The sequence below is a fragment of the Phalacrocorax aristotelis genome, chromosome W (assembly GCF_949628215.1).
Source record: "Phalacrocorax aristotelis chromosome W, bGulAri2.1, whole genome shotgun sequence".
NCBI lineage: Eukaryota > Metazoa > Chordata > Aves > Suliformes > Phalacrocoracidae > Phalacrocorax > Phalacrocorax aristotelis.
Window position 1 is genome coordinate 12,289,181 of NC_134310.1, and position 72,089 is coordinate 12,361,269.

The window sequence follows — 72,089 nt, forward strand, 5'->3', positions numbered from 1 at the left end:
GGTAAAGCAAAAGCTGCATGTAGAAGCAAAGCAAAACAAGGAATTAATTCACTACTTCCCATGGGCAGGCAGGTGTTCAGCCATCTCCAGGAAAGCAGGGCTCCATCATGTGTAGTGGTTACTTGGGAAGACAGCCACCATCACTCCCAATGTAATGTCATGTCATGTCATGTCATGTCATGTCCTCCCCCCCCCCCTTCTTCTTCCCCCAGCTTTATATACTGAGCATGATGTCTGTGCTGGTTTTGGCTGAGAAGGGGTTAATTCTCCTCACTGTGGGGGTCAGCTACCTTTCCAGCTTCCCTCGCTCTGCCGCGTGGCGGGGGGTGGGTGGGTGGGGGGGTTGGGAGGGGCAGGGCCATGGTGGGGGCGGCTGACCCCGACTGGCCAATGGCATGTTCATTCCATACCATGTGACACCATGACCAGTATATTGAGGGGGGGCAGTGGCAGTACAGGAGTGGCGCGGCTTCGGGTCGGTGGGCGGCGAGCGGCTGCGGCGCGTGCGGTTCGTTTCGGCGGTTCGTTCCCCCGTTATAATTAATTTAGCCTTAAACGGAATTTCAATTAAAGTTTACAATTTATTGAATAGAGACAAGCAAGCAGCGCTGGATGCACAGGGGATCCTTCCACCTAACGTGCATACCGTCATACAATACTACAGGGTTTGTATTCAGTTAATTAATAACAATTAGTAAAAACACACCTAAGTTTACACTCATTGGTCAGTGATAAGCATCCCACTTGCCGTTGGTCAGCCGTAGTTAAATTAGCCACGCTTGCCATGTAGATTAGCACGCATGCTCTTTACAGGTTGGGGCGGGGGCAAGTCTTTTTGGTCCTGAATTGGGTCGGTGGTCGCAATCTCCCCCTGCCGGAATTACCTTTCCCCCAGTTTTCATGCTTCAGTGCCTTCTGAGCCAAGAAGTTCCCTGTTAATCACCACTGGCTGATTTGTGGCCTTCCCCATCTTGGCACTCTCCTTTGTATCAGGATGCTTCCACTGTTAGCAGCAAATCGCCAATCAACATTCCAATCATTAAGACAGTTAGCAAGTCAATTGAACGGCCCTTGGTTACACAAGCACAAACAGTTCCATATTGACACGAATCAGATGAACACATTTTACACCCCTCTCCCCTCCCTTCCCCCCTCCCCCGGGGCTTTGCGCCTCTCATTCTCCTTTACGTTGCATTTCTATTGTGGTTTATTTTAATTATTAAACTGTTCTTATCCCAACCCACGAGCGTTACCCTTCTGATTCTCTCCCCCATCTAGCGGTGGGGGAGTGAGCGAGCGACTGTGTGGGGCTGAGCTGCCGGCTAAACCACGACAGTCTTTTTGGCGCCCAACGTGGGGCTCAAGGGTTGGAGATAATAACAGCTGCTGGTCACAGCACCATGTTGTCCTTTTTGCAGTTGGTGTTAAAGATTGGTGTTGGTTTGTTGAGTCTGCTGTGTTCTGCTGTGATTAGTAATGTTTTGCCTACAAGATTTGTTATACAAACACTCGTTTTCAGCTTTATCTGGTATTTTGGGTTTTTGCTGAAACCATTACTGTACTTTGGATACCACCTTGTTGAGGCAATTAGCAATTATACCTCCTCCTCTGAGAGATTTTATATGGAGGAAATACAGAATGGTACCTTTGCAACTTTGTTCTATGATGTCTGTGCCTTTGTTACAACAACGTTTTTGTATCTTGAACATCCTTGGGTGGTTAAGGTGCACTTATTGTTAGTTTTTGGGCATGTTGTTTTGGTTTTGACTAAGCAATTTAAGAATATCACCCAGGAATGTGCCCCGAGGCTTGATAATTATGTGTGGCAGGGCATGTGGGATAGCATGGGCAAATACCTTGGGCAGTGGGCACCCCCAGTGTTTTGGAGTTTCACCCCCGAACAAGTGCAGAATCCTAAAAAACTAGTAGAATATTTGGAGAAAGTATGCTGTTACGCTGGGAACTCCAGAGAGACACAGATAACTGCAATGTGCTGGGGCCTGGCCCATGCATACCAAGCCCTGCTCAATAGTATTCAGTGCCCCCAGGGGGAAGAGAAGGTCTCTGGATTGAAATGCAAAGTGACTGGCACTGTAGACACTCCAGCCCTGAGGACAGGCACTGCAGACACTCAAACCCCCACATCAAGTACCAGAGCTAGCTCAGAAAATAAACCTGTACCAGTATCAGTTGCCCCCATACACCAGACGAAATATTGGAAGCAGACGTCAACTCATTTAGAACAGGATGATGAAAAAGCAGGGCTGTCACGGGGAGAGGAGGAAGAAGTCATAAATGAAACAGAGACCACCTGATTCCTGTCCTTGAGTGAGTTGTGAGATATGCGAAAAGATTATAGCCATCATTCAGGTGAGCACATTGTCACCTGGCTGCTCTGATGCTGGGGTAATGGGGCCAGTAGCCTGGAACTAGAGGGAAAAGAAGCCAAACAATTGGGATCCCTTTCTGGGGAAGGGGGTGTTGACAAAGCAGTTGGAAAAAAACCGCAAGCCCTCAGCCTCTGGAGGTGACTCCTGTCTGGAGTGAAGGAAAGGTATCCCTTCAAAGACGTTATATATCACCTAGGAAAACGGACAACCATGGAGAAAGGCATCCAGTATCTAAGGGAATTAGCTGTGCTTGAGGTGATTTATGGTGACCTGGATGATCAACGGTCATCCAAAGATCCAGATGAAGCCGAGTGCACGCAACCCATGTGGCAGAAGTTTGTACGGAGCGCACCATCTTCGCATGCAGAGTCATTGGCAGTGATGTCCTGGAAAGATGACGGGACACCCACGGTGGCAGAGGTGATTGATAGACTCCGGGATTACGAAACAAATCTCTTCGTCGCTCGTCTCTGCTGTGGAGAAACTATCCCAAGAGGTCCAGCAACTCAAAGAAGATATGTCCTACTCCCCACCTCGACAGAGTAGTGTCTCAGCTGTTAGGAATAAGCGTCCTTTGGCTCAAAGAAGGGGATACACACCACAGGCCACCCTATGGTTCTACCTGCGTGACCACAGAGAGGACATGATGAGGTGGGATGGCAAGCCTACTTCGACCCTACAGGCAAGAGCAGATGAACTGCAAGGAAGAACAGTCACTCAGGGAGGCTCTTCCAGGAAAGCTGCTGCTCCAATTTCCAGTGAGCAAGTCCCCAAACAGAGGAATAGAAGGGCAGATTTTATTTCTAAGCGTAATAGAAGGACTCCTGATTCACATTTACAGGAAGTGAGTTGTGACTGCCATGATCAGGACTAGAGGGGCCCTGCCTCCAGCCAGGTGGAGGAAAGGGATAACCGGGCTTACTGGACTGTGTGGATCCAATGGCCTGGCACGGCTGACCCACAGGAGTATAAAGCTTTAGTGGACGCCGGCGCACAGTGCACCTTAATGCCATCAAACTATATAGGGGCAGAACCCATCAGCATTGCTGGAGTGACAGGGGGATCCCAAGAGCTAAATGTATTGGAGGCCGAAGTGAGCTTAACTGGGAATGAGTGGCAAAAGCACCCCATTGTGACTGGCCTAGAGGCTCCGTGCATCCTTGGCATAGACTACCTCAGGAGAGGGTATTTCAAGGACCCAAAAGGGTGCAGGTGGGCTTTTGGTGTAGCTGCCTTGGGGATGGAGGAAATTAAACAGCTGTCTACCTTCCCCGGTCTCTCGAAGGACCCTTCTGTTGTGGGGTTGGTGAAGGTCAAAGAACAACAGGTGCCGATCGCCACCACAACAGTGCACCGGCGGCAATATTGCACCAACAGAGACTCTGATCCCCATCCATAAACTCATTCACCAACTGAGGAGCCAAGGAGTCATTAGTAAGACCCACTCACCCTTTAACACTCCCATATATCCAGTGCGGAAGTCTAATGGAGAGTGGAGGCTAACAGTAGACTATCGTGGCGTGAATGAAGTCACTCCACCATTGAGTGCTGCTGTGCCAGACATGCTAGAACTTCAATACGAACTGGAGTCAAAGGCAGCCAAGTGGTATGCCACAATTGATATTGCTAATGCATTCTTCTCAATCCCTCTGGCAGCAGAGTGCAGGCCACAGTTTGCTGTTACTTGGAGGGGTGTCCAGTACACCTGGAATCGACTGCCCCAGGGGTGGAAACACAGCCCTACCATTTGCCATGGACTGATCCATAATGCTTTGGAACAAGGTGGAGCTCCCGAACACCTTCAATACATTGATGACATCATTGTGTGGGGCAATACAGCGGAAGAATTTTTTGAGAAAGGGAAGAAAATAGTTCAAATCCTCCTGAAAGCTGGTTTTGCCATAAAACATAGTAAGGTTAAGGGACCCGCATGAGAAATCCGGTTCTTAGGAATCAAATGGCAAGATGGTCATCGTCAGATCCCCCTGGATGTGATCAACAAAATAGCAGCCATGTCTCCACCAACTAGCAAAAAGAAACACAAGCTTTCTTGGGCATCGTGGGTTTTTGGAGAATGCATATTCCAAATTACAGTCTGATCGTAAGCCCTCTCTATCAAGTGACCCGGAAAAAGAATGATTTCAAATGGGGCCCTGAGCAACAACAAGCCTTTGAACAGATTAAACGAGAAATAGTTCATGCAGTAGCTCTTGGGCCAGTCTGGGCAGGACAAGATGTAAAAAATGTGCTCTACACTGCAGCCGGGGAGAATGGCCCTACCTGGAGCCTCTGGCAGAAAGCACATGGGGAGACCCGAGGTCGACCCCTAGGGTTTTGGAGTCGGGGATACAGAGGGTCCGAAGCCTGCTATACTCCAACCGAAAAAGAGATATTGGCAGCATGTGAAGGGGTTTGAGCTGCTTCAGAAGTGGTTGGTACTGAAGCACAGCTGCTCCTGGCACCCCGACTGCCGGTGCTGGGCTGGATGTTCAAAGGAAACTTCCCCACTACACACCATGCAACTGATGCTACATGGAGTAAATGGGTTTCCCTGATCACCCAGCGGGCTCCAGTAGGAAACCCCAGTCGCCCAGGAATCTTGGAAGTGATCACGGACTGGCCAGGAGGCAAAGATTTTGGAATATTGCCAAAGGAGGAGGTGACACGTGCTGAAGAAGCCCCACTGTATAACAAACTGCCAGAAGATGAAAAGCAGTATGCTCTGTTCACTGATGGGTCCGTTTTGCCTTGTGGGAAAGCACCGGAGATGGAAGGCTGCTGTATCGAGTCCTAAATGGCAAGTAGCAGAAACTGCTGAAGGACAAGGTGAATCAAGTCAGTTTGCAGAGGTAAAGGCCATCCAGCTGGCCTTAGACATCACTGAATGGGAAAAGTGGCCAGTGCTCTATCTCTATACTGACTCCTGGATGGTGGCAAATGCCTTGTGGGGCTGGTTACAGCCATGGAAGCAGAGCAACTGGCAGGGCAGAGGCAAACCCATCTGGGCTGTCACATTGTGGCAAGATATTGCTGCCCGGGTAGAGAAACTGGTTGTAAAGGTACGTCATGTGGATGCTCATGTCCCCAAGAGTCGGGCCACTGAAGAACATCGAAACAACCAGCAGGTGGATCAGGCTGCCAAGATTGAAGTGGCTGAGGTGGATTTGGACTGGCAACATAAGGGTGAACTATTTCTATCTTGATGGGCCCATGACACCTCAGGCCATCAAGGGAGACATGCTCGTGATCGAGGGGTGGACTTGACCATGGATGCTATTGCACAGGCTATCCATGAATGTGAAACATGTGCTGCAAACAAACAAGTGAAGTGGGTAAAGCCTCTGTGGTATGGGGGACGATGGCTGTAGGATAAATATGGGGAGGCCTGGCAAATTGACTATATCACACTCCCACAGACCCACCAAGGCAAGCGCCATTTGCTTACAATGGCAGAAGCAACGACAGGCTGGCTGGAAACATATTCTGTCCCCCACGCCACTGCCCGGAACACTATCCTGGGTCTTTAGAAACAAGTCCTGTGGTGACATGGCACCCCAGAGAGAACTGAGTCAGACAACGGGACTCGTTTCCGAAATAGCCTCATAGACAGCTGGGCCAAAGAGCATGGCATTGAGTGGGTGTATCACATCCCCTATCATGCACCAGCCTCTGGGAAAATTGAACGGTACAATGGACTGTTAAAAACTACACTGAGAGCAATGGGGATGGAACATTCAAGCACTGGGATACACATTTAGCAAAAGCCACGTGGTTAGTCAACACGAGGGGATCTGCCAACCGAGCTGGCCCTGCCCGGTCAGAAATCCTACATACTGTGGAAGGGGATAGAGTCCCTGTAGTGCACACAAAAAGTATGCTGGGCAGAACAGTCTGGGTTCTTCCTGCCTCTGGCAAAGGCAAACCCATTCCTGGGATTGCTTTTGCTCGAGGACCTGGGTGCACTTGGTGGGTGATGCAGGAGGATGGAGAAATCTGATGTGTGCCTCAAGGGTATTTGATTTGGGGCGAAAACAGTCAATGAACTGAATGGCATAATGTGAGCTGCTATATAATGTTGTGTGTCACCTCTGGGTTGTATCAATGATATCAGAGTACGAGCCTCCCAACCCATGGAAGATAAACTGTGAAACAAGCCGTGCAGCAGTGATGGAACGATGACTGACTCGGTATGCAGCAACCCAATGCCACACCCCATCTCTCCCACCCTGGAAGACTAATACGGCAGATGGAGCCCAGAGTCATGGACTGGGTGAACTCAATGGACATTTTAATGGACATTTTACAGGGAAGGTCCATGAACTAAGGGAATGATGTCTGTGTATTATGTTAAAGGATGGGAAGGGGAGGGGTGGTGGTCGGTATGGTTGTATTGCATCATATGGGACCTGGGCATAGTGTAAATGGTATGGAATAAGGGGTGGAGAATGTGCTGGTTTTGGCTGAGAAGGGGTTAATTCTCCTCACTGTGGGGGTCGGCTGCCTTTCCAGCTTCCTGCACTCTGCCGCGTAGCGGGGCGGGGGGCTGGGAGGGGCAGGGCCATGGTGGGGGCGGCTGACCCCGACTGGCCAATGGCAGGTTCATTCCATACCATGTGACACCATGACCAGTATATTGAGGGCGGGCAGTGGCAGCGCGGAGGCGGCGCGGCTTCGGGTCGGCGGGCGGCGGGCGGCGGGCGGCGGGCGGCGGGCGGCGGGCGGCGGGCGGCGGGCGGCTGCGGCGCGTGCGGTTTGTTTCGGCGGTTCGTTCCCCCTCTCCCGGGACTTTGCGCCTCTCGTTGTTCTCTTTTACGTTGCATTTCTGTTGTTGTTGTTTCTTTTAATTTTAATTATTAAACTGTTCTTATCCCAACCCACGAGCGTTACCCTTCTGATTCTCTTCCCCATCTACCGGTGGGGGAGTGAGCGAGCGACTGTGTGGGGCTGAGCTGCCGGCTAAACCACGACAATGTCATATGGTATGGAATATCCCGTTGGTCAGTTTGGGTCAGCTGTCCTGGCTGTGTCCCCTCCCAGCTTCTTGTGCACTCGGCAGAGCACAGGGAGCTGAAAAAGTCCTTGACCAGTCTAAGTGCTACTTAGCAACGACTTAAACATCTCCACATTATCACCACTGTTTCCAGCAAAACTCCAAAACATAGCCCCATACTAGCTACTACGAAGAAATTTAACTCTATCCCAGCTCAAACCAGGACAGTTTGTAAGAATATATTATCAAAGGTGGAAATGTTATGATGGAAATTAATTTAAAAATGAAAACTGAGATGTTGATAGTCAAGTAATTTATTGATTTTTTTTTTTTTCCCCCCTTCTAAAATCCTATGAAAACCTAAAATGTTTTGTAGGAAAGGTTTATTTATCTTCTCTTCCTTCTAGCATTAACCCCTCCCCGCCCATCCTGCTTTTTCTATGCAAAACCTAACATTCCAAAATCAAGTGTCGAAGCAGAGGATGACCTTGTGCCAAAGATATTCCTTTTTTCGCTTCATGTTCAAGATTCCACTTATGCTGGAATTTTAATTTTTTTTTCCTGTTTTGAGCAAATGCCACTGCTTAAAGTGAAGTTCACTTGTAAATGAAACTCAGAAATTAATTTTGCCCAGAGTCACAAACTGGCCATTTTTGTTTAAAGCTTTGACTTAAGCACGCTAATAGTTATTCTAGCTTTTTTTTTTTCCTCAGGCTGAGGAGTAATTATGAATGCTGAAACCAGCTCATTTTACATGTTAACGACATTTAATAATTTCCCACAGCTCTCACAAGGTTCTTATAAACTAGGATTACTATTAAATTATACTAGTTTGTTCTCCATACTAGTGTTTAAGAAGCCACTATACTTTGCATCAGAATCTTCTACACCCAAATCAGTGGTCAGGTTCAGTGCTCTATCGTTGAGAGAAGTGCAAAGATTTCTCGACCATGTCTCATGTCAAGTTATTGCTTACTGCAGACATATGAACTGGTTGTCAGGTTATTCCCATTGTTTTTAGGTTAAAATTTCCCTCCATGTTCCTCTTGTGTTTAGTGATTGTGAATGCTAGTGTAGACCTGACACAGCAGGATCTGAAACTACTGAGACCTGTTTAATTACCAAGACTGCTTACAATGAAAACAGTTGCCTGAAACTGTCTGCACTGGGATTGCTCCTATTATGAAAGCTGTATGGGGGGGGGGGGGGGGGGAGAGAAAAAAAAATTGAATAGGATGAAAAAGGACATTGTACATGCAGCTTTTGTAGGGCTAAGTTTGTAACTATTGGAATCTTGTATATATCAAATGCTTTTTTTTTCCTCATTAGATAAATTTTCCTTTTTTTTTTTCTTTCTCCACTTCAGAAAAGTCAGGAGAATAAACAGACAATTCTGGTGAGTTACAAAAAAGTTACAATTGATTCATCTTAGCACATGTCATGGTTTTAGCTGGGATAGAGTTAATTTTCTTCACTCTAGCTGGTATAGTGCTGTGCTTTGGATTTAGTATGAAAACAATGTTGATAAACCACTGATGTTTTAGTTGTTGCTGGGTAGTGCTTACACTAGTCAAGGACTTTTCTAGCTTCCCATGCTCTGCCAGGTGCACAAGAAGCTGGGAGGGGAGGGGGCACAGCCAAGAGAGTGGATCCAAACTGACCAAAGGGCTCTTCCATATCATATGATGTCATGCCCAGTATATTAACTGGGGGGAGCTGGCTGGGGCATGCAGCGATCGTGGCTCAGGGACTGGCAGCGTCGGTCGGCAGGTGGTGAGCAGTTGCATCACTTGTGGGTTTTTTTCCCCTTTTTTCCGGGTTTCATTTCTCTCTCTCGTTATTTTCCTTTTTATTATATTATCATTATTATTATCACTATTATTATCACTACCATTATTACTATCACTATTTTATTTTAATTATTAAACTGTTCTTATCTCAACCCACGAGTTTTCTTGCTTTTGCTCTTCCGATTCTGTCCCCCATCCCACTGGGGTGGGGGGAGTGAGTGAGCGGCTGTGTGGTGCTTAGTTACTGACTGGGGCTAAACCATGACAGCACAACTCAGTAAAAGTTGCTTTGTAAATGCCCTGTGAAGTTGTTCAGCAAATGGTGCACTGATGCAGGAGAGGTATTATGTTCCTTTGATGGGAAATAAAAGCCCTATGGATATATTTAAAGCACAACAAAAATTACATTAGCAGAATTTTATAGAAGGTGTGGTTTTCTGTTTCTATTGTGCCTCTGTTTGAAAGGCTTTCAGTACTTTTTCCATAACACATGAAAAAAACCTGTATTAAGCACTGGAAAATATAATAATGCATCAGCACTCTAAAGACTCGTTTTGAGTGGCTTTGCTGCAACTTATATTAAACCGTCAAGGCTACTCTGCTGAGTATACAGCATCAGAATGAATTACACAACAGATGCTTTTTCATAAACTGACCTTAACCAAATGATTTTGGTTTGTTTCATTGGAAATATATGTTTTGTGTTATCCATCAGAGGGAGCATGCTTACATTTATGTCACATTTGTAGTACAATTGGAAAATGCAGCAACAAATGGATCTTTCAAATGCAATATGGGGAAGTAGGAAAGAACCTGAGTTAAATTTAAGGGCAAAGTTATTCTCTAATTGAATTGGAGTCACTTATCTGCAATGTAGATCTCTGCTGTGTATTCTGTACTTTTTTAAAATGAAACCTCAATGGGAATTCCATACTTAGAACACATACAGAATAAGCATTATTCATGCTGTGAAGATCAGAGGGGAGAAATTTTCCCCAAATGTGATCCTTTACTGCTATTATCAACAGTGCTCTCTGTTTAACTGTGCATCACAACCATGAGCTTAAATCACACAAAGGAAAGACTCTGGAGTCCTGTTCTGTGCCATAGACTTTTAGCAAAAATGTTGGAGGTCAAAAATAAGATGAATTTACAGAGCTGTGCATTGAAGCTGTCTAGTGCTTGCTTGTATTGTGTCTGGCGCTAGTAAATGCCATTTAATTCCCTTTCATATATACTAAATTCACCCAGAAAGTTAAAAAATTTTTTGAAAAAAAAAACAACAGCTAACTGCCTGCTTGTATTGTTGATATTGGCAATTGATTGTAGTGTTACATCCAAACTTTGTGTATGAGAATTCTGCATGTAGACTTGTCTCCTGCTTATATCCATCACTTCGTCTTCAAATACATACATATTAAATGGTATGTACTGGTATCACATCAGCTAAATAGCTGTGGGGTTTTTAAACTATTGCATCAGTGTTGCTTGTAGTTCCCCTTTGCTTTTTATTACCATGAACTGTTGACTGCCTCCATAATTTCAACAGTATTTAAAACAAAATCATATAAAGGCCAGTTTTATGTTATGGAAAAGAGACGTCAGTACCATAACCAAAACTACTGGAGTTTGGCTTTTCTGTAGTCTCTCCATCAGAAATGGGCAACAGCAAGAAAGGTACGGGGATATGGGTTTCGTCCCATCCTCTCTTTTATCTTTGTCTAAGGATGTTTGCATGTTGCATGTTACTCCTTTTATTTATTTTTTTAAATTTTCAGAAATTCGTAGTGTGAGTCACTTAATTGACATATTGTGTTTTCAACAGTACCGAGACACTAACATTGTTAAACTGGCTTCTTAAGCTTTATAAGTTATGTATTAAATACTTTCAGTTAACTTTTAATATACTTTCCAGTTCTGCTTCAGTGTGGATGGAACCTCACACTGTCCTCCATATGGTTCTGATTAGGTATAAGTGCATGATTGCTCAAAAAGCCCCAGTCCTTCAAAGGAGCACTAGATATACAGAATTAAGCTGTGGATGAATTGGATATGCCATCTTATTTCTGCCATCTCTTTCCATACTTGCTACTTCCATTAATGTCTAGTTGTTGTGGATTAAAGGAATTTATATGGTCACTAGTACTCAAGGTTGAATTCCATTGGATTTTTAGAATGCAATATTGTAATATCAGAAAGAAAAAAAAAATAAAAAGGAATCAGAGTTCATGGTATCAGGTGGTCTCTGGTGGTCCCTAGTGGTTTGCTGAAGGGGTGTTTTTTGTGTCCTTTCCATGACTGTTGAGTCCGTCTTCCACATATGGTCTTGAGTTGGCCCATCAGGTAATCTTGTCACAGTGTGTTGCAAGGTGTGTTGATTTCAACTGGTGTTCTGACTCTTATCTAGGTGGAGATGTCCTTAGTTCCTTTTGTCTTGGTTTCTACTGTTGCCTGCTGTTTGCACCCCTCCAGGATGTTCTCCATCATGCCTGGGAAGATGATGTCCTTGAGTGCATTCTTGCCTGAGGCCCCTTATAACAATTCCCCCCTTCTGAGATTTCTCTACCTCATTAGATAGAACTCAATACTTGATGTATTTTGATTCACACAGGTTTCTAATCATAGGAATACATTGCATTAATATACAAGTTACCAAGATTACTACAATAAGTTAAGTAATAATTTAGTTATTTCCCTAGCTTTGTTGGTGCAACAAGGAAAACTTCCAGCCATCCTGAGAAAGTATCAATCAATACCAGGAGATATCTATAACCATTTTGTTTTGGTAAATCAGAAAAATCAATTTGCCAATAATCTCCGGGGGAATTTCCTTGCCTAGTGGTCCCTGGGGGTGGTCTTTTCCTGTTCATGGGTTTATTTTTTTAAACAAATGGGGATTTTGCTATTACAGACTTTACTATTCCAGTCATCCCTGCACATATAAGCAAATTTTGAAGGCTAGAAATCATAGCCTCACTACTCCAGTGTGTTTCCTCCTGTACCTTCTTTACAATTTCAGTCATTACCTGCAGTGTAACAAGGACTTGTCCTGTGGGAGTTATCAACCAACCCTCTGTTTGAGGGTTGGTTGATATGATGCCAATTATTGGTCTGTCTCACTATAGTTAGGTTTCAAACTTGGGAACTTCACCTGTTTTACTGCTACCAGTGCAAGGATGCCTTGTTCAGCCACCTGTTTAGCAGTTTTATCAGCCAATCAATTACCCACGTTTACTGCAGTTTATCTGAACTGATGTGCTTTGCAATGCATTATCGCCACTTCCTTAGGTTTTTTAATATCCTAGAGAGGTTGGAGAATTTCTTCCTTGTATTTAATAGGTGATCCTTGAGCGGACAACAATCCTCTTCCTTTCCAGACAGCCCCATGTGCATGGCCTATCCCAAATGCATATTTTAAATCAGTACATATATTTACTTTTTTCCCTTCAGCTACCTTCAAGGCTTGTCTTAATGCCACTAGTTCTGCCTTCTGGGCTGACATATTGATAGGTAGGGCCCCAGCCTCTATTATCTGTGTAGTTGCAACCACCGCCCATCCGACCATTCTTTCCCATCTCCTATGAAGGTGCTGCCATCTGTAAACAGCTCTAAATCAGGATTAGTTAATGGGTCATCTCTTAAATCCTGGCTGCTGGAATACATGTTGTCGTGGTTCAGCCTCAGCTGGCAATTGAACACCACGCAGCCGCTCGCTCACTCCCCCCACCCCACCCCTGTGGGATAGGGAAAAGAATTGGACGAGCAAAAGAACTTGTGGGTTGAGATAAGCACAGTTTAATGATTACAATAAAATAATAATAATTATTATAATAATGACAATAATGTTAATATAATAAAATTGAGAAAGAAGGGAAAGGGGAAAAAAAGGAATAAAAACCACAGAAACACAAACGATACAACCACTCACCACCCAGCGACCGACGCTGCCCATCCCCAAGCCGTGATTGCTTCCTCCTTCCCCCGGCCAGCTCCTCCCAGTTAAAATACTGGGCATGACGTTACATGATATGGAATATCCCTTTGGTCAGTTTGAATCCGCCTCTCTTAGCTGTGCCCCCTCCCCTCCCAACTTCTTGTGCACCCGGCAGAGCATGGGAAGCTAGAGAAGTCCTTGACTAGTACAAGCGCTACCCAGCAAGAGCCCAAAACATCTGTGTGTTATCTCAACATTTTTTTTTCCATGCTAAGTTCAAAGCACAGCACTATACCAGCTAGAGTGAAGAAAATGAACTCTATCCCAGCTAAAACCATGACAGTATCCACCCCTTATTCCATATCATTTACATCATGCTCAGGTCCAATACTATTCAGTACAATTTCCATAATCCCTACCCACCTTCTCATCCTTTAACAGGATATGCAGATTTTCATTTATCATTCCCCTAGTCTATGGACCACCCCTGTAAAATGCCTGTGAAATGTCCATTGAGTTCATTTAGTCCATGACTTTGGGTTTCATCTATTGTAAGAGACTTTCAGAGAGGTGCGGTGTGTGGTGTTGGATTGTTGCATACTGAAGTCAGTCCTTGTTCCATCACCGTTGCACTGGTAGTTCTTGTTCTCACACTGCTGCGCTTTGCTTGGTTCGATTTAAAGTTCATTTCCTATTATTATTAATTGGGAGATTCCCACCATGATACCATTCCATTGATATGGCATATAGCAACCATAGTAGTGATGACATACAACATTATATAGCAATTAACAGCATATTATTCAGTTCATTGGCTGTTTTCACCCAAAATTAAATCCCCCTGAGGTACAGACTGGACTCCTCCATCCTCCCGCATCACCCACCAAGTGCACCCAGGTCCTCGAGCAAACGCATTCCCACGAGTAGGTTTGCCTTTGCCTGAAGCAGGAATAACCCAGACTGTTTTGCCCAACATATTTTTTTATGTGCACTACGGGGACTCTATCCCCTTCCACAGTACGTAAGGGTTCTGACTGGGCAGGGCCAGCTCGCCTGGCAGATCCCCTCGTGTTGCCTAACCAGGTGGCTTTTGCTAAAATGTGTATCCTAGTGGAATATGCATTCTCCAAAAACCCACAACGCCCAAGAAAGCTTATGTTTCCTTTTTGCTAGTTGGTGGAGACATAGCTGCTATTTTGTTGATCACATCCATTGGAATCTGACGACGACCATCTTGCCATTTGAATCCTAAGAACTGGAATTCTCGTGTGGGTCCCTTAACCTTACTATGTTTTATGGCAAAACCAGCTTTCAGGAGGATTTGAACTATTTTCTTCCCTTTCTCAAAAAATTCTTCCGCTGTATTGCCCCACACAATGATGTCATCAATGTATTGAAGGTGTTCGGGAGCTCCACCTTGTTCCAAAGCATTATGGATCAGTCCATGGCAAATGGTAGGGCTGTGTTTCCACCCCTGGGGCAGTCGATTCCAGGTGTACTGGACGCCCCTCCAAGTAACAGCAAACTGTGGCCTGCATTCTGCTGCCAGAGGGATTGAGAAGAATGCATTAGCAATATCAATTGTGGCATACCCCTTGGCTGCCTTTGACTCCAGTTAGTACTGAAGTTCTAGCATGTCTGGCAAAGCAGCACTCAATGGTGGAGTGACTTCATTCAGGCCACGATAGTCTACTGTTAGCCTCCACTCTCCATTAGACTTCCGCACTGGATATATGGGAGTGTTAAAGGGTGAGTGGGTCTTACTGATGACTCCTTGGCTCCTCAGTTGGTGAATGAGTTTATGGATGGGGATCAGGGAGTCTTGGTTGGTGCAATGTTGCCGCCGGTGCACTGTTGTGGTGGCTGTTGGCACCTGTTGTTCTTCGACCTTCAGCAACCCCACAACAGAAGGGTCCTTCGAGAGACCGGGCAAGGTAGACAGCTGTTTAATTTCCTCTGTCTCCAAGGCAGCTACACCAAAAGCCCACCTGTACCCTTTTGGGTCCTTGAAATACCCTCTCCTGAGGTAGTCTATGCCAAGGATGCACGGAGCCTCTAGGCCAGTCACAATGGGGTGCTTTTGCCACTCATTCCCAGTTAAGCTCACTTCGGCCTCCAATACAGTTAGCTCTTGGGATCCCCCTGTCACTCCAGCAATACTGATGGGTTCTGCCCCTATATAGGTTGATGGCATTAGGGTGTACTGTGCACCAGTGTCCACGAAAGCTTTATACTCCTGTGGGTCGGACGTGCCAGGCCATCGGATCCACACAGTCCAGTAAACCCGGTTATCCCTTTCCTCCACCTGGCTGGAGGCAGGGCCCCCCTAGTCCTGATCATAATATTCATCACTCGCTGTAAATATGAATCACGAGTGTCTCTGTTAAGATCAGAAGGAAAATCAGCACTTCTGCTCCTCTGTCTGGAGAATTGCTTCCTGGAAACTGGAGCAGCAGCTCTCCTGAAGAAACCCCCCTGAGTGATTGTTCTCCCTTGCAGCTCACGTACCCGTGCCTGTAGGGCTGAGGTAGATTTTCCATCCCACTTCTTCATGTCCTCTCCGTGATCACACAGGTAAAACCATAGGGTGCCCCGTCGTGTGTATCCCTTCTCTTGAGCAAAGTGATGGTTACTCCTAATGGCTGAGATACTGGTCCGTACTGGTGGGGAGTAGGACCTATCTTCTTTGAGTTGCTGGAACTCTCGGGACAGTTTCTCAACAGCAGAGACGAGCGAGGAAGAGAGACTTGCTTCATATTCCCGGAGTTTATCAATCAACTCAGCCACCGTTGGTGTCTCGTCATCTTTCCAGGACATCACTGCCAATGAGTTTGCATACAAGGATGGTGCACTCTGTACAAACTTCCGCCACATGGGTTGCGTGCACTCGGCTTCATCTGGACCTTTGGATGACTGTTGATCGTCCAGGTCACCATAAATCACCTCAAGCACGGATAATTCTCTTAGATACTGGATGCCTTTCTCCATGGTTGTCCATTTTCCTAGGTGATATGTAACATTTTCTTTAATGGGATACCTTTCCTTCACTCCAGACAGGAGTCACCTCCAGAGGCTGAGGGCTTGTCTCCCTTTTCCAATTGCTTTATCAATGCCCCGTTCCGCAGAGAGGGATCCCAGTTGTTTCGCTTCCTTCCCCTCTAATTCCAGACTACTGGCCCCATTATCCCAGCATCGGAGCAGCCAGGTGATAACGTGCTCACCTGAATGACGCCCAAAATCTTTCCGTATATCCCGCAACTCACTCAGGGATAGAGATCGGGTAGTTTCCGTTTCTTGTACACATTGTTCCTCCTCCTCCTCCTCTTCTTGTGATGGCCCTGGTTCCTCATAATCTCTTTCTAAATGAGTTGACCTTCTCTTCCATGATTTCTTCTTGAGTATAGGGGTGACTGATACTGGCACAGGTTGGTCCTCTGGTTTAGCTGCAATGCTTGGCACTGGGGTTTGAGTGGCTGCAGTGCCTGTCGTGGGGGTTTGAGTGGCCGCAGTGCTTGTCACTGGTGTTGGAGTAGCTGCAGTATCTGTCGTGAGGGTTTGAGTGGCCGTAGTGCTCGTCACTGGGGTTGGAGTAGCTGCATTGTCTATCTTGGGGGGTTGAGTGGCCGCAGGGTTTGTTGCTTTCCTTGTCTCTGTCTTTTTAGATCCAGCGACCTTCTCTTTCCCTTGGGGGTACTGAATAGTGTTAAATAGGGCTCGATAGGCATAAGCCAGACCCCAGCACATGGCAGTGATTTGTATCTCTCTGGAATTGCCAGGGTGACAATATACTTCCTCCATATGTTCTACTAATTTTTCAGGATTCTGCACTTGTTCAGGGGTGAAGTCCCACAACACTGGGGGTGCCCACCGTCTTAGGCATTTGCCCATTCTATCCCACATACCCTGCCACTCATAGCTATCAAGCCTTGGGGCAGATCTCTGGATTATATTCTTAAATTGCTTATTAACCTTAGACAGAACTGACATCGTCTGCCAAAGCAATATCAACAGATGTATCTTGACTACCCAAGGATGTTCAAGATACTGAAAAGTTGTTGTAATGAAGGAGGAGACATTATATAAGATGGCAGCTAAGGTGCCGTTCTGTATTTCCTCCATAAAAAACTTCTCAGAGGAGGAGGTCTAATTGCGAATTGCCTCCATGAGGTGGTAGCCAAAGTACAGTAACGGCTTCCATGCAAGTCCTAAATAACAGATAATGGTCAAGGCCAGTGTTTTAGTAACAGATCTCCTAAGCAAAACATCTCCAATCACTGCAGAGCACAGCAAAGTACAAAATCAACAGCAAGTTTTAACATGTACTTTACAATCAGCATGGTGTAGACTGGTCAAACTAATACTGAGAGCAGATGAATCAATGCTGTGACCAGCAACTGTTATTATCTCAAACTCTTCGGGCCCCACGTTGGGCACCAAAAATGGACTATCATCATTCAGCCTCAGCTGGCAACTGAACACCACGCAGCCGCTCGCTCACCCGCCCCCCCCCACACCCCTGTGGGATGGGGAAAAGAATTGGATGAGCAAAAGAACTTGTGGGTTGAGATAAGAACATTTTAATGATTACAATAAAATAATAATAATTATTATGATAATAATGACAATAATGTTAATATAATAAAATTGAGAAGGAAGGGAAAGGGAAGAAAAAGGAATAAAAACCACAGAAACACAAATGATACAACCGCTCACCACCCGCCGACCGACGCTGCCCGTCCCTGAGCCGCGATTGCTTCCTCCCTCCCCCGGCCAGCCCCTCCCAGTTAACATACTGGGCATGACGTTACATGATATGGAATATCCCTTTGGTCAGTTTGAATCCGCTCTCTTAGCTGTGCCCCCTCCCCTCCCGGCTTCTTGTGCACCCAGCAGAGCATGGGAAGCTAGAAATGTCCTTGACTAGTACAAGCACTACCCAGCAAGAGCCCAAAACATCTGTGTGTTATCAAAACATTTTTTTTTCCATGCTAAGTTCAAAGCACAGCACTATACCAGCTAGAGTGAAGAAAATGAACTCTATCCCAGCTAAAACCATGGCACACATGTTCGATGGTTTGCAGACAATCATGGTGCTATGGTTTTAACTATTCCTGTCATCCCCACGCACACTACTGAGGTTTTTAAACTCAAAACCATAGCATCTACACCCCAATATTTTTGCTCATGCTTTTCTTTTGCAAGTTCTGTCATAATTTGCGGGGTCACCATTACCTGTTTTTCTGGTTTTACCCACCATCCTTCTGTGTTTTGTGATGATTCTAATTTTTCTGCTAATTGCTCATCTAATTTCTTATATCTCAGTTTCAAATTTGGTAGCTTTTATCTGTTTTACTGGTACTAGTGCAAGGATACCTTGTTGAGCAGCCTCCTTTGCAGCTTTATCTGCCAATCATTTACCTATGTTTACAGACGTCTGACCAAATTGATGAGCTTTGCAATGCATTATCGCTACTTCTTTTGGTTTCTGCACATCTTCCAGAAGTTGGAGAATTTCTTCTTTATGCTTTATCGATGATCCTTGGGCTGACAGCAGTCCTTTTTCCTTCCAAATAGCTCCATGAGTGAGCATGCATCACACCAAATGCATATTTGGTATCGGTCCAAATATTTACCCTTTGTCCTTCTGCCATTTGCAGAGCTTGCTTCAATGTCATCAATACTGCTTTCTGTGCCAAGGTGTTTGCAGGCAGCATCCCCGACTACATTACCTTGGTGGTGGTAACAACAGCATATCCGGCCATTCGCTTCCCTTTTTGCACAAAGCTGCTTCCATCTGTGAACAATTCCAGATCAGGATTTTCCAGAGGTTCATCTTTCAGATCCGGTCTACTGGAATAGACTTGTTCAATAGTTAGCAGGCAATCATGTTCTAAATTTCCTGTCAGGTTTTCTGCTGACAAGAACATTGTTGGATTAACAATTGCTGTGGTTTTTAATTCTATATCACCTTGTTCCAATAAGACAACCTGATATTTCAGCATTCTGCTGGGAGATAACCAATGACCCCCCCTTTTGCTCTAAGACAGTTATTACCATGTGTGGTATATATACCACCATTTTCTGACCCATGGTCAGTTTTTGAGCTTCTTGAATCAGCGATACTGTTGCTGCCACAGCACACAAACATCCCGACCATCCTTTACTCGCATTATCAAGTTGTTCGGAGAAGTATCTCACCGGCCACCTCCAGGATCCCAACCGTTGTGCCAGCACTCCAAGGGCCAGATGTTGCCTTTCATGTACAAACAACTCAAAAGGTTTGGTCAGATCAGGTAAACCCAGTGCAGGGGCCCTCATTAGTGCCTTTTTAAGTTCTCTGAACAATTTCTGACACTCAGGTGTCCAAGTCAAATACTGGTCTTTAGATTCTTTTAAAGCCTCATATAGTGGCTTCACATGCAGTCCATAATTCAGAATCCAGAGTCGACACCATCCAATCATCCCCAGAAAAGCTCTCAGTTCCTTCGGGCTGAAAGGCTCGGGGATCTGACAAATAGCTTTTTTCCTTTCATTTCCTAATTGTCTTTGCCCTTGAGATATCTCAAATCCCAAATAAATCACTGCTTCTTTTCCTATTTAGGCTTTGTTTCTGGAAACTCTGTATCCTCCTTGGCCCAGAAAATTTAATAAGCTGATAGTAATTTCAGAACATTTTCTTTACTTTCTGCCGCTATCAGAATGTCATCCACATACTGTAACAATATGCCTCTCCCTTGGTTCTGGTTTTTTTTTTCTATATCTCTAATCCTTTTGCCAGCTGATTCTCAAATATAGTAGGACTATTTTTAAATCCTTGTGGAAGTACAGTCCATGTTAGCTGTGTCTTTCGTTCTGTGGTGGAGCTTTCCCATTCAAAAGCAAATAGGCTTTGACTTTTTATGTCCAGAGGCACGCAAAAGAAGGCATCCTTCAAATCCAGTACAGTAAACCATTTATGCTCCTCTTTTAAAGAGGTCAGTAAAGTGTATGGATTAGCCAGTACTGGATGTATATCTTGGACTATCTGATTTATAGCCCTTAAATCCTGAACTAGTCGATATTCCTTGCGTCCAGATTTCTTTACTGGCAATATAGGAGTATTATATTCTGATTCACATCCTACCAAAAGCCCATATCTTCTATAAATTTTGTAATTAACTCCTTTAATCCTTTTTGAGCCTCCCACTTAATAGGATATTGTTTTTGTCTTACCGGCTTGGCTCCAGGTTTTAACATTACTTTTACCGGCTCTGCTAATTTAGATCGCTCTGGAACTCCACTCGCCCAAACCAAAGGAATTACTACATTTTCCACTTCTTTGGGAATCTGTTCCTCCCTGGAGGAATCCTGTAACATAAACACTCTCACCTCTATGGCTTTTGATTCTGGTGTTAGCAATTTAATCTCTCCCTCTTTAAAAGTTATTTGTGCATTTAATTTACTTAATAGATCTCATCCTAACAGAGGTAGCGGGCATTCAGGCATATGCAGAAACTGGTGAGTTACCCATCATTTTCTCAATTTAAACTTTAATGGCTCTAAGAAAGATTAATTTTTCTTTGCCCTGTCACACTAACAACATCTACTGATTTATGACTAAATTTCTCTTTACATGTATTCAATACCAAATAAGTGGCTCTCGTGTCTATCAAAAATTCGATTTCTTCATTCCCTAGCTTCAGTGTAACCAGGGATTCAGCTAGGGTTGATTCCCCCGGTCTCCTTCATGCCAAACTACTTCAAGCATTTTTACCCAAATCTCTAGATTCAGGTCTTTCCAGTTTCTGAAGTTTCCTTCCAATATCTGGGCTGATTGTCCCATGCTTTTGGCATTGCCTGTCTTACACCAAATAAAATCCATCTTTGATATCTAGTCAGCATCCCCCTGGGTCCCAATTGATTAGGGTCCCACTTGGGTTTTGTAGATGGAAAATTCTGATCCACTGTCCCCTGTAAATTCCCATTAGCATGTGCTCTCTGCACCTGCTTTCTCGCTGTATTCTATACTATTTTCTTGCCAGTTTCATTAAACAAAGTATCTAGTATTACAAGTATAACAACACTTTTTCAAGTTCTCACCACATTTTCCTTCTTTCAAAAACATTGCCATAGAATGTTGTGGACATATTCCACATTGTTTCTGCCACTCTGGATGATTCCACAGTGTAAAGAACAAATCAATATATGCCACTTCTTCCCATTTGCCTTCCCTTTTTACAAAACAACATTAATTGAAAAATGCTATTATATTACAATGTCCCATCTTCTGGCCGTTTCTCCCCACCTTCCAATTGATACAATGGCCACCAATGATTGCAATATTCAATTAATTGTTTCCAAGTTAGTGGGTCAGCACCCCCGATGTCTTTCCAATGCTTCAAAATGCATCCCAAAGGTGTTCTTTGTGGGACAGGTATCTTACTCGAAAATGTTCCCATTTCTCAATCGACTAGCGGTTGTGATTGTGCCCTATCACAAGCACTAGTCAGAGGGACTCCAACCCCCGTTAGAGCTCCCTCTGGGATTCCACTCTCACTGGAAATCCCCACTGGGATTTCTAGCCCCTTGCTAGATATCCTTGTAGGCTTCAACCCCCTGTTGAAGACTCCCCTACCCTTGGGCCCCACTCCACAGGCTTTCGCCTAGCAGAGACTTACCAACCGAGGTACCTCTTGGCCCCAACCCTGCGTAGCTTTCGCCGTGCCTTACAGGCAGGCCTGTGGGACTTTAACCCACTATCCTATCCTTGGTGGGACTCAAACCCACTATCCTATCCTATGTGGGAAGCTAACCCCACATATTAGTCTACCTAAGTTTCTTCTTAAAAGAATGCCTTGTTTACCTCAATCCAGGGATCTTGCTCAATGTTCTCTGGTCGGGGGATCGGAAGCTCTCCCCAAGAATCCCTCGGTGCCAGCTGGAGGTCCCGCGATCCCGCGGATCTGTCGAGATTCAAAAGCAGGGTCCCATCTGGGTCGCCAAAACTGTTACTGAAAAACGTGGTAAAATCAGAAACAACTCTTTAACACCAATTTAGTATTAAAGAGCAGGCATTCTTTATTCATGGCGCCGGATGCATGCAGGATCACTCCTCCTAACGTGCATACCTTACACACCTTTCCCATACAATTTATAGATCAAATATTTACCTATTCATACATATTCATTATTGTCCTTTCTACTGATTGGTACAAACTTGCTCGTTCCATATGTAAATTACCGCGCAGGCTCAGTTGTCCTCTTCCATTGTTCTCTTTTGAGAAGGTGGTGTTACTTGGGTCAGTGGTCTGTGAGTCGGTGGTCACGATCTCCCCCTGCCGGAATTACCTTTTACCTACTTGGTTCTTAATCTTGGCAGTCCTGGCCAGTTTTCTCAGTCCACTACACGAAACCACATTTTGTCAATCCTTTTCTGACAGAAGCACATTGTCTATTGTTTTGGTCACAATAATGATTACCTAGGGACTAAAATACAGATCAACAGATACACTGATTCGTACACTCCATGTTCCCATAATATAACAACATCCCTGGTTGATTAATTTCATCACTTTGGTTACAAAATTATGTTATATCCTTAGGAAAACAATTGGAAAAGATTAATAAAAGTGTTTGGGGAACCAGGGCCAAAGGGTTAGATCATCCAATCCACCCATTTAGCCCTGGAGATTGGGTTTATGTTAAGTATTTTTCAGGTAAATCACTGGGAGAGAAGTGGAATGGACCTTACCAGCTGCAGTACAGGGTTTTCTTATTCACACCCCCACCTGGCAGTCCCCCTATATCTTTCTAGTGTGCTAGGATACATCCTAGGGGGCTTTCCTTTGGAATTTCGCTGCTCTGACTCCCCCCCATTCCGTTTTCTTATTTACGAGGCACAGAGGATGTCAATGTGTATGTAGATAGCACAATATTGGTCTGTAATAAAGTTAAAAATCGCTTCATTCCGGTCGTACCCCTCACGGGATAGCAGAACCAAGGGTCAAAACTCTACACTCGCTTTGCAGCTATGCTGCATCTCAGTCACTCATTCATTCACCAGTCACACCAGTTAACTCAGCTCATTCATACTTAGTTATCAATTTTACAATGCCTGATGGGTATATCCAAATTCAATATCAACAAGCCAGTATCAATAAATCCGTACCACCAGAAGTACAAAACTTATGCAGGTTACATAAGTGTACCAATACCAAAAGTACGTTACCGCAGAAGTACAAGGCTTAACCCGTGCCTGTGCCAACATACTAAATACCAGAGTACACCACCCACGAGTGTGCACAAAACCAGAAGTACACTTATAGAAGTTTTGTACCAATACAGAATAACCAAAGTACGCTACCCACGATGAGCGTGCACCACCAAATGTATCCCTCAGGCACTAGTAGCCTGGATATGGCGCTCTACGTAGGACGTCTCCTATGGCTTACAAGAACCCCAAAATGACCGGTCCCAAATTACAAAACAGAAAAACAAAAAAATTTGAATACCTTTATTTCTTTAGATGGTCCTTGTCTGCTCCTGCACTGATCCAGCTGAGGCAAGGAGTCATTCCATTAAATCCTGGGGGTACCCTAGGGAGTCCTGTTCTCAGCAGGTCCTGCAGCGGAGCAGAGCAGGTCCCATCTGGGGTGCCAAACTGATGCTGTGAAAAAGATGAAATCAGGACTCAATAGTCTGAATGACTACTAATAAAGAATGTATTCTTTATTGCAGCACTGGACACACAGGGTTAGTTGCATAACTTATACAAGCTTTACATACATATTAATTAGTTTTCTGAGAAAGATATACATATTCATTAATTTTCCAAGAACTCATTATCATATGCAAATGTCCTTTGTGCATGCCTGTTGGTGTCTCCAGGTGGTTGTCAGGGGTCTCTGGATGAAGGATATACTCTTCCTCACTGTGGCCACTAGTTAACTTTTGCTTTTGTGCAAACTCAGTTCTGAGATCACGTATATACTGTCCTTGAGGGATAGTCTGTTCTGGTTTAGTGTCTGCAGTTCCTTATCTTTATGGTTCTGTACATCTGCTTTTCTAAGGTCAAATGTCGTCATCATAAATTTGTTTAGGAGCTTCTTATCTTGAAGCCTTTCTGACTCTCCCAAAGCAACAAGCTTTAGTCACAACAGTTCTAACTCTAGCAGTATTATTTAACTGAGAAAAAAGTAAAAAAGGAAAAAGAGAGTTTGTGCTGCGCTAACTGTAAGAAAACAAGCAAGTCAGAGGATACAGAGGAAGATACTCAGCTATTGATAGCCCCCCCGAAACAATTAGGATCAAGCTCCTTCAGTGGGGAGGGAGATGAGATTACTAGTCCTATAGCCAGTTGGACTAGGGGACCGAGACCCAGAATCCAGGCTCCTCTTAGGCAGACTATGGGACCCGAAGGAGGACTGGTGTGTGTACATAAACCAGTTACTACTTCTGACTTATTAAACTGCAAACAGGAGGATCACTGCAAGGAAAAAATGCCCGCATCTTTTTCATGACCAGGAGAGAGAAGCAGAGAAAGCTGTTGGGGTAATGGCAGAAATTGGGTTAGATCAAAGGAGACCAGAGGAATCTATTAAAGCTTCCCCAGCCAGTCCTTGGGTTCCAGTTAAGCTGGTGAATGAAACAAATGATTTTTTGACTGATAGAGGGGCCACCTATTCTGTGATAACTAGTTGCAAGGGACCTTTAAGTAAGACTAAAATAAGCATTGCTGGTGTTGCAGGAAAAAAACCCTTTAGGCCATTTTTGCATCCTATGGAGCTCACAATTTGGGATACTGAATTAACACATGAATGTCTCTATATGCCAGAACGTCCCTCACCATTACTTAGATGGGATTTACTCTGTAAAATAAATGCACAATTAACCTTCTCCGAAGAGTGTTATCCTGAAAAGCGGGTTCGTTTGCCCAGTGTGCAAAACGTCAAACTACACACAGAGCAGAGGTATTTTATTTAATTAATTTTTGCACAGATTGGTACTAGGTGGTAACTCCACAAAGCTAGCACACTGCAACAAGAAACTACAAGGCATTTATACAGTTAAATGTGTCAGTCACAGCTAATATTCACACGCCTCAGCTAATAACTGGTTAATTTCTTTCTTGCTTCGTACAGCTCACTTTTAATTTACCATGCATGCTCAGAGAGTAAGGGACTTACCCAAAGGGGGGGTGGTTCCTGGCCTACGGGCCTGATTTTAAGTATTATAATGAGGATAGTTCCCCTAATGGGAACTTAGTTTTAGTTCTTGTCAACATCCCAATTAGTTGTTCTCCTTGACTATACACTTCATCACACCATTCTAAGGTTCTCAGGGTCTTCTAAAGCAGGATGCTTTCTTTGATCAGTCTTTCAGCTCTCCTCAAGGATATACAACAAGTGCTCTCAGTTCCCGTCTCTGGGAGTCAAATTCTGTTTTGACAAGCTCACATAGTTCGTTGTTATGGCTTAGCGGAAAATTCAAAAATTTCAATTTTCTTCAGGATATCAAGAGGGCCCATGTGTCTGTGGTGCCAGAGACTGGAGTGAGTACAGGTGTGCAGCATAATATGTTTTCCTCTAAGAAAGAGCACATAGAAGTGGTTTCTTCACTTATCCATGTCTCATAGGAAGTATTTGGACATTTGGAATAGAGAATACACATTTGTCCCAGTGTATAGCAAAATGCACATATAAGGAATGAAATCCAGTAGGGTAAGAGTTTAACTCCTACAGTTTCAATTCTTTAATTTGCTTTTCTTTTCCTAAACTGTGTCCTCAGTCCTGAAAAATTTCAACTTCTCCTAGTAAGCACCTTGCAAATCATTATCTCTTTTATATTATGTTGTTAAATTATACAGCTGGTACATTATTTAAATTCTAACTTTTGACTCAGAAATTCATATTTCATATATGAAATTGTTGTGGTTTAGCCCCAGCCAGCAACTAAGCACCACACAGCTGCTCGCTCACTCCCCCTCCAGTGGGATGGAGGAGAGAATCAGAAGAGTAAAAGTGAGAAAACTCATGGGTTGCGATAAAGACAGTTCAATAGGGAAAGCAAAAGCTGCGCAAACAAGCAAAGCAAAACAAGGAATTAATTCATTACTTCCCATCGGCAGGCATGTGTTTAAAGCCATATCAAGGAAAGCAGGCCTATATCACACGTAACAGTTACTTGGGAAGACAAATGCCATCACTCTGAACGTGTCCCCCCCCCTTCCTCTTCCTCCAGCTTTATATGCTGAGCATGACATCATATGGTATGGAATATCCCTTTGGTCAGCTGGAGTCAGCTGTCCCAGCCATGTCCCCTCCCAACTCCTTGTGCACCTGGGAAGCTGAGAAAGACCTTCACTAGTGTAAGCACTACTTAGCAACAACTAAAACATCTCTCCATTATCAACACTCTTTTCAGCACAAATCCAAAACATAGCCCCATACTAGCTACTATGAAGAAATTTAACTCTATCCCAGACAAAACCAGGACAGTATCCACCCCTTATTCCATCCCATTTGTGTCATGCTCAGGTACCACACTATCCAATACAACCTCATTAACCACCCCCCCTCTTCCCATCCTTTGATAAAACACACAGATATCATTCCCTTAGTCTATGGACCACCCCTGTAAAATGTCTTTAAAATGTCCACAAATGTCCACAAAATGTCTACTGAGTTCATTCAGTCTGTGACTTTGGGCTCCATCTGGTATGGTAGTCATTCAGGGCAGGAGAGGTGGTGTGTTGCGTGGAGTTACTGGGCACCAAAGCCAGCTCAGTTCGGGTCACTGCTGCACTTGCACTGCTTCTTGTAAGGCTTGTCCTCCACTGGTTCAGGTGGTTCCTGCTATAGTAATTCCCATAACATGCAGCTCAAATCACAGATTACAACAATTTAAAGGTAGAACCATTACAATCTCCACCCCTGGTCCCTTTGGACCAGACCATAGGGTTTAAAATTGCAATGGCCTCCTCCCCTTGCCCTTGCTCTGGTTTGGACTTATCTATAGACTGCAGTCCCTTAGGGAAGTACCTGCTCCAAGTGGAGCCTAATCTATGAGCCACAGTCTTTCCAGAGAACCACCTGCTGCAGCATAGACTTATCCACAGCCACAGATGCTTTGAGGTGCACCTGTTCTAGAGTGGCCCTCTCCATGGGCCACAATGCCTTCAGAGATATATGTGCTCCAGCGTGGCCTTTACCCACAGCCACAGTCCCTTCAGAAGTGAACCTCCTCCAACATGGCCTTGCCCATGGCTGCAGTCCCTCCAGAAGTAAACCTGCTCTGTTGTGGGCTTATCCATGGCCACACACTTTGAGGTGCTCCAGCATGACCTCATGCACAGCTACTGATGATTCAAGGTGTACCTGCTGCAGCACGGACTTATCTACAGTCACAGACACTTTGAGGTGTACCTTCTCCAAGATGAATATATCCTTGGGCCACAGTTGCCTCAGAGGTAGACCTGCTGCAGCACAGACATAACCATGGCCACAGATGCTTTGAGATATACCTGCTCTGGCATGGGCTTATCCACAGTCACAGACAATTCAGGGTGTCCTGCTCCCACATGGACTCATCCCCAGGTCACAGTCCCTTTGACTCGAGTTCACACTGGAGTTCCAGCCTCTCCAGTACAGCAGCACAGAAACAGCAGCGATGTCCTGGCCATCTGCCAGCCCAGGCGCCTGCTGTTATCAAAATGTTCCCAAGCACAGCAGAGTAAGATGATAAACAGTACAGCAAGTATCAAAAGTAAAAAGAATCCACTAATGAGCACTAGACTTTAATAGACAGTAAGGTAAGCAAGCCCCATGGCAAGCACAGATGCCAGCTGATTAATAGATAAATAGCAATAACAGCTATAAATTCAATCTAGCTCATTCCAATCAAATCTGTCATTATCTCAAATCCTCTGAACCCCACTTTGGGCACCAAAAAGGACTGTCATGGTTTAGCACCAGTCAGCAACCAAGCACCACACAGCTGCTCGCTCACTCCCCCTCCAGTGAGATGGGGGAGAGAATCAGAAGAGTAAAAGTGAGAAAACTCATGGTTTGAGATAAAGACAGTTTAATAGGGAAAGCAAAAGCCATGCACGCAAGCAAAGCAAAACAAAGAATTCATTTGCTACTTCCCATGGGCAGGCAGGTGTTCAGCCATCTCCAGGAAAGCAGGGCTCCATCACGCATAATGGTTACTTGGGAAGAGAAACACCATCACTCCAAACATCCTCCCTTCCTTCTTCCCCCAGCTTTTACTGCTGAGCATGACATCATATGGTATGGAATATCCCTTTGGTCAGTGTAGGTCAGCTGGAGTCAGCTGTCCCAGCCATGTCCCCTCCCAACTCCTTGTGCACCTGGCAGCGCATGGGAAGCTGAGAAAGTCCTTGACCAGTGTAAGCACTACTTAGCAACAACTAAAACATCTCTCCATTACCAACACTCTTTTCAACACAAATCCAAAACATAGCCCCATACTAGCTACTATGAAGAAAATTAACTCTAATTCAGCCAAAACCAGGACAGAAATCTTCCATGTTTTCAAGTTTCTGTTACTATATGGTTTGCTAGCTTGTGTTTTTACCTTAGCTGAAGTTACTTCGTTTTCATGTTACTCATCCAAGTCAACCTTTTACCTGTTGCCAAGAAGCACATGAATGAAGGGGAGAAGAAAAGGTGCAAAAGCAGGATAAAATTCCCAGTTCTATGTAAGTATTCACAGGTCTTAGAAAAAATATACTGATGCAGCCTGAAAGAGCTCCTGATATCCCCCACTATTCTCTCCAGTGACTGGGGAAGAAGATAACAGGTACAAGTCTGTGCTTTTCTCTGGCTATACCCTGTATATGAAGTTACAAAGGAAGAGGAGGTGAGAAGCAATGGAGTTGGATATATATTTACCTTACTGTTATAATCACATTCTGCCTGTTTGGAGATACAAAATAAGCCTGGGAATCTACCCAGTTTTATTTCATTATTTTTTAAACAAAGGTTTATTGATTTTTCTATAGTATGCTAGAGTTGATTATACTGCTAGATTGATCTACTACAAAATATACAATTGAGTTCTTTTCCTTTCCATATCTGGGTATATGTAATTTAGCAATTTAGTACACAGTCTGTAAGATTATTTCTTTCCCCTTCCACCTTTCCTTTATCTCTTTCTATAGAAGATTGGACTGATTGATTGAAATATATCTACGTATGTGCATTCTGAATTTCATTTTGCAGTGCTTCATTTACACTTGACATGCATAGTTGAAGATGCTTGTTGGTTAACATATTTTGGAAAGATGGGACCTTTCCACATTTTAGGATAAGAGCTGTTATAGCATAACTGATTGCAACAATGAGGGGAATATTATTGCATTACAGCTAAATTCTGATTTGATGATATATGGCCTAAAGTTGACAATAAACTCCTTGCTCCAGCATGAAAATATTAATCATTCTCTAACAAAACTATGAAATTCTGACATGTACAAGTCTAATTGCAATAATGATCTCAAATTTGGGCTTTTTTTTTTTTCCATTAATCCTGCTAGCTTTGGTAAAACTATCTAATAGGACCATAGAACTCTGACATGAATAGGTCTAACTGTAATAACTCCAATAATGGGTATTTTCTTATTTTAATCCCACTAGCCTTCATTAAACTTTCTGTCAGGAGTTAAATATTTATAAAGTAAGACAGTGCAGTTTAACTTTCAGAAAAATCTTGATTTTATTGAAACAGGTTTTGACAGTGAGAACAAATAAAGCAACAAATTGAAGTGCTTGTTATTTCAACTCATTCATCTTTTTCATCTGTGCACATCAAATTCACTTTCCTAACATGGAAGTTCCAGCCTCTTATTGGCTGCATAGTCTTTGACAGCAAACTGTGATTTAATGTTCATCATAGTAAATCTGCAGGGGTAAGCAGAGAAACACACAACCTGTTGCCCTCAACAACTTCCTGAAGTGCCTTCTGGAAGTGATTGTGTACTGGTATTGAAGAGCATATGGACACCTCTGACAACACAACCGGAGAAACAGTACATGTAGAGTATCAAAAGTGAATACGGAGCTTTGGGGGAAGCAGTCAAGGGCATGGGGGCCCAGGTGGTGTTTTCCCCAGTCTTGCCAGTGAGGAGAAAGGGTGTGAGGAGGAGGACACTGATAATGCATGTCAATAATTGGCCACAGAACTGGTATTGGCAACAGGGTTTTGGGTTTTACGACCATGAGACCCTGTTTGCAGATCATCATCTGCTTGGGAGAGATGAGATCCACCTCACTAAGCAGGGTGAAGCTATTTTCACCAACGGGATAGCTGATCTGGTAAGGAGGATTTTAAACTAGGAATGATGGGGGAGGGAGAGCATTACCTGCAGCCCTGTGAGGGAATGATGCACAAGGTCAATGGGCAAAGGGCGTGGGATGATGTGACAGGAAGGGATCACAAAATCAAGAAAATAGGGCTTAAGCAGGGTCACCTCCAACACTTGCATGTAAGCAAGGAAGTGACATCATGGAGAAATCCCCCAAACCCTTTCTGGGAAATCAGCACGCTGGGGTGCCACTCTGAAGTGCCTATACACTAATGCACACAGTATGAGGAATAAACATGAGGAGTCTGAGATGTGCGTGCAGTTGCAGGGCTACAGTCTTCTAGGGATCATTGAGATATGGAGGGATGGCTTCCATGACCGGAGTGTTGCAGTGGAGGGATATTGGCTCTTTAGGAAGGACAGGCTCAGAAAACGAGGATGGGGAGTTGCCCTTTATGCAAGAGAGCAGCTGGAATGCATGGAGCCCTGCCTGGGGATGGATGAGGAGCCAACTGAGAGTTTATAGTTAGGATTAAAGAGCAGATGAATATGGGTGACAATATAGTGGGTGTCTGCTATATGGGCTTAATGAAAAAGAAGCTGTACAGATTCTTGAAAACATAAAGCAAGTCTGAGACCAGTATGTAGTTACTATAGACATTGTGTCTAAAAGATGTCTAGGCTCTAAAGTAGAATCTTTATTAATTTTGCTGGTATGTCAGAATAAAACTTACCTTTTGAGGATTAGACTTTAGGAAATCTGCAAACGCAACATATGCATTTTAAACTATCCACACAAATGCTGAATTAGACCTGTAAGTAATCGGATATATGTGCTGTAGGCAGCTTGTGCTTGCTGTCTGTATTCTCATTGACACATTTTTTTTGTAAATATGAAGTTTAATATGATACTTTTATAAAATATATGAACCAGTATTCTGGTTTCATCATTCTGAGGTCAGGAACCTTAAGCACAAGGATAGTGCCTATTTAATTTACCCCAGCCCATAACTGCATGCCATACTTTGGTTTCAGAAAAAAAAGAATTAATAGTGACACAGGTTAAAAGGGAGGATCTGGAATTCGATCCTTAAAACCCACCAATTTTCAGTTCATTTGATGGCAAAGTCCATTTTATCACTCTCATTAATCAGCTCTTACAAGTCTAATTGTAGTAATGACTATAGGATTTGTTGAGACCCCTCTTAAACTTGACAAGTATGGTTAACCAGGGCATGACACTTAACTAAAAGTGACCCTCAAATATGCAAAAGTCCCTTTAGCATCAACAGTTCTGCTTCTGTGTCAGTGATCATTTGGCCCTTTATTTTAGCATTACCTGAAGATTGTATTAATTAGGGACACTTTTTTCCAACAAGCTATATTCTTGTAGAGTTCTGTCACAGTGATAGACCTTCTATGACACTGGGTTGACCAAGTCTAACTGTCATTTAAATTTTTTTCATTTTAGGAACCTTTTTTAAGTTCAGAGAAAGTCAGTGTCTTTACAATTATAATCCATTTTCCAAAAGGCCCCTCTTAGTACATGACTTCCTAGTCATATATTTTGAAATTTTGTTTAAAGTGGAAATGAGTATTACAAGAGGAAATGCATACAGATTTATTTTAATCTATAATGTACAGTGTACAGTTTTGGACTAACTCCAGGATTACAATTCCTGATATTAGAAATACAGCTCAAGATAAGATAGAAAGACAGTTCTTAAAGCTGGAATTCTGCATGAGAAGGGAATCACATCATCTCTACTGTATCTTCATGTACCTTGGCAGAACAGCCATACTTCAGCACAGTATACCAAATTAACTCACACAAAATGATGCTGTAATCCAGGAAATGGGAATGCATCCAAAAAGATTTAGATAACCTTCTGGAAAGGAAGTAACAGGGAGGAAAACAGATAGGGTTCCATTATAAAGTTATGAAGTTATTAAAAATCATTATATGATGAAACATATTCAAATTACATCTTTCCCCTTCCCTTTGCATTCAGTCTTTTAATTTCTCCTAATCAACTCAGTGATTGTAACAGTTCAATTTGCTGAGATACTGAATTAGATCAAGCTGGTTCACTAATAATAGTTTTGAATCTTTTAATTCATTTTCTGCAGGACAGCAGCAAATAAAAGTATGCTGGGTAAAAATTAATTCGAAACACTCTTAGAAGTTTTCCACCTAGTTTGCTTTTTTGTTTCATAATTCTTAGAAATGTTAAATGCCTTAAAGGAGAAAGTTATTTCAGTTCAAAACAGAATATTGGCTCACCTACAGAAGGATTCAATCACAAAATCACAGAATCACAGGTTGGAAGGGACCTCAGGGATCATCTAGTCCAACCTTTCTGGGAAGAGCACAGTCTAAACAAGATGGCCCAGCACCCTGTCCAGATGACTCTTGAAGGTGTCCAATGTGGCCGAGTCAACCACTTCCCTGGGGAGATTATTCCAATGGTTAACTGTCCTCACTGTGAAAAATTTCCCTCTGGTGTCCAATCGGAATCTCCCCAAGAGCAACTTGTGTCCATTCCCCCTTGTCCTCTCCATGTGACTCCTTGTAAAAAGGGAGTCTCCATCTTCTTTGTAGCTACCCCTTAAGTACTGGTACATGGTGATGAGATTCCCTCTAAGCCTCCTTTTCTCAAGGCTGAACAAACTCAGTTCTCCCAGCCTATCCTCATATGGCAGGCTTCCCAGTCCTTTGATCATCTTGGTGGCCCTTCTCTGGACCCCTTCCAGCCTGTCCACATCCTTTTTGTATAGAGGGGACCAGAACTGTACACAGTACTCCAGGTGTGGCCTGACAAGCACTGAGTAGAGTGGGATGATGACTTCTTTCTCTCTGCTGGTGATGCCCTTTTTGATGCAACCCAGCATCCTGTTGGCCTTCTTGGCTGCAGCAGCACACTGTTTGCTCATGTTGAGCTTCCTGTCCACCAGGACCCCCAGATCCCTTTGCACAGAGCTGCTCTCCAGCCAGGTGGATCCCAGTCTGTGCTGCATTCCCAGATTATGTTTTCCCAGGTGCATGATCTTACACTTGTCCTTGTTGAACTTCTTAAGGTTCTTGCTGGCCCAGTCTTCCAGCCTATCCAGACCTTCCTGCAGAGCAGCTCTCCCTTCTGGAGTGTCTACTTCCCCACTCAACTTGGTGTCATCTGCAAACTTCATCAGGCTACACTTGATGCCGTTATCCAGATGACTTATGAAGATGTTTGATAACATTGGGCTCAATATTGATCCCTGGGGGACTCCACTAGTGACAGGTTGCCACTTGGAAAAGGAGCTATTTATCACCACCCTTTGGGTGCAGCCTGTCAGCCAGTTCCCCACCCACTGCACAGACGGCTTGTCTAGGCCATAATGCACTAATTTCTCCAAGAGGAGGCTGTGGGGGACCGTATCAAAGGCCTTGGAAAACTCCAGATAGACAATGTCTACCGCCTGCCCCATGTCAACCAAGCTCCAGGAAAGCTGCTGCTCCAGTTTCCAGTAAGCAATTCCCCAGATAGAGGAGTAGAAGCACTGATTTTCTTTCTGATCTTAACAGAGACACTTGTGATTCATATTTACAAGAAGTGAGTGATGAATACTATGATCAGGAATAGAGGGACCCTGCCTTCAGCCAGGTGGAGGAAAGGAATAACCAGGCTTACTGGACGGTGTGGATCCGATGGCCTGGCACATCCGACCCACAGGAGTATAAAGCTTTAGTGGACACCGGCACACAGTGCAACCTAACGCCATCAAACTACATAGGGGCAGAACCCATCAGCATTGCTGGAGTGACAGGGGGATCCCAAGAGCTAAATGTATTGGAGGCCGAAGTGTTCCTAACTGGGAATGAGTGGCAAAAGCACCCCATTGTGACTGGCCCCGAGGCTCCGTGCATCCTTGGCATAGACTACCTCAGGAGAGGGTATTTCAAGGACCCAAAAGGGTACAAGTGGGCTTTTGTTGTAGCTGCCTTGGAGACAGAAGAAATTAAACAGCTGTCTACCTTGCCTGGCCTCTCGAAGGACCCTTCTGTTGTGGGGTTGCTGAAGGTCAAAGAACAACAGGTGCCGATCGCCACCACAGCAGTGCACCGGTGGCAATATCGCACCAACTGAAACTCCATGATTCCCATCTGTTGTGATTTAGCCGGCAGCTCAGCCCCACACAGCCACTTGCTCACTCCCCCACTGGTGGGATGGGGGGAGAGTAACAGAAGGGTAAAGCTCATGGGGTGAGATAAGAACAGTTTAATAATTCAAATAAAACAACAACAACAGAAATGCAGTGGAAAGGAAAATGATGAGAGGTGCAAAACCCGGGTCAGGGAGGCAGGGGGGAGGGGGAATGAACCACCTTCCTGCCCACGTGGCAGAGCATGGGAAGCTGGAAAGGTCCCTGACTGCTACGGGCACTACAGTGAAGAGAATTAACTCTTTCTCAGCCAAAACCAGCACACCATCATAAGCTGATTCATCGACTGGAGAGGCAAGGAGCAATCAGTAAGACTTTCTCAACCTTTAACAGTCCATATGGCCAGTGCAGAAATCTAACGGAGAGTGAAAACTAACGGTAGACTATTGTGGCCTGAACGAAGTCACTCCGCCACTGAGCGCTGTGGTACCAGACATGCTAGAACTTCAATACAAACTGGAGTCCAAGGCAGCCAAGTGGTATGCCACAATTGATATCGCTAATGCATTTTTCTCAATCCCTCTGGCAGCAGAGTGCAGGTCACAGTTTGCTTTCATTTGGAGGGACGTCCAATATACTTGGACTGTCCCCAGGGGTATCCAGAATGCCCCAGGACTAGAAACACAGCCCTACCATTTGCCATGGACTGATCCAGAGTGTACTGGAACAGGGTGGAACTCCTCCAAAATACTGATAACACCATCGTGTGGGGCAACACAGCAGAAGAAGTTTTTGAGAAAGGGAAGGAAATAGTCCAAATCCTTCTGAAAGCTGGTTTTGCCATAAAACAAAGTAAAGCCAAGCGACCCACACAGGATATCCAGTCCTTAGGAATCAAATGGCAAGATGGACGTCGTCAGATTCCAATGGATGTGATCAACAAAATAGCAGCCATGTCTCCACCAACCAGCAAAAAGGAAACACAAGCTTTCTTGGGCATTGTGGGTTTTTGGAGAATGCATCTTCCAGATTACAGCCTGATCGTAAGCCCTCTCTATCAAGTGACCTGGAAGAAGAATGATTTCAAATGGGGCCCTGAGCAACGACAAGCCTTTGAACAGATTAAAAAGGAGACAGTTCATGCAGTAGCCTTTGACCCAGTCTGGGCAGGACAAGATGTAAAAGAGTGTGCTCTACACCACAGGTGGGGAGAATGGCCCTATCTGGAGCCTCTGGCAGAAAGCACATGGGGAGACCCAAGATCGACCCGTAGGGTTTTGAGTAGTGGATACAGTAGATTTGAGGTTTACTATACAGAATCACAGAATGATATGGGTTAGAAGGGACCTCTGGAGATCATCTTGTCCAACATCCCTCCTTGAGCAGGCACACCTAGAGCAGGGTTCACAGGACTGTGTCCAGGAAGGTTTTCAATGTTTCCAGGGAAGGAGACTCCACAACATCTCTGGGCAGACTGTTCCTCTGCTCTGTCACCCTCACAGTAAAGTTCTTTCACATGTTTAGGCTGAATTTCCTCTATTCCAAGCTGTGCCCAATGCCCCGTCATCGGGCACCACTGAGAAGAGTCTGGCCACCCTTCAGATATTTATAAATATTGATAAGATACCCCCTCAGGCTACTATTCTGTGGGCTGAACAAACCAGGTCTCAGTCTTTACTCATAAGAGAGATGCTCCACTCCCATGATCATCTTGGTGGCTCTCCACTGGCCTTGCTCAGGTGACTTGCTCCAACTGAAAAAGTGATATTGGCAGCATATGAGGGGATTTGACCTCCTTCAGAAGTGGTTGGTACTGAAGCACAGCTGCTCCTGGCACCCTGACTGCCATTGCTGGGCTGGATGTTCAAAGGGAAGGTCCTCTCTACACGCCATGCAACTGACGCTACATGGAGTAAATGGGTCACGCTGATCACCCAGCAGGCTCGGGTAGGAAACCCCAGTCACCCAGGAATCTTGAAAGTGATCATGGACTGGCCAGAAGGCAAAGATTTTGGATTATCACCAGAGGAGGAGGTGACACATGCTGAAGAAGCCCCACTGTATAACAAACTGCCAGAAAATAAGAAGCAATATGCCCTGTTCACTGATGGGTCCTGTTGCCTTGTGGGAAAGCATCGGAGATGGAAGGCTGCTGTATGGCATCCTATACGACAAGTCACAGAAACTGCTGAAGGAGAAGGTGAATCGAGCCAGTTTGCAGAGGTAAAGGCCATCCAGCTGGCCTTAGACATTGCTGAACGGGAGAAGTGGCCAGTCTCTATACTGACTCCTGGATGGTGACAAATGCCCTGTGGGGGTGGTAACAGCAGTGGAAGCAGAGCAACTGGCAGCGCAGAGGCAAACCCATCTGGGCTGCCACATTGTGGCAATGTAACCAAAGTGATGAAATTAATCAACCAGGGATGTTGTTATACTATGGGAACATGGAGTGTACGAATCAGTGTATCTGTTGATCTGTATTTTAGTCCCTAGGTAATCATTAATGTGACCAAAACAATAGACAATGTGCTTCTGTCAGAAAATGATTGACAAAATGTGGTTTCGTGTAGTGGACTGAGAAAACTGGCCAGGACTGCCAAGATTAAGAACCAAGTAGGTAAAAGGTAATTCCGGCAGGGGGAGATCGTCACCACCGACTCATGGACCACCGATCCAAGTACCACCACCTACTCAAAAGAGAACAATGGAAGAGGACAACTGAGCCTGTGCGGTAATTTACATATGGAACGAGCAAGTTTGTACCAGTCAGTAGAAAGGACAATAATGAATATGTATGAATATGTAAATATTTGATCTATAAATTGTATGGGAAAGGTGCGTAAGGTATGCACGTTAGGAGGAGTGATCCCACGTGCATCCAGCACCATGAATAAAGAATGCCTGCTCTTTAATACTAAATTGGTGTTAAAGAGTTTTTTCTGATTTTACCGCGTTGCGGCGAGTGAGGAAAGCAAGCAGCCAACTCAATGTGAGTGATAGAGCAAGCTTCAGCTTTATTTTTAAGTCACAGCGCTTTTATATGCTCTTGTAAACAAGCTTCAACAATTACTTAATACGGGTTGCGACACCTCCTTAACAAACAGTCTATTTCTGTACTTCGTGCCTAAATTCCTTGTTCTTGTTTATTGTTTGCTCTCAAGGCCGAGAGATATCCCTGCCTTTCTTGTTTGCTCTCAAGGCCGAGATATCCCTCGCCTTTCTTCCTCCTCCTGGTGACTTGCAGATTCTCTGTAATTTTCCATCAGCGGGTCTGATCTCTGTAATTTTCCATCAGCGGGTCTGACGCCGGGTCTGTAGTCAAGCTAATTCCATCGCATACCTATAATCCTCCAGCCCGCTTTCTATCTCAAACAACTTATCATGGGACCCACATGTGGATTCAAGCCTATAGTTTCCCACATTTCCCCCTTTTTCTTTTGTTCCTTGAGAAAGGAACACGGCACTCATACTTCTTTCCATCATTCGTTGCATACATTGCGATATACAAGGAACACACATTAATACAATGATAAACAGTATAAATATCATTAGTCCCATCTGCAAAATACTCTTGATCCAATTGCCAATGCTCCATCCATTAAACAAGCTGTTAAACCAATGCCATGGATCATCCTCCCTAAGTTCTGAGACCCTCCTTCTTAAGCTCTCAATACTTGCATGTATTGATTCCGAGTGATCTGATAGATTCATGCAACACATCCCTTCAAATTCAGCACACCCATGTCCTTGGGCTAAAAGCAAAAAATCTATGGCTGCGCGGTTTTGCAACGTAGCGTGTCTTACGGAGTCTACATCTAGTAATAAGTCAGATAATGCTTCTGATGTGGCATTTGTTTGCTTAGCTAGCCAACACCCTAGCTTGTTTAACGTCGTAAGGCTTTGAGCAACACCAACTCCAGGAGCCAAGAAGGAAGCAGCTATGATCTTTGCCGGATTCCAAAACTCAGCTGTAGAGTCACAGCTGTCCTCAAACTTATGAGTGCTCCTTTTGCTTCTCATCTTTCTATGATGTTGATAAATCATTGAAGTGTTAGGGGTAAGAAGTGTTAGGCGACCTATAGAGCAAGGCCCTCCCTTTATATGTGACGGGATGCCAGGCCAAGCCCGATCTCCACAAATTAAAAACAAACCTGCAGGTAGAGCAATAGGCATATTGCTAGAGCGTGATATATTTGCAGAGGTATAGTTACACCAAGCAGTGGCATTTTTATATACACTTAGGGTGGCATTCACAGGCCAAGAAAGAGACTGGTTTCGTCCCGTATAATTAAAGTATAAGCAAGCATCCATTGACAAAGAACCCAATAGCTCAAGCTCTTGTGGCTTGAGATTAGTTTGAGGGCGATGGACTGCCCAACCGTCCCAATTATTCACACAATTCTGGGGAGTATCACAAAGGCTCCCTAAGTGTGGTGTATTTTGTGGTATCACTAGCGTCCAATTATCAACCGGCACTCCAACCAAACAGGTGGAGAAGGGATTTCCTGGTGATGACAATGATAGGCAGATGGAATCTTGGCCTGTTAGATTTGCCAGGGTAACCCATACATTCTGTTTTGGCTGGGGCGGTATGTACATGCCCTCGGTGATTCTTATCACGATACTTACGATGACTAATGGGAGTACTATTGATTTGTCTAATCCAGTCAAGGGTGTGCAATTCATATCATCTAGAACCCTCTATTTCGCGGCCTGTGATGATTAAAACCTTATGTGTCTGTAATTGGTGATAGTAGCAACTGTCACACCACCCCCTAGCTCGATGGGTTCTTACCCACCCGCGCTGTTGACAGCTATGACACTCTCTTAGTACCCAGGATCGGCACTTATTACATTGGGGACATTCTATCTGTATCCTGGCTACCTCTACCGGTGTAGTCATACGTCTTCACTGTCTCCTGTCACTTCGCAGATTTCGTTCTTCTGTTCACTAGGCATAGCCTTTACCCATCTACTGGGTATCCACCTTGGACCTGTGGGGGTAAGCACACACATGTAACCGCGACCAAAATATTTGACTTCTATGGGCCCTTGCCATAGACCAGTGGAAGGGTCTTGATACTTCACCATTACTGCCTGTCTTGACTCTTTCCTATCGTCATTTCCATGCACCCACGCAGGAGGGTTATCGTGTTCTGCAAATATGCATAAGTGATTTAATACAAACAAAACTTTTGCAAGCTGTTCTTGTACATCTTTTACGTCTCGAAATTTGTTTAGATATTGTTTTAGAGTCTGGTGCGCCCTCTCAATTATTGCTTGCCCTGTGGGTGAATGTGGAATGCCCTTGAGATGGCGTACCCCCCATGCCTGTAAAAATTTCCTAACCTTCTGACTACAGTATGCTGACCCATTGTCTGTCTTAATCTGTGTTGGAGTTCCCATTACAGCAAAACAGACTGTTAAATGACATATAACATGGACGGCCTTTTCCCCTGACTGTGCTGTTGCCCATAAAAACTTGCTATAAGTATCGATAGTAACGTGAACATATTTTAGTTTCCCAAATTCTGACACATGCGTAATGTCCATTTGCCATATTTCCCTGGCCTGAAGGCCTCTGGGATTAACTCCTAGCCCTATGCCTGGTCCGTGATGGCTGCAGGTAGGGCAGGCTCGTACGATTCCCCTGGCTTCTTCCATGGTGACTTGAAATTGTTTCTTTAAACCTCTTGCGTTCTGGTGAAAGGTTTGGTGAGATTCTCGTGCTTTAGCGAATTCACTCACTGGCGCCGTAATGGCGACGAGCTTGTCAGCGCGATCATTTCCTTCCCCCAAGCCTTCTGTCCACTGATGGCTTCGTATGTGAATAATACAATATGGCAATGTTCGTTGTTTAATGGTGGATTGAAGCTGTCTTAGGAGTTCGAATAACTGTGGGTTTTGTACTTCTTTTATACGTGCATCTTCGATGTGGTTAACAATTCCAGCCACATAAAGAGAGTCAATTACCACGTTCAACGCTTTCGTCATCCAGCGAGAAAATGTCCATACTACAGCGGCTAGCTCCAACGTCTGTAAAGAGTCACATGGCTCGGCATGTATTAACTGATATTTCCATTGACCATCTTCATGCCGTGTCGCTGCTGCTCTCCTGGAACGTTTACCGGCATCCGTATAGACAGTCACTGCTTCTATTATGGGTACTGCTTTGCGTTTCGGCCTTTCCATCCAGCTGTTATTGCTGATCCATTTAAGAACAGGAGCTTTTATTGATTCTAGTTTGATTTCTATTGCTTCTGTTAATAAGCTTGATTGTAGCGCTGGGGAATTCCTCAGCCACCACTCCAGATCCTCTCGCTTTACTGGTAGGTAGATAGTATGTGGCTCTGCTCCTATTATTTGAAGGATACGAGACCGACCTTTTTTAATTATCTCCGCCAAATCTTCTGTCTTTTCTTGAATCGTTGTCTTCGGCTGTAGGCTTGTAAATATCCATTCCAACACCCTTATCTTCTCCCCCTTTTTCTTTTTGCACTGAGTAAGTGCACCCAAAATGTGAGTAGAACCATGGAGTATGGTGAGATCGATGGGGAGATCGGGGTCCAGCCAGTCTACTGCTCTTTGAACGATCTCGGAGCTAAGACATTGTATCATAGAGGTTTGTTCGGCAGTCGGTCGGACCGGCGCGGCAGGGTCGGTGCCCTTTAACATTGGGCGAAGAACTTCCAAGTCATCATTAGTGATTCCGGCTACTGGCCGTAGCCATTGTAGGTCTCCTAACAGCCGTTGAGCATCATTAAGGGTTTTGATTGCTGTGTGTAATGTAAGTTTCTGTGGACTTACTTGAGAGTCACTGATGCGCCATCCGAGGTATTTCCATACTGGTGAACGTTGAACCTTCTCTGCTGCTATTACTAGGTTGTGTAGCTGGAGCTGTTGCTGTAAATATAATTCTTGCTGTGCCGAGAAAGGTTGTTCTTGCGCAAACAAGATGTCATCCATGTAATGGTAAATTACAGTGTCCGGCCATTGCTGCCTCACGTTTTTTAATGCAGCATCTACGAAGAGTTGACACAGAGTAGGGCTATTCTTCATGCCTTGTGGCAATACTGTCCATTTGAAACGTAAGTCAGGACCCTCTCTGTTGATTGCTGGTAACGTAAATGCAAATCGCTGGGTATCCTGAGGATGCAGCTTTATAGTAAAAAAGCAATCCTTTAAGTCGATAATTAGTAAATGCCAACCAGCTGGTAACATGGCTGGATTTGGAAGGCCAGGCTGTAAAGCTCCCATTGCTTGCATTTGCTGATTTACTGCCCGTAGATCATGTAACAGCCTGTATTTCCCTGACTTTTTCTTGATAACAAAAATAGGGGTGTTCCAGGGGCTTGTCGACGGTCGGAGATGTCCTTGATCTAATTGTTCTTTTATTAATATGTGGGCTTGTTGTAGACTTTCCCGTTTGAGCGGCCACTGCCCGACCCATACTGGCTCTTCTGTGAGCCATGTCAGTGGGATTGGGAAAGTCCATGCGGCAGTGACCACACCCGAAAAGGGGCGCCAGCTGATGCAGGGGAGTCAGTGGTAAGTATCACGCCCAAATGATTCAGCACATCTCGCCCGATCAAAGCATGGACTCCTGCTGGCAATGGCATGACTGTGACGTATAAAGAGGCGACTCGGCCATCAATAGTTATTTTAACTCGTTGTTGGCTGCGTTGAACTGGTGCTGTGCCTCCTACCCCTGCTACTCCGTCGACCACATTCCTTAGTGGCCATTGAGGAGGCCACTGGTTTCGTGCAACAATGGTGATGTCAGCTCCTGTGTCTAGCAAGGCAGAAAGCCTTTGGCTCTCATTACCATGGGTAATCACTACACTGGCGAGGGATCTTTCATTCAGAGACAGAGTCAGGAAAGCAAGCCCCCCAGTGGATCCAAAGCCTTCTGTTCCTCTAGCGCTGGTACCATTCGATACTAACAGCTGTGCCAGCTGTTGTATCGGTACAAGTTGTGCAAGTCTGCTGCCTTTTGGTATATATATAGGGGGAAAGGCAGTCTGTGCCACAATACAAATTTCTCCTTCATAATCACAGTCTATAACTCCAGGCAGAACAAACAATCCTTGCAAGCCGCTTGATGACCGTCCAAATAATAATGCTCCACACGCTTGCCCATTGATTATCAATGGGCCCTTTATTCCTGTCCTGATCTTCTGTGGATGAGTGTCTATCAAGGTGACATCTACTGCTGTTGCCAAGTCCAAGCCGAGGCTTCCTCTGGTGGCGGGTTGCAAATTGGAAGCTGGCTGGAGTTGCTCGGCAGGACTGGTGGCGTGGTGACGGAGTGCTGGTAAGTCACTGGAGCCGCTATTGGTGTCTGCGCGCTGCGACCCCGGGCGCTCAGCTTCCCGTTTCCCGAGCGCCGACAGGCAGCTGTATTGTGGCTTTGAGCTTGGCAGTGTTTGCACCATAAGTTAGCTTCGCTGCACTGTCTCTTCATGTGTCCCGCTTTTCCGCAGCGAAAGCATCTAAAATTAGCTGGCCCTCTTTGGTTACTGTTAGGGTTTTTGGCTGGACCCAATGGGGCGAGAGCGGCACAAACTTGTTGCTGAACCTGTACCATTCCCTGCCCAACTTCCCTCAATGCCTCAACTAACATAGCTTGAGGACCGGTAGGTACTCGACTCATGCGCTCAAGCATCACCTCAATGCCTGCATCTAGGGGAAGTGTAATTAAAATACTTTTAGTAGCTTGGTTGGAGTTTTCCATAACACATTGACGCAGCAATGGGCCCTTCATAAAATCAGGTAAGTCGGTACAATCTAACGCTTCTGTAACTCGATCTACAAATGTGGCAAAAGGCTCTTCCCTCCCTTGCTTAATCGACATGTAAGAAGGGGTGATTGGTGCTGTTTTGACACGCTGTAAGGCGTCCCTTGCTAGCTTCATTGATTCTCTCAATACATCAGGGCCTATCTGCATTTGCATGTCTAGGGACGAGAAGGGTCCTATTCCCATAAGTTGCTCTACTATTACTCCTGCTAGCGGATCGTTTTGCTGGCGCTGGGTGTTTGCCGATCTATCACATAGGGTGTGCCAGTGAGCCTGCCATAAAAGCTGCTGCGACTGTGTCAGTATGAACTTCATAATGTTTTTAATATCCTCGGGACAAAGCAGCCCGCTTCCCCAAATGTAATTTAGCATCTGTCTGGTCGGCTCACTGTGTACACCCGATTCGCTGACAGTACTTCTCAGCTGGTTCAAGATTTTCCAATCAAGAGGATTATGGTGTGCTAATAAATTTTGATTGTTAGCAGGGTCCAGTTGATAGATGACAGGGAAAGCCTGAGCTAACAAGTCGGCGGTCTCTAGGTCCCCATTTTGTAATGCCTCTAACCCGATTTTCTGCCAGTCAACTTGGCTGCGCACACTAGGCACAGAACGGTGACTAGACGGCGTGCTCGGCTTATTTTCCTCCACCGGAGAAACTACATCACATAAATTTTCAATATCTTCACCTCCCTTACCCAAGCTTATTCCTTCTCCGCTAGTTTCTACAGATGTAGATCTACCAGGAGGGGGAGGAGGGGGGGGAGGAGGAATAAGGGGCCTTCGAGGTACGGTAACTGGGATCCCCGAGAAGGGAGGCGAGGGATTGCCTAAGCCAATTCCAATCTTTCCAGCATTGGGGTCACAGTTGTCTAGCCGATCAGAGGCGGCTGTTGCTAATCTTTTTTCAGCTTTATATTTTTTCATACAGTTAATCACTTCCCACCAAGGTTTCATTAGCTTTTTCGCTGTCTTATCGTCATCTATCACCAAGTCCCACAAACAATCACCATAAGCTCTCCACTCCTCTACTTCAAAAATCGACTCCGGTTCTTTAAAAAACCCTTTCGCTTTGCCCACTGCAACTAGCCCTGACAAGTCTTTTAACTGACTTACTCCCCACTTTTCTAAAAAGCGCTTTAATAATTCAAAAGCTACCTCGACCTCCATCGCCCGATGTGAGGATAAATCAGCGTCGTTTGTACGGCTCTCGCTCCCGGGTTAGCTTCAACTGCGGAAGGCGGATCCCCTCTTGAATTCCGAGGTTGGATCCAGGCCGGAGGGTCGGGACGTATCAGAAATGATGCATAAATCGACTCCTCTTTTGCCCCCTGGCCGCCGTCTGCCAGTGCGTCTCCGTCTCTCGCTGCCGTATCAGAAATAGTCCTTTTCAGGTCCCTGTTCGGGCGCCAATTGCGGCGAGCGAGGAAAGCAAGCAGCCAACTCAGTGTGAGTGATAGAGCAAGCTTCAGCTTTATTTTTAAGTCACAGCGCTTTTATATGCTCTTGTAAACAAGCTTCAACAATTACTTAATACGGATTGCGACACCTCCTTAACAAACAGTCTATTTCTGTACTTCGTGCCTAAATTCCTTGTTCTTGTTTATTGTTTGCTCTCAAGGCCGAGAGATATCCCTGCCTTTCTTGTTTGCTCTCAAGGCCGAGATATCCCTCGCCTTTCTTCCTCCTCCTGGTGACTTGCAGATTCTCTGTAATTTTCCATCAGCGGGTCTGATCTCTGTAATTTTCCATCAGCGGGTCTGACGCCGGGTCTGTAGTCAAGCTAATTCCATCGCATACCTATAATCCTCCAGCCCGCTTTCTATCTCAAACAACTTATCATGGGACCCACATGTGGATTCAAGCCTATAGTTTCCCACACCGCGTTTTTCGGTAACAGTTTTGCCACCCCAGATGGGACTCTGCTTTTGAATCCCGACAGATCCGCGGGATCGCGGGACCTCCAGCTGGCACCGAGGGATTCTCGGGGAGAGCTTCCGATCCCCCGACCGGAGAACATTGAGCAAGATCCCTGGATTGAGGTAAACAAGGCATTCTTTTAAGAAGAAACTTAGGTAGAATAATATGTGGGGTTAGCTTCCCACATAGGATAGGATAGTGGGTTAAAGTTCCACAGGCCTGCCCATAAGGCACGGCAAAAGCTACGCAGGGTTGGGGCCAAGAGGTACCTCGGTTGGTAAGTCTCTGCTAGGCGAAAGCCTGTGGAGCAGGGCCCAAGGGTAAGGGATATCTAGCAAGGGGCTAGAACCCCAGAAGGGGATTTCCAGGGAAAGGGAAATCCCAGAGGGAGCTCTAACGAGAATTGGAGTCCCTCTGACTAGTGCTTGTGATAGTGCACAGTCACAACCACTAGTCGATTGAGAAATGGGAGCATTTTCGAGTAAGATACCTGTCCCACATAAAAACACCTTTGGGATGTATTTTTTTAATGGAATTGGAGAAAAGTAGTTTAGGTCTGCTCATTGCTGCTCCTCACACAAGTGTTCAAACACAAATTGTAGAGACTTCCTTGCTTTCTTTCCCTCTTGCCTTCCTGGTCGACATTTCTATTATCCCAACTTGGAAATTCCTGAAGTATGCAAGTAGAACAGTATATGGAAGAAAAATAGTAAATGTCTCATAGGCCTTTGCAGGCCTCACTCAGTTAAGATACATTTGCAGCTAATAATCTTGACAGAATGGTTTAATTAGCAAAGGAGTGGATTATTTGTAAAAGGAAGGACTGTCTGAAGAGTTCCCATCACTTTTGTTATTTACTGCATCCTGCTTATCTGACACAGGTTAGTGAACAGGTTGTATAACCTAAAGGTATGTAAACTCTGTAACTGCCTCATTTGGGCAGAGTTCATATCAGAAGAGTCTGTCACTCTGCTGCTCGGTGTTGTCTCCTATAGCTATAGTAATAGATTGCTTCTGTTCTGACCTGATCTAAATTGTATTCTGGTTATTTCTGCCACAAGTATAGTTGAAAAAGAAACTTTTGGCACAAGATTACTTTCTCTTTCAGATATGGGGAATACCTCTTACCCTTCAACGCAAAGTCCAGTGGCAAACTGCAAACCTCCAGTGACCATGGGCTTAAACTAATGCAGGAGAATGTGCACTGAACTGCTGAGGTGTCACCACATTTTCTGGACTTCTAGGTCTGCTGCAGAAGTGGTAATGTGAAGCAGAAGAGTTGTAATACACCCTCAGAGGTAGTGCCAATAAATTCTTAAGCTGCTCCAGTAAGATTTGTGAGATCTGGTCAGGCCTCATAGGAAGTAATACGGAAGATAAAAACATAAGTAAAATAAAATCACTGCATTTGTACTAGAATCTTTTTTTAATGCATGGAAGCATTTTTACTGAGCTCAAATTTTATAAATATTGTTTTCAATACTAGTGGCAAATGCAAGTGAACCATATTGCTGTAATGGTGCAAAAGATTGTGTTCAGGTGACTAAACCACACATCTAGCTCTTGGAGCTCTAACTGCTGCCATGAATGACTACAATTAATAGTGGGTACAGAATGGGAGGTGGTTTTCAAACTCAAGCAGTTAATATTCCTGTCTCCATTATGCCAATTTGTGTTGCCAAAGTGGTTAATACATCTCTGCTCCTATGATGCTGTGCTTTGGATTTGTGACTATAACAGCCATAACACACCAGTGTTTTGGCTATTGCTGAACAGTGCTTGCACAGCATCAAAGCTTTCTCTGTTTCTCACTCTGCCCCCTGCAGGGAGTAGGTTGGGGTTGCGAAAGAAGTTGGGAGGGGGCACAGCTGGGACAGATGACCCAAATTGGCCAAAGGGATATTCCATACCATATAATGCATGGTCACCAATAAAAGCTGGGGGTAGAGGAAGAAGGGAGTCGGGGGTTTTTCCAAGGTAGCTGTTGTTTAGAGAGTGTCTGGGCATTGATCTGCTGGCGGGAGGTGGTGAGTGATTCCCTATGCATCAATTGGGGTTTTTCCCCTGTTGTGGTTTAGCCCAGTCAGCAACTAAATGCCACACAGGTGCTTGCTCACTCCACCCACCCTTGTAGGATGGGGGAGAGAATCGGAAGGGCCAAAGTAAGAAAACTTGCAGGTTGAGAAAAGAACAGTTTAATAATTAAAACAGTAATAACAATAATAATAATAGCAGTAATATAATTGAAAACAAAATAATGATAGAGAGAGAGTGAGATGAAACCTCAGGAGGAGGGAAAAAACCCAAACAACAAGGTATACAACCGTTCACCACCCAACGACTGACGCCGCCAGTCCCTGAGCTGTGATCGTTGCCCACCCCCGGCCAGCTTCCCCTGATTTAGATACTGGGCATGACATCACATGATACAGAATATCCCTTTGGACAGTTTGAATCCACTGTCTTAGCTGTGCCCCCTCCCCTCCCGGCTTATTGTGCACCTGGCAGAGCATGGGAAGCTAGAGAAGTCCTTGACGAGTATAAGCACTACCCAGCAACAACTAAAACATCAGTGTGTTATCAACATTATTTTCATACTAAGTCCAAAGCACAGCACTATACCAGCTACAGTGAAGAAAAATAGCTCTATCCCAGCTAAAACCATGACATCCCCCCCTTTTTGATCCAGTTGCTAAACTGTTTTTATCTTGACCCATGAGTTGTGTTACTTTTTCTCTTCTTATTCTCTCCACCATCCTACTGGGGGTGTTGTGGTTTAGCCCCAGTCAGCAAGAGAGCACCATGCAGCCGCTCGCTCACTCCCCCCACCCCAGTGGGATAAGGGAGAGAAATGGAAGAGCAAAAACAAGAAAACTCATGGGTTGAGATAAGAACAGTTTAATAATTAAAATTAAATAGTAATAGTAATAATAATGTTGTAAGGGCCCTCAGGCAAGAATGCACTCAAGTACCTAATCTTTGTAAGCAAGCATGATGGGGGACACCCTGGAGGGATGCAAACAACCTAGCAGCAGCAGGTGACAGTCAAAACCAAGACAAAAGGAACTAAGGACATCTCCATCTAGATAAGAGTCAGAAGACCAGCTGAAACCAACACACCTTGCAACACACTGTGACAAGATTACTCGATGGGCCAACTCATGACCATACGTGGAAGAAGGACTCAGCATTCATGGAAAGGACACAAAAAATACCCCTTCAACAAACTACTAGGGACCACCGGAGACCACCTGATACCTCTTCAGGGGCTCCTAAGGGACTTAAAACGCACGGGTAATTAAGATGCAAGTATTATATAATTAGTTCCAGGAAATAGAATGACTACGTATAACTATTCCAGGAAATCTAATGCATATGTATATTACTGAGCAATATAAGCTTTTTCTATTGTGACTTGCAGTATGCATGTTAGGGGGAATTATCCCCTGTGCATCCGGTGCTGTAAGAAAGAATGCCTGATTCTTAATACTACATTGGTGTTAAGGAGTTTTATTCTCAATTTTGGTGACAGTAATAACAATAATAATATAATGAAAAGGAAAATAAAGAGAGAGAGAGAGAGGCGAAACCTGGGGTGGTGGGGGAACCGAACAAACAACAAGTGATGCAACCACTGACCACCTACTGACTAACACTGCTCGTCCCCGAGATGCGATTGCTGCTTCCCCCGGCCAACTCCCCCAAGTTAATAAACCGGGTGTGTTGTCATATGATATGGAATATCCCCTTGGCGAGTTTGGATCAGCTATCTTGGCTGTGCACCCTCCCCTCCCGGATTCTCATGCACCTGGCAGAACATTGGAAGCTAGAAAAGTCCTTGACTAGTATAAGCACTATTTAGCAACAACTAAAATATCAGTGTTATCAATATTATCGTCATACTAAATCCAAAACAGAGAACTATATCACCTACAGTGAAGAAAATTTACTGTGTCCCAGCCAAAACCATGACAGGGTGGCACGGGTGAGTGAGCGAGCAGCTGTGTGGGTGCTTAGCTGCTGGCCAAGGTCACCCCAGTACAGTTTTGCTGTGGTTTAGACCCAGCTGGTAACTAAGCCCCACACAGCTGCTTGCTCACTCTCCCCCAGTGGGATGGGGGAGAGAATCAGAAGGGTAAAAGGGAGAAAACTCGTGGGTTGAGATAAAGACAGTTTAATAGGTAAAGCAAAACAGTAATAATAATAATAAAAAAATAATATGAAAAGAAGCAGAAGCTGCATGTGCAAGCAAAACAAAACAAGGAATTAATTCACTACTTCCTATGGGCAGGCAGGTGTTCAGCCATCTCCAGGAAAGCAGGGCTCCATCACACATAACGGTTACTTGGGAAGACAAACACCATCACTCCAAACGTCCTCCCCTTCCTCCAGCTTTGTATGCTGAGCATGATGTCATATGGTATGGAATATCCCGTTGGTCAGTTTGGATCAGCTGCCTTGGCTGTGCCTGCTCCTCTCCCACCTTTTTGTGCCTCTAGCAGAGCATGGGGAGCTGAAAAAAATCCTTGATTAGAATAGGTTGTACTTAGGGACACTTACCCGCTACATCAATGTGCCATCAGCACTATTTTCATACTAAATCCAAAACACAGCAATATACCAGCTACAGTGAAGAAAATTAATTCTATCCCAGTCAAAACCAGAACAAATTTAGAAATACAGCATTTTACAGTGCAGTAATACACCAGTTAATGTGTTAAATGGATACTTCTTTATCTCAGACTACTCTCCTGTTTTTCCCTTTCCTTCAGTGCTTTGCTAGGTATTTTCTAGGCAGGAAGAGTGGCTTATATCTGTCAAGACTATCAATGATGCCATCATCTCTGCTGGGCTGGCCTGTTGCTACTGTTTCAAGTGCAAAGTGTACATATCTTCCTATCATAGAATCACAGAATCATTGTGGTTGGAAAAGATATCTAGGATCATCAAGTCCAACCATCAACCCAACATCACCATGCCTCCTAAACCATGTCCTGAAGTGTCATGTCTACATGTTTTTTGAACACCTCCAGGGATGGTGACTCCACCACCTCTCTGGGGAGCTGTCATGGTTCAGCCTCAGTTGGCAACTAAACACGCAGCCACTCACTCACTCCCCCCACCCCGTGGGATGGGGAAGAGAATTGGACGAGCAAAAGAACTTGTGGGGTTGAGATAAGCACAGTTTAATGATTACAATAAAATAATAATAATAATGATATAATAATTATTATTATAGTAATGGCAATAATGATAATATAATAAAATGGAAAAGGAAAAAAAAAGTAAAAAAACACAGAAACACAAACAATACAGCCACTCACCACCCGCCAACTGACGCTGCCCGTCCCCGAGCCGTGATTGCTGCCTCCCTCCCCCGGCCAGCTCCTCCCAGTTAACATACTGGGCATGAAGTTACATGATATGGAATATGCCTTTAGCCAGTTTGAATCCACTCTCTTTAGCTGTGCCCTCTTCCCTCCTGGCTTCTTGTGCACCCAGCAGAGCATGGGAAGCTAGAAATGTCCTTGACTAGTGCAAGCACTACCCAGCAACAGCCCAAAACATCTGTGTGTTATCTCAACATTTTTTTCATGCTAAGTCCAAAGCACAGCACTATGCCAGCTAGAGTGAAGAAAATTAACTCTATCCCAGCTAAAACCATGACAGCAGCCTATTCCAATGCCTGACCACTCTTTCAATAAAGAAATTTTTCCCAATATCCAGTCTAAACCTCCCCTGACACAACCTGAGGACGTTTCCTCTTGTCCTGTCACTAGTAACTTGTGAGAAGAGACCAACCCCCACCTCACTACAACCTCCTTTCAGGTAGTTGTAGAGAGCGATGAGGTCTTCCCTCAGCCTCCTCTTCTCCAGACTAAACAATCTATAGATTTATCTGTCATCATTATAACTAGAAACAGGTTTTGACAAAATTTCTTAATACTTAATATAGATACTTTCAGACTTTAAGTTTGAATCTCAGTATAAGTACAAATGACAGTCTTTAGGGCTGCATTACATGCAGCTTCACCATGTGATTTATTCAGCATGCTATCAGTCACTTACTGAGGAGCTGTCGAGGGTAAGGTACCTCTCTGCCTTGGGTAAGGAAGGATCTCTGAGTCTCAGGTAAGGAATCTCAAACCTTAAGAGGTGTCCCTACTCAAGGGGAGAGTCACCTGGTGTGCAGTCCAGCTGCAATTCAGGGAGAGCTCAAATTGGGCCCATCCTGATGGTAATAATTAGAGAGTCAAGTAGCTGACTGCTAGTCAATAGTATAGAAAAAATAAATGTCTTCATTTTAGCCCTGCTATCTTCTTCTGTACTTTGGTTATTTTATATTTTTGTGGTTTGAAACCTCCTTTCTAAATATTTTTCTGAGGCACCATCACTCCCTTGCACATGACCCAGGAGCTTACCAGTTTGCAGGTTCACCACAGGGTGTGAGGCCTGTTGCTCCTTAGCCTGAACCAAAGTATGGCTAGAGGTCAAGTGTATCTGTCACATTCCACCCCATGACTACAGTCAACTTACTTCACATCACAGAGTGGTGGTACGGTCACGGCTGGGACAAACAGGTCCAGAAGGTTCCTAAACCATCTGGATGACAACTTCTTGGTACAGGTACTAAGGGAACTGACTAGGAAAGATGCCTTCCTTGACTTATTAACAGAGAGGGCCTCGTGGGTGAAGTGGAGATCAGGGGCCACCTTGGCCACAGTGACCATGAAACAGTCAAGTTTAAAATCTATGGTGACAGCAGGAAAGCTGCCGGCAAGACCTCAACTCCGGACATGAGGAGAGCAGACTTCAGGTTGCTCAGGGAACTGCTTAGTAAGGTCCCCTGGGAAAAGCTTTTGAAGGTGCCGGGGTCCATCAGTGCGGGTCGCTTTTTAAGTACCACCTCCTAAAAGCACAGAAGCAGGCAATCCCAAAGTGTAGGAAGCCAAGCAGGCGAGGCAAAAGGCCGGCTTGGCTCACCAGGGGTATCTTTCTGGAAATAAGGAGAAGAAAGTATATGGCCAGTGGAAGCGAGGTCAGGCGACATGGGAGGACTATAGGGATGCTGTCAGCCACTGCAGGGAGGAAATATGTGCAGCCAAAGCTCAATTTGAGTTCAAGCTGGCCAGTACTGTGACGGTCAATAAGAAGGGCTTTTTAAAAATACATTAGTGGAAAAAGGCAGGCCAGAAATAACATTGGCCCGTTGCTTGATTGAGAATGGTCACCTCACAAGCAGGGACATAGAAAAGGCAGAGACATTGAATGCTTTCTTCACCTCGGTCTTTAACACCGATCGTGGGCTCAGGGACCCCCAGAGCCCTGGGCTAGAGAACCATGAAAATGGGAATGATAAACTCCTAATAAACCCTGAACTTGTGCAGCTAGATCCCTATAAGTTGATGGGGCCCCATGGGATTCATCCGAGGGTACCTACAGAGCTGGCTGATGTCATAGCGAGACCTCTCTCAATGATTTTTCAGTGCTCTTGGGAATCTGGAGAGGTCCTAGTTGACTGGAAGCTGGCAAATGTTGTCCCAATCTTCAAGAAGGGCAACAGGGATGGCCTGTCAGTCTCACTTCTGTGCCTGGCAAAATTATGGAGCAGGTTGTTCTGGGAGTTATTGAAAAACACCTGAAAGACAATGCAGTCATTGGTCCTAGCCAGCACGGCTACACGAGGGGAAAGTCCTGCCTAACAAATTTTATCTCCTATGACAAGGTTACCCACCTAGTTGACCAAGGAATGCCAGTCGATGTGATCTTTTTGGATGTCAGTAAACTTTTTGATACTGCCTCCCACAGTATCCTCCTGGACAAAATGTCCAGCATACAGCTGGATAAACACGTAATGCAATGGGTGAACAATTGGCTGATGGGTCGGGCTCAAAGGGTTATAGTAAATGGGGTTACATCAGGCTGGAAGCCAGTCACTAGTGGGGTTCTGCAGGGATCCATCTTGGGGCCGGTAGTCTTTAATCTCTTCATAAATGACTTGGATGCAGGACTGGAAGAAATACTAATTAAGTTTGCTGATGGCACGAAATTGGGAGCAGCTGTTGACACTCTCAAGGGCAGAGAGGCCCTGCAGAGAGATCTAGACAAACTAGAGAGCTGGGCAGTCACCAACTGTATGAAGCTTAACAAGGGCAAGTGCCGGATTTTACACCTGGGGCACAGCAACCCTGGATATACATACAGACTGGGGAACGAAAGGCTGGAGAGCAGCTCTGCAGAGAGGGACCTGAGGGTTCTGGTCGATGGCAAGCTGAACATGAGCCAACAGCGTGCCCTGGCAGCCAAGAGGGCCAACTGTGGCCTGGGGTGCATCAAGCACTGTATTGCTAGCAGGTCAAGGGAGGTGACTGTTGCACTCTACTCTGCGCTGGTGTGGCCTCACCTTGAGTATTGTGTGCACTTTTGGGTGCCATGGTACATTAAGGATATAAAGCTACTAGAGAGTGTCCAGAGAAGGGCCATGATGTTGGTGAAGGGTTTAGAAGAGAAACCATCCAAGGAGTGGCTACAGTCACTTGGTTTGTTCAGCCTAGAGAAGAGACAGGGGAGACCTCATCGTGGTCTACAGCTTCCTGACAAGGGGAGGAGGAGGAGCAATGATAGGACCCAAGGGAATGGCAGGAAGATGTGCCAGGGGAGGTTTAGGTTGGATATTAGGAAAAGGTTCTTCACCCAGAGGGTGGTGGACCATTGGAACAGGCTCCCCAGGGAGGTAGTCACGGCACCAAGCCTGATGATATTCAGGAAGCACTTGGACAATGCCCTCAGAGACATGGTGTGAATTTTGGGGTTGTCCTGTGCAGGGACAGGAATTGGACTTGATGATCCTCATGGGTCCCTTCTAACTCAGGACATTCCATGATTCTATGAACACTTTGCCATCCAGGTCGTATACCCAGCATCTTGGTATCCTGTTGTGTTAATACTGAAATTTGTGCTCCCATATCTATTAGGAATTTTACCAATTGTTGTTGAGGACCAACTAGAATCAAAATATATGGGCCATCATTTTTTATCCATTGATAAGGTTCCACTTAACCAGACAAGCAGGCCCAGTTGCCATTCCGGCATTACTCGTTTTTTGGCCTCATGCTTTGCAATCCATCCCTAAGGGGGAGGGAAGGGTTATTGGTCTTTCTTGGAGCTGGCAACGGCACTGGAGTATTTGGAGTATGCTCTCTTCTTTGCCATCATCGTGTTTCTAGAATGCTTGAATTAGACTCAGGATAATGCCAGTAGGCTGTCCCTGAATCATGGCTCTGGGACTGCCTGGTGCTAATACTTTCCTCCACAGTTCATTTCTCCACTCCCGAGACTCTGCTTGCAGGTCTTTAGGCATATTTTCCCCGATCTAGTTCCTGTTCCCTGTGGGGGTGTTTGTTTTACTGGTCACACTCAGTGATCTCCTGCTCCTGGTCTTGGGTCTGAGCTTTCTCGGCTAATGGATCATCCCACCCCATTTCATGGGCATGATTTACAATGATGTTGTGCATTAATTCTGCCCAGGTAGGGAGTTGGTTGGGGGGATCATTATCACCTAATCCCTCATTGTGTTCTGTGTCTCTTTTAATTTCATCCTGTTTTGCAATTAAGTGGCCTTTATTTTAGATAAACAGCTATATAAGTTGAGTGGATCAACTGGTGGTGTAAATGTTTCTTCCTGAATTCATTAAAAGAGTGTGAATGTGTCCCTGAGTTGTCCAGACCAGCATGGTGAGAGTGAATTGGCTCAGTCCAACATAGAGTATAAAAATCACATTGTGATTAAATGTGTACTGCAATTGCTGTATTTCACTAAGTGTAACTTACATTTGTACTGTTTTCAGTATATTTTGTATCACTGATAAATCAGATATCCCAACAACTATCTTCAAATAAGTAAATATTATATTAAATATTACACCCACCATGCATTAAATATCTAAAAACTTGATTAGAGAGTATTGGACTCTGACATCTGTGCCGCTCGGGAAGGGAGTAGATAGAAGAGTCAGGAATGAAGGAATGAAGCTGAGCCTGGGAAGAAGGGGTGGGAGTGGGGGGAAGCTGTTTTTAGTTTTGTTTTTGTTTCTCACCATGCAACTTTGTTTTTAATTGGCAATAAATTAAATTACTTTCCCCAAGTTGTGTCTGTCTTGCCTGTGACAGTAATTGGTAAGTGATCTCCCTGTCTTTACCATGACACATGAGCCTTTTCCTCTTATTTTCTCCCCCTGTCCTGCTGAGGAGGAGGAGTGAGAGTGGCTGGGTGGACATCTGGCAGACAGCCAAGGTTAGACCACCAGAGTCCTTTCTGGTGCCCAACATCAGAGGGCTTGAGGAAATCAAGTTAAATACAGTAATTGTGTGAGATAACAGGCAAAACTTGGAGTGGAAATTTCCAGAGTGTGAAATAATTGTGGGGAATTTTTGTTGTCATCTGGTGAAAGGACGAGGGGCGGAGTGTGTGTAAATTGTCAACCTTTGTCAGTATTGTGATGATGGCATTTTCACTTTACTTGTAGGGAATTCTTTTTGTTGATGTAAGTGAAGTTTGTGATGAATGTATATTTTAATGATAATTCATAAGTATGTGCTATGTCTCCTGAACATGTTTCAGGTCTTGTTTAGAGTTAAACAACTATTTTAAAAAATCACCCAGAGATCTGCTGTGGGGCTGGATGGTCATGGGTGGCACAGCATGTGGGAGAATAGGGGCAGGTACTTAGAGAACTTCTCACCTCCAGAGGTCTGGAACTTTACACCAGAAAAGCTACAGGATCCTGATGAAGTGACAGAATGCTTGAAAAAAAAAATGCCATGGTTATTACAAAGAGGCAGAACTTATACCAATGTGCTGGGCCTTGGCTAGTATCTACCAAACACTACTCGGTATTATGCAGCACCCTCAGGGAGAAGAAAGAGAAAACAAATTGACAGGCACTGCAGCTACTCCAACCCCGGCAACAGGCATTGAGGCTACTCCAACCCCAGCAGCAGGCACTGCAGATACTCCAATCCCTGCAACAGATACTGCAGCTGAACCAGAGAACCAACCCATGCCGGTATCAATCACCCCTATACACAAGAAGAAATCTTGGAAGACAAAGTCAGCTGGTTTAGTAAGAGATGATGAAAGAGGAGGGCCATCACGAGGAGAAGAGGAGGAAGAGGAAGAACTCATAAATGAGAGGGAAACCACCCAATCCCTACACCTGAACGAACTGCAAGATAGAATTCAGCTGACATCCAGGCAAGCACCTTGTCACCTGGCTGCTGTGATGCTGGGATAATGGGGCCAGTAGCCTGGAACTAGAGGGAAAAGAAGCCGAACAACTGTGATCCCTTTCTAGACAAGGGGACATTGACAAAGTGATTTGAAAAGGGGCACAAGCCCTCAGCCTCTGGAGGCAACTCCTGTCCAATGTGAGAAAAAGGTATCCCTTCAAGGAAGATGTTACATATAGCCTAGGAAAATGGACAACCATGGAGAAAGGTGTCCAGTACCTGAGGGAATTAGCCATGCTTAAGGTGATTCATGGTGACCTGGATGATGAACAGCCATCCAAAGATCCAGATGAAGCCCAGTGCACACAACCCATGTGGTGGAAGACTGTACAGAGCACACCATCATCATATGCAAACTAATTGGCAGTAATGTCCTGGAAAGATGAAGAGGCACCAGCAGTGGATGAACTGGCTGGCCAACTCTGCAATACGAAGAAATGCTCTCTTCCTCCCTCGTCTTGGCTGTGGAGAAACTGTCATGGGAGGTCCAGCAACTCAAAGATGATAGGTCCTACTCCATACCTGTACAGACCAGAATCTCAGCCTAATAAGGAATCAGCATTCTTCTGCTCAAGAGAAAGGATATACTGGGTACACAACATGGGCCACCCTATGGTTTAACCTGTGTGACCATGGAGAGGACATGAGCAAGTGGGATGGAAAACCTACCTCAAACGAGGGGCACAAGTGCATGAGTTGCAAGGAAAAATAATCACAAAAGGGGGTTCTTCCAGGAAAATTCCAGTAAGCAGATCCTCAGAAAGCGGAGTAGAAGCACTGATTTTATTTCTGATCTTAATAGAGCTGCTTCTGATTAGCATTGAACAGAAGTGAGTTGCAAATACTAGAACTACATTTCAACTGGACTGTGTGGATCCGATGGCCTGGCACATCCGACCCACAGGAGTTTAAAGCTTTAGTGGACACTGGTGCACAATGCACCCTGATACCATCAACCTATATAGGGGCAGAACCCATCAGTATTGCTGGAGTGACGGGGGGTCCCAAGACCTAACTGTATTGGAGGCCGAAGTGAGCCTAACTGGGAATGAGTAGCAAAAGCACCCCATTGTGACTGGCCCAGAGGCTCTGTGCATCCTTGGCATAGACTACCTCAGGAGAGGGTATTTCAAGGACCCAAAAGGGTACAGGTGGGCTTTTAGTGTAGCTGCCTTGGAGATGGAGAGAACTAAACACATGTCTACCTTGCCTGGTCTCTCAAAGGACCCTTCTGTTGTGGGTTTGCTGAGGGTCAAAAAACAACAGGTGCTGATCGCCACCACAACAGTGCACCGGCGGCAATATCGCACCAAAAAAACCTCCCTCATTCCCATCCATGAGCTCATTCACCGTCTGAAGAGCCAAGGAGTGATAAGTAAGACCCACTCACCCTTTAACAGTCCCATATGGCCAGTCCGGAAGTCTAATGGAGAGTGGAGACTAACAGTAGACTATCGTGGCCTGAATGAAGTCAGTCCACCACTGAGTGCTGCTGTGCCAGACATGCTAGAACTTCAATACGAACTGGAGTCCAAGGCAGCCAAGTGGTATGCCACAATTGGTATCGTTAATGCTTTCTTCTCCATCCCTCTGGCAGCAGAGTGCAGGCCACAGTTTGCTTTCACATGGAGGGACGTCCAGTACACCTGGAATCGACTGGCCCAGGGGTGGAAACACAGCCCTACCATTTGCCATGGACTGATCCATAACGCTTTGGAATAAGGTGGAGCTCCCCAGCGCCTTCAATACATTGATGACATCATTGTGTGGGGCAATACAGCAGAATAAGTTTTTGAGAAAGGGAAGAAAATAGTGAAAATCCTTCTGAAGGCAGGTTTTGCCATAAAACAAAGTAACGTTAAGGGACCTGCAGAAGAGATCCAGTCCTTAGGAATCAAATGGCAAGATGGTCATCGTCAGATTCCAATGGATGTGATCAACAAAATAACAGCCATGTCCCCAAGAGTCAGGCCACTGAAGAACATTGAAACAACCAGCAGGTGGATCAGGCTGCTAAGATTGGAGTGGCTCAAGTGGTTCTGGACTGGCAACATAAGGGTGAATTATTTCTATCTTGGTGGGCCCGTGACACCTCAGGCCATCAAGGGGGAGATGCAACATACAGATGGGCTCGTGATCGAGGGGTGGACTTGACCATTGTCGTGGTTTAGCCCCAGTCAGCAACCAAGCATCACGCAGCCACTCGCTCACTCCCCCCGGTGGGATGGGGGAGAGAATTGGAAGAGTAAAAGTGAAGCAACTCATGGGTTGAGATAAAGACAGTTTAATAGGTAAAGCAAAAGCTGTGTGCAGAAGCAAAGCAAAACAAGGAATTAATTCACTACTTCCCATGGGCAGGCAGGTGTTCAGCCATCTCCAGGAGAGTAGGGCTCCATCACGCGTAATGGTTACTGGGGAAGACAAACGCCATCACTCCAAGCGTTCCCCCTTCCTTCTTCTTCCCCCAGCTTTATATACTGAGCATGATGTCATATGGTATGGAATATCCCATTGGACAGTTTGGGTCAGCTGTCCTGGCTGTGTCCCCTCCCAGCTTTTTGTGCACCCATGCCAATACCTGGAACACTATCCTGGGTCTGGAAAAACAAGTCCTGTGGCAACATGGGACCCCAGAAAGAATTGAGTCTGACAATGGGACTCATTTCCGAAACAACCTCATAGACACCTGGGCCAAAGACCACGGCATTGAGTGGGTGCATCACATCCCCTATCACGCACCAGCCTCTGGGAAAATCGAACAATACAATTGACTGTTAAAACTACACTGAGAGCAATGGGGGGTTGGACACTCAAACATTGGGATACACATTTAGCAAAGGCCACCTGGTTAGTCAACACTAGGCTCTCTGCCAGTCGAGTTGGCCCTACGCAGTCAAACCTTTTACGTGTTGTAGAAGGGGATAAAGTCCCTGTAGTGCATGTATAAAATATACTGGGGAAGACAGTCTGGGTTATTCCTGCCTCGGGGAAAGGCAAACCCATTTCTGGGACTGCTTTTGTTCAAAGCCCTGAGTGCACTTGATGGGTGATGCGGGAAGATGAAGTCCGGTGTGTACCTCAAAGAGATTTGATTTTGCATGAGAATAGCCAATGATTTGAACTGTATGATGTTAATTGCTATATAATAATGTATGTCATTACTGCTATAGTTACTCTATGCAATATCAGCAATGTTACAGTAAGAATCACACAGATTAATGAAGAATGAACTTTGATGGAACCAAGCAAATTGCAGAGGTGTTAGAACCAGAAGTGGCTTCATCGTGCAAAAGTCCAGCACCACACACAGTCTCTCCTGCCCTGTAAGATTGTTGTGACAGATGGAGCCCAAAGTCATGGACTAAATTAACTCAATGGACATTTTAGAGGGATGGCCCATAGACAAAGGAATTATATATCTGTGTGTATATATTAAAAGACAGGAAAAGCTGTGGTGATTAACTGGAATGTATTGGAAATTATGGGACCTGGGCATGACATAGGTGGTATGGAATAACGGGTGGATACTGTCCTGCTTTCAGCTGGGATAGAGTTAATTTTCCTTGAATGCACCATTAGCAAGTTTGCTGGTGATACCAAACTGGGAAGTGCTATTGAAACTCTTGAAGGACAGGGAGGCCTTGCATAGGGATCTAGATAGATTGGAGTATTGGGCAATCATTAATGGGATGAAGCTTAACAAGAACAAATGCTGGATTCTGCACCTGGGACAGAGTAATGCCAGGCACAAGTACAGATTGGGAGAGGCATGGCTGGAGAGCAGCCATCTGGGGGTGCTGCTTGACTCAATATGAGTCAGTAGTTTGCCTGGCAGCCAAGAAGGCAAACCACATCCTGGGGTGCATTAAATACAGTATAACCAGCCGGTCAAAAGAGGCAATTATCCTGCTGTATACAGTGTTGATGTGGCCTCAGCTTGAGTACTGTATGCAGTTCTGAGCCCCACAATATATGACTGCCATGACATTTCAAATATCATGGAAAGTGGCTTGGCAACTACATCAGCCTATTCCCTCAGGACTCTGGGATGCAGCTTGTTGGGTCCCATAGACTTATGTATGTGCAGGTTCCTCAGGTGGTCATGAGCATGATCTTCTGTTACAGTGGGAGGGACTTTTCTCCCCCAGTCCCTGTCTTGAGGTCTATCCACTCGAGAGGTGTGGGAAGAGAGACTGCCAGTGAAGACTGAGGCAAAGAAGTTGTTGAGTACCTGAGCCTTCTCCTCGTCCATTGTTACCAGTTTGCCCGGCTTGTTCATCAGGTGGGTACTCTTTCTTTGACCTTCCTTTTCTGTCTTATATACCTATAGAAGCCCATCTTATTATTCTTTGCATCCCTTCTGCTCCCTTGTCCCCAAGGGAAGTTTCCTATTGACTAACTCCTTGAACAGCTGGAAGTTTGCTTTCCTAAAAATCAGTGTCCTGACTTTACTCTGCACCTGACCCATATCCCTCAGGACTGGAAACTCCACCAGTGCATGATCACTGCAGCCCAGGCTGCCTCCAATCTTGACATCACCAATTAGCTCACTTGTGTTGGTGTCCAGTATTACATCCCCACCGGTAGGGCTGTGTCTATTACCTGGCTTAAGAAGTAGCCTTGATGCACTCCAAGAGACTCCTGGATTGCGTACAGCTCACTTTCCTACTTTTCCAGCAGATGTCTGGGTGGTTGTGTTGTTCGAAAAGTGGATTCATTGCCCGATGTGCCATGAGTCAATAATCACACACTCAGGAGAGACATTGCTTATTTATTTCAGGGTTGCATAAGCCTGGGTGCTCAGTGGTTTTCCACATATCAAGCACATAAAAGCTGGCTCCTTTGTTATATTTATAGAATAAATTCATACATATTCTGCCTATCTAATACATATTCATTCTAATCTACATAGGTTGTGTAATGGCATTAAGTCACTCCTCTTGGCTCCACTTCAGACCCTTCTGTGCATGTCTTCCTCTCTTTGGGGGAAAGCAGAAGCAGTTCTTTAAGGAAGAATTTCAAGGAAGGCTTTGCAGCAGATGTCATGCTACTAATCAAGTGGCTCTATATCTTAGGGAGTGCTTCAATTACATAGAGCTTAGCAGGTCGAATGCTTATGGGTAAGGATGAGGAGGAAGGCCAACAAGGCAGATATCCTGCTGGGGGTCTGTTATAGACCACCCATCCAGGATGAAAGGGTAGATGAACTGTTCTACAAGCAGCTGGAGGAAGTATCACAGTTGTTAGCCCTTGTTCTAGTGGGGGACTTCAATTTACCAGACGTCTGCTGGAAATACAACACAGCAGAGAGGAAACAGTCTAGGAGGTTCCTGGAGTGTGTGGAAGACAACTTCCTGACACAGCTGGTAAGTGAACCTACCAGGGGAGGTGCCTCGCTTGACCTGCTCTTCACAAACAGAGAAGGACTGGTGGGAGATGTGGTGGTCGGAGGCCGTCTTGGGCTTAGCGACCATGATATGACTGAGTTCTTGATTCTTGGCGCAGTAAGAAGAGGGGTCAGCAGAACCACTACCATGGACTTCCAGAGGGCAGACTTTGGCCTGTTCAGGGCACTGGTTGGGAGAGTCCCTTGGGAGGAAGTCCTTGAAGGACAAAGGAGTCCAGGAAGGCTGGGCTTTCTTCAAGAAGGAAGTCTTGCAGGCACAGGAGCAGGCTGTCCCCAAGTGCCGCAAGATGAACCGGTGGGGAAGACGACCGGCCTGGCTGAACAGGGAGCTTCTGCTGACACTCAGGAAAAAACAGGAGTGTTTATTATTTTTGGAAGAAGGGGCAGGCAACTCAAGAAGAGTACACAGACCTTGTTAGGTCTTGCAGAAAGAAAATTTGAAAGGCAAAAGCCCAGCTAGAACTCAAACTGGCCAGTGCTGTAAGGGATAACAAAAAAAATGTTTTTACAAATTGTGCTGGTTTTGGCTGAGAAGGGGTTAATTCTCCTCACCATGGGGGGTCGGCTACCTTTCCAGCTTCCCCTGCTCTGCCGTGTAGGCAGGAGGCTGGGAGGTGTAGGGCCATGGCAGGGGCGGCTGACCCTGACTGGCCAATGGCAGGTTCATTCCATACCATGTGACACAATGACCAGTATATTAATGGGGGCAGTTTGTGGCTTGGGGACTGGCAGCGTCGGGTCAGTGGGTGGTGAGCAGCTGCATCGCATGCAGTTTGTTTTGGCGGTTCATTGCCCTCCCCCCTCCCTCCCGCCCCCTGGGTTTCACGCCTCTCGTTGTACTCCTTTCCATTGCATTTCTGTTGTTGTTTCTTTTAATTTTAATTATTAAACTGTTCTTATCTCAAACCACAAGCGTTACTCTTCTGATTCTCTCCCCCATCTACCGGTGGGGCTGAGCTGCCGGCTAAACCATGACAAAATACATTAACAACAAAAAGAGAATCAAAGAGAAACTCCATCCTCTACTGGATGCAGAGGGGAACATTGCCAGCAAGGCTGAGGAAAAGGCTGAGGTACTAAATGCCTTCTTTGCCTCAGACTTTAACAGTCAGACCAGTTATCCCCAGGGTATTCAGCATCCTGAGCTGGAAGGCAGGGATGGGGAGCAGAATAAACCCCCCATAATCCAGGAGGAAGCAGTTTACGACCTGCTGCTCCACTTGGACACTCGCAAGTCTATGGGGCCAAATGGGATCCACCCAAGAGTACTGAGACAGCTGGCAGAGGAGCTTGCCAAGCCACTCTCCATCATTTATCAGCAGTCCTGGTTAACAGGGAAGGTCCCGGATGACTGAAGTCTTTCCAGTGTGGCACCCATCTACAAAAAGGGCCCGAAGGAGGATCTGGGGAAGTACTTACCTATCAGGCTGACCTTGGTACCAGGGAAGATTATGGAGTGATACATCTTGAGTAAGCTCACTAGGCATGTGCAGGGGATCACACCCAGCCAGCATGGGTTCATGAAAGGCAGGTCCTGCCTTACCAGCTTGATCTCCTATGACCAGGTGACCCGCCCAGTGGATGAGGGAAAGGCTGTGAATGTTGTCTACCTGGACTTCAGCAAAGCCTTTGATACTGTCTCCTACAGCATTTTCCTGGAGAAGCTGGCGGCTCATGGCTTGGGTGGGTGTGCTCTTTGCTGGGTAAAAAACTGGCTGTATGGCCAAGCCAGGAGTGTTGTGGTGAATGGAGCTAAATCCAGTTGGCGGCTGGTCACAAGCAGGGTTCCCCAGGGCTCAGTATTGGGGCCATTTCTGTTTAATACCTTTATCAGTTATCTGGATGAGGGGATTGAGTGCACCCTCAGGAAGTTTGGAGACGACACCAAGTTGGGTGGGAGTGTCGATCTGCTTGAGGGTAGGAAGGCTCTGCAGAGGGACCTGGACAGGCTGGATCGATGGGCCAAGTCCAATTGTATGAGGTTTAACAAAGCCAAGTGCTGGGTCCTGTACTTTGGTCACAACAACCCAATGCAATGCTACAGGCTTGGGGAAGAGTGGTTGGAAAGCTGTGCAGTGAAGGTGGTCATGAGAGTGCTGGTTGACACCCAGATGAATATGAGCCAGCAGTGTGCCCAGGTGGCCAAGAAGGCCAACAGCATCCTGGCTTGTATAAGGAATAGTGTGGCCAGCAAGACTAGGGAAGTGATCGTCCGTTTGTACTTGGCACTGGTGAGGCCACACCTTGAATATTGTGTTCAGTTTTGGGCCCCTCACTACAAGGAAGACATTGAGTTGCTGCAGTATGTCCAGACAAGAGCAATGAAGCTGGTGAAGGGTCTGTAGAGCAGGTGTTATGAGGAGTGGCTGAAGGAACTGGGGTTGTTCAGCCTGGAGAAGGCAGAGGGGAGACCTTATCACTCTTACAACTATCTGAAAGGAGGTTGTAGTGAGGTGGGTGTTGGTCTTTTCTCCCATGTAACTTGTGATAGGACAAGAGGAAATGAACTCAAGCTGAGCCAGGGGAGGTTTAGATTGGATATTAGGGAAAGCTTCTTTACTGAAAGAGTGGTCAGGCATTGGAACAGGCTGCCCAGAGAGGTGGTGGAGTCACCATCCCTGGAGTTATTTAAAAGACGTGTAGACATGACACTTCGGCATATGGTTTAGGAAGCATGGTAGTGTTGGGTTGACAGTTGGACTTGATGATCCTAGAGGTCTTTTCCAACCTTAATGATTCTATGATTCTATGATCCTAATCAGTTGGGGGACTTCTTTATTATTCTGTGTTAATGTTTAATAATAGTCTTTTTTTAGCCTTGTATAGAAGGAGAATTATGATTCAAGCAAGGAAACTTTGAAAAAGAATTTGTGAAAGTCCAGCAAGATGGAAGAACTTTTTATATGCGTTCATGCACAAGAGGATTTCTTTTTATAGGTAAAGGATAGAGAGGATGTCTTCAGAGTTTTAGCCTAAAGCAATTGTTCAGGCTTTAAGAAATGTCCTTTAAAAGCTTCTTTATTAATGACAGCCATCTGCCTATAATACACATCAATTACTTTAGCTTAGACAGCTAGGATTTTAATTTTCCAGTGTCACATATCCTTTTCAAGCAAACTATTCATATAATAAAGCTTACCTTTTTTTTGGATTTGGGAAGTGCTACCAAATTGGGCCCTCTTAATTTAAAAGGATTCCTCTTTTCTTTTTCTTTCTAAACCTTGGTAAGGAACATAAGAATAAGATGATGTGAAACTGATTTTCCGTAAAAGATGAAGGCATAATGAAAGCAAAGCAGTGGTGTTACAAATTGTAATCCTTCCAAAGAATAAAAAGGCCAGAGTTGTAAGGGAAGCACTGGCATATGTTGCCTGTGATGAAAGCTACTGTGGTAGGTATTGGTATTTTAACCTAATGGAAGATGTAGAGAATAATGAGGTTACATGACCCCACACTACTTTCTAAATGACTGCTTTCTTAAAGAAGCATTTTGTTTTCAGCAGCTGTCTACCAATTATATAATCTAATAAAATACACCACCTCCAACTAGTAGTTTATCTTCTTGCTCCCTTTCTACAGTTAAAAAGGAAATCAGAAGAAAGGCTCCATTTTAAATTCAAGTATGCTTGTTGTGGTTTAGCCCCAGTCAACAACTAAGCACCACACAGCCGCTCGCTCACTCCCCCCACCCCTGTGGGATGGGGGAGAGAATTGGAAGGGCCAAAGTAAGAAAACTCATGGGTTGAGATAAGAACAGTTTAATAATTAAAATAAAACAACAATAATAACAATAATAATATAATGAAAAGGAAAATAATGAGAAAGAGAGATGTGAAACCTCAATAGGAGGGAAAAAGCTATACAAGTAATGCAACCACTCACCACCCGCCAACTGATGCTGCCAGTCCCTGAGCCGCGATTGCCACTTCCCCTGGCCAACTCCCCCCAGTTAATATACTGGGCATGATGTCATATGCTATGGAATATCCCTTTGGTCATTTTGGATCAGATATCTTGGCTGTGCCCACTCCACTCCTGGCTTCTCGTACACCCAGCAGAGCATGAGAGGCTGGAAAAGTCCTTGACTAGTACAAGCACTACCTAGCAACAACTGAAATGGTGTATTATCAATATTATTCTCATAAATCCAAAACACAGCACTATACCAGCTACACTGAAGAAAATTAACTCTATCCCAGCTACAACCATGACTGCATCCAGCTCTGGAGCCATCAACACAAGAAGGACATGGAACTGTTGGAGCGGGTCCAATGAAAGGCCACAAAAATGATCTGAGCACTGGAACACCTCTTCTACGAGGACAGGCTGAAAGAGTTGGGGTTGCTCAGCCTGGAGAAGAGAAGGCTGTGGGGAGACCTTATTGCGGCCTTTCAGTACTTAAAGGGGGACTATAGGAAAGATGGGGGCAATCTCTTTAGCAAGGTCTGTTTTGACAGGACAAGGGGCAATGGTTTTAAACTAAAGGAGGGTAGATTTAGACTGGATATAAGGAAAACATTTTTTACAACGAGGGTGGTGAAGCACTGGAATGGGTTTCTGTCATGGTTTAGCTGGCAACTCAGCCCGACACAGTCGCTCGCTCACTCCCCCACTGGTAGATGGGGGAGAGAATCAGAAGGGTAACGCTCGTGGGTTGAGATAAGAACAGTTAAATAATTAAAATAATAAACAACAACAAAAATGCAATGGAAATGAAAACAAGAGGCGCGAAACCCGGGGGGGGGGAAGGAGGGGGAAGGGGAATGAACCACTGAAACAAACCGCATGCGACGCAGCTGCTTACCGCCCGCTGACCTGACGCCACCAGTCCCCAAGCCAAAAACTGCCCCCATTAATATACTGGTCATGGTGTCACATGGTATGGAATGAACCTGCCATTGGCCAGTCGGGGTCAGCCGTCCCGGCCGTGGCCCTGCCCCTCCTAGCCTCTCGCTGATGTGGCAGAGAACAGGAAGCTGGAAAGGTAGCCGACCCCCACAATGAAGAGAATTAACCCCTTCTCAGCCAAAACCAGCACAGTTTCCCAGAGAGGTAATGGAGGTATTCACCAAATTTGATCCCTGCAGGCCACACCAGGAGAAGAAATGCAGATAGGGTGTTGACCAATCAATGACTCTACTCATGGCAAACCCTCTGAAATCTGTCTCTGGGGCAAATATGGTGTAGAGTTATTATTTGACTTTACGATTACTGAGCAAAATATGTGGCATCCATGTGTGAGGGTGTGGTCATGGGTTGAAGCATATGTGCTTTCTTCTCTAGCTTGGGTTTTCAATTCAAAATTTACAATATCCACACACTCAACCTCCTATTGAATTGTCTCCTCACATAAGTAACATTGGTCCCTACATAATTAAAAGCATAGGGCAGCAGCAAGTACTCTTCAATCCATCCTGGTCCCTCAAACTATGGCTCAACCATGACCTCCTGGGTCTACTCAAATCCAAAAGGGAAGCATACCAGAGATGGAGGAGTGGAGGATTATCCGTCGAGAGCTACAAGGGCATTGCCAGGGCGTGCAGAGATGCAGTTAGAAAAGCAAAAACCCAACTTGAATTGAAACTGGCTGTAGACATGAAAAATAACAAGAAAGGTTTCTTCAGACATGTCAACCATAAGCAGGAAAAAGAAGGAAAACATAGGCCCACTGTTAAACAGAATGAGAGAGTCAATCACCAATGATGCAGAAAAGGCAGAGGTCCTCAACACCTTCTTCACCTCTGTCTTTACCAGCACTGTTGGGTCCCAGGCTTTGGGAACAAAACTGCCAATTGAACCAATCACCGACCCACCATCGGTGAAGGAAGAGTTAATATATGAACTACTACAGGAGCTTGACCCCCACAAATCAACGGGCCGTGATGCCATCCACCCGAGGATGTTGAGAGAGCTTGAACTGTGAACTGTGCCACTTCGTTACTGAAGGTGTTGCAGTTATGTTCAAAGAGGTTATAAGACTCTCCTCGGAACATCGATTCCCCCAAAGAGGAAAGATATTCCAGAAAAATTTCTTCTGTGACTTCAGTGTTCCTCAGGTCAACAACTGAGTCTAGGGGGCCAAGAAGTGTCCCTCCAGGTGCACAGCTGGAGATTCTGTCACTTCCATAGAAGAACTCATCCTTATGGACTATTATGGAGGTGTGCCAGATGCCTCCCACAGTTCTTCATTAACTGCTCCAACATGGGTCCTTTTCCATGGGATACAGTGTATCAGGAACAGACTGCTCTGACGTGATGTCCTCCTGCAGCCCATGGAGGACAATGTGCTTCACCATGGTCTTCTCCATGGGCTGCAGGGGATTCTCTGCTCCAGTGCCTGGAGCACCTCTTCCCCCTCCTTCTTCACTGCTCAGCAATAGCCAAAACATTGGTGTGTTATCGACAGAGTTCTAGCCACAAATGCAAAGCACAGCACTATATGGGCTGCTATGGGGAAGTTAACTCCATCCCAGGCAAGTCCAATACAGTATATAAACCTAACCTTTAAAAGAAACTAGCAAAACAAAGTTCATTACAGTAAACTACACCTTACTACTGGTTGAAGGGGTTAAGAATGTCAATTTAGTTATCTGTAGTAACAAAGGATGTGGAAAAACAATTCCTAAATCAGATATAAAACTTAGAGCAGGAAAACAAAGTTCAGATGAGAAATTAGGTCCATTTCACAGAATCACAGAATTGTTGAGGCTGGAAGGGACCTCTGGAGGTCATCTGGTCTTATGTCCCTGCTCAAGCAAGGCCACCTAGAGCCAGTTGCCCAGGACCATGTCCAGATGGCTTTTGAATATCTCCAAGGTAGGAGACCACAACCTCCTTGGGCAACCTGTTCCAGGGGTCTGTCATCCTCACTGTAAAAAAGGCTTTCCTGATGTTCAGATGGAATCTCCTGTGTTTCAGTTTGTGCCCATTGCATCTTGTCCTGTCACTGGACACCACTGAAAAGAGCCTGTTTCCATCTTCTTTGCAGTCTCCAGGTATTTATATACATCAATAAGATCTGGGCCTTCTCTTCTCTAGGCAAAACAGTCCTTGCCTTGAGATTCAGGGGACTGTGAGATTTAGGAAGAAAAATTACCATTGAAAATGGTAGGCCAATACAAATGAAACAAAAAAAAAACCCACGAGAGAATAATTACATGAAGACTCTACAGGAGCTGTAACTGGAGGAATCATATAATCATAGAATGGTTTAGGTTGGAAGTGACCTTTAAATATCATCTAGTCCAAAGCCCTTTCTGTGGGCTGCTGACATGGAAGTCACGGACACCGCACACGACCAATATGATCAAGCAAATGCCAGTTTATTACAGACACAGCACGGTTAATATAGCTCTGTAACCACCTTATCACACACAAGCCTCTATTGTTTATTATATACAAGCCTATTATTAGTTGGTCAGCACAGCCTTGGGCTTTATCCCAAGGATAGCTACTAGCAGCATCGGCAACTCCCGCCTTGTTTTGCTACCCTGTAACGAGACACTCCCGCCAGTGGTATGGGATGCGGCCCCTGTTGACAGAGTAGCACCTGTGGCCAATCTTGGAATGCAACTTATCAGGAAGGCGTAATGCCATCCCACACGTTCCCACAGTAAGTTCGTACCATGCCGCTTTGTAAGCCTTGGGAAATACAAAATCACAGCTGTTATTAATAGCTACATACATTGGTTTTAACTCGCAACATCCTTGAGGCCTTCTTGTTCCCAGGCAGATTAAGTCCGCGCAGTCCGAGCCTGGATTGTTCACTATGTGTCCTTTGCTTTCCAGATATCCCACAGTGGGCAGGGACATCTTTCACTAGATCAGGTTGCTCAAAGCCCTGTCCAACCTGACCTTGAGTGTTTCCAGGGATGGGGCACCCACAACTTCTCTGGGCATCCTGTTCTAGTGTCTCACCACCCTCATCGTAAAGAATTTCTTCCTTATGTCCAATCTAAATCTATCCTCTTTCACTTTAAAACTGTTGCCCCTAATGCTGTCACTACAAGGCCTGGTAAAAAAGTCTCTCTCCATCTTTCCTATAAACCCTCTTTAAGAATTGAAAGGCCACAATAAGGTTTTCCCAGAGCCTTCTCTTCTCCAGGCTGAACAACCCCAAGTCTCTCAGTTTATTCTCAGGGGAGGTGTTCCAGCCCTCTGATTATTTTTGTAGCCCTCCTCTGGACCCGGTCTAACAACAGGCCCAGGTCATTCTTGTGCTGGTCACCCCAGACCTGGATGCAGTACTCCACATAGAGTCTCACGAGAGCGGAGTAGAGGGGGAGAATCACCTCCCTCGATCTGCTGGCCACACTTGTTTTGATGTAGCCCAGGATACAGTTGGCCTTCTGGGCTGCAAGCGCACATTGTTGGCTCATGTCCAGCTCTTCGTCCACCGATATCCCCAAGTCTTTCTCTGTGGGGCTGCTCTCAATCCACTCATCCCCCCGTCTGTATTTATGTTGGGAATTGCCCCAACCCAGAGGCAGGACCTTACACTTGGCCTTGTTGAACTTCATGTCTTTTGCACAGGCCCACTTCTCCAGCCTGTCAGGGTCCCTCTGGATGGCATCCCTTCCTTCTAGTGAATCAACCACACCATTCAGATTTAAACTGAGTGACTCAGGGGAGTGGGGGCAAATGTGGCAATGCTAATGCCATCACATCCAACGGCTGAATAAGCCAAGCCAACCAGAGCAGTAACAAAGGTTCCTTAGTTGCCCCACGAGATGACAATCAGGAGAGCAACCACCTCAAGGGTGTGCATGGCTATAGTGGATCCTCGTGCACCCATCCGGGGAAATCTGTGTGCTCAGTTACCTCTCTGAAACGCCTGTACACCAACACATGCAGAATGGGGAATAAACAGGAGGAACTAGAGGTCTGTGTGCGGTTGCAGGGCCACGATCTGATTGCAATTACAGAGTCATGGTGGGGTAGCTCACATGACTGGAATACTGTCATGGATGGCTACAGGCTTTTTAGGAAAGACAGACCAGCAAGGCGAGATGGGGGAGATGCTCTTTATGTGAGGGAGCAACTGGAATGCATTGAGCTCTGCCTTGGAGTGGAGTAAGGTCAAGTCGAGAGCTTGTGGGTAAAAATTAAGGGACAGCCAAATATGGGCGACACTGTTGTGGGCGTTTGCTACAGGCCACCTGATCAGGAAGCAGTAGTTGATGAAGCCTTCTACAGACAGCTGGAAGTAGCCCTGGTCCTCATGGGGGACTTCAACCACCCTAATATTTGCTTGAAAGGCAATATGGCGAGGCATCCATGATCCAGGAGGTTCCTGTAGAGCACCAAGGACAACTTTATGATGCATGTAGTGGCAGAGCCAATGAGGTGAGATGTGCTGCTCGACCTTATACTAAGAAACAAGGAAGGGCTGGTTGAGGATGTGAGGGTTGGGGGTAGCCTTGGCTGCAGTGACCATGACATGGTCAAGGTCAGGATACTGCGAGGTAGAAGCAGGGCAACAAGTCGGATCACAACCTTGGATTTCAAGAGGGCCAACTTTGGCCTCTTCAAAGACCTACTTGGAGGAATCCCATGGGCTAGGGCTCTAGAAGGTAGGGCGGGTCTAAGAGAGCTGGACAGTATTCAAGGACCACTTCCTCCAAGATCAAGATCAGTGCATCCCTAGGAGAAGGAAGTAAAGCAAAGGAGCGAGGAGACCCACATGGATGAGCAAAGAGCTTCTAGAGAAACTCAAATGGAAGAGGGAGCTTCACAGTATGTGGAAAAAGGGACTGGCCACTTGGGAGGAATGTGGGAATGTTGTCAGGGTATGCAGAGATGTGACAAGGAAGGCCAAGGCCCACTTGGAACTAAATGCGGCAAGGTATGTCAAGGATAACAAGAAGGGCTTATTCAAATACATCAGTAGTAAAAGGAAGACTGTGGAAACTCTGGGCCCACTGCTGAACAAGGTAGGGGCCCTGGTGACACAGGATGCAGAGAAGATGGAGTTACTGAAAGTTGCCTTTGCCTCGGTCTTTACTGCTAAGGCTGGCCTTCATGCATCTCAGCCCCCAGAGGAGAGAGAAAAAACCTGGAGAAAGGAGGACTTCCCCTTGGTTGAGGAGGATTGGGTCAGAGATCACCTAGGCAAACTGGATCCTCAC

The 72,089-nt window shown here is 45.2% G+C and overlaps 2 long non-coding RNA genes across 2 annotated transcripts; both read right to left on the minus strand.

Moving 5' to 3' along the window:
* Window positions 1–26,660: 26,660 nt before the first annotated feature.
* LOC142049263 (uncharacterized) lies at window positions 26,661–49,625 on the minus strand. The gene is made up of 3 exons (XR_012657652.1): window positions 49,542–49,625; window positions 27,605–27,782; window positions 26,661–26,936 (listed from the first exon to the last, which is right to left on the minus strand). It is a non-coding gene; the product is annotated as an uncharacterized LOC142049263 (long non-coding RNA).
* LOC142049264 (uncharacterized) lies at window positions 37,543–45,217 on the minus strand. The gene is made up of 2 exons (XR_012657653.1): window positions 44,505–45,217; window positions 37,543–39,546 (listed from the first exon to the last, which is right to left on the minus strand). It is a non-coding gene; the product is annotated as an uncharacterized LOC142049264 (long non-coding RNA).
* Window positions 49,626–72,089: the final 22,464 nt, after the last annotated feature.